Here is a 71,063-nt window from a genome sequence, read left to right on the forward strand (position 1 = left end):
TTGCATTTGATGAGATGAGTGCCTCCAGTAAGGTCTCTGTGCCTGCCATACCCTTTGATTAATAGGTTACAGAGAACCCTAGAATATTAGAAAGTGAAGGAACCTTGGCCTTCATTCAGGCCAATGCTTTGAACCTGGCTTCAAGCCTCAGCTCCTTTATAAATTAACTGTAAATGTGACCTTGGGTCATTGTTTTCTCATCTGAAAAATATCCAGTCGGGGGTGCAAGAAGTGACACCTACTTCGTCTAGACTAGGAGGGTGTCACATAAGGCTTCACCAAGGAGCTATTTTTATTAGGACACATAATAGGCTGCTATAAAAAGAGACCCCAAAATACAGAGACTTAAACAAGAAACACTTTGGTTTCTCTCTCATGTAAACGTCTGAGTAGATGGTCCACAATATGGCAACTCAATGGTGGGGGAAGCCATGTGCCTTCTGCCTTATTGCATGGCCACCTTCAGCATATGGCTTCTGTTTCATATGGTCCAAAGTGATTGTTCCAGCTCCTGCCATCACATTTGCACTCCTCTTCCTTTTAAAGGCACGAGCCAGAGGTTGCACACGCCATGTCTGCTCATATCTCGTTGGGACATAACTCAGTCATGTGACCACATGTAGCTGCAAGGGAGTCTGAGAAATGTAGTCTTTAGCTAGGGAGCCAGCTACAAATTCAATTACTGTGTAAGAATAGGAGAATGAATATTAGGAGGCAACAAGTAGTCTCTGCCACAGGGGATGACTCGGGGTTTGAAGGTGAAGTTGGGAGCCAGAGCTCTCCAAGCTTCTTCTCTGCCTTGAGCTGCCCTAGCCTGCTTCACTGAATTCAACAGGGCCAGGCTCCATCTTGCTCCATAATCCACCCCTATTCCTGCCAACTTCAGGAAGTTGACTCAGCCTGCAGAGGCTTTGGTAGTGTAGGGTTGCAGTCATGGAAGGTAGGCAGGCCCCATCATACCACACGCTGGGTTCTGGGAGGGTTCCCAGCAGGCTGGTAGGTCAGGCTCGAGATGAGGCAGGTTTCCATGCCTCACACTTGTCAGAGGCTACCGCTGCCACCCTTGCCATCATGGGAGAGGCCAGTCTGGAGTGGGTGGTGGGCTGGCTGTGTTTTCATGACCTGTTCCTGAGCCAGCACCAGGGCTGGTCCCCATAGTCAGGTAACCAGCTGGCAGCAGCAGTTGGGATGGCTCAGGAGCTCTTTCCCACCAGATTGTCTGACTCTGAGAAGGCCAAAACAACCAACACCAGCAGATTCTGGGGGCTTGTGCCCTGCGGGCTGTCTGGGCAGCTCATCCCAGCCTTTGCTGGCAATGGCTGCCTTTTGGGGCCCCTGCTCTCCATGCTTGTTTTATCTGAGAAGGGTTAGGGATGGGGTGAAGTAGGGGCTACGGTAGAGCAGCGTTTCCCAACTTCAGCACTATTGACATTTGGGGCTGGAAAGTCCTTTGTTTGCAGGGGCCCGACCTGGGCATTGTAGGATGTTTAGCAGCATCCCTGGGCTCGACCCACGAGATGCCAGTCGCACCCCTACTCCCTCCCACAGGTTGCCAAACATCTCCTGGGAGTGTGGGTGAATCAATCCTGACTGAAAACCACTGGTGTTGGTGGAAAAGGTCCTGATGTACCAAAGGAAGAAGTCAGGCATGGATGGATGGAGGGAGAGGGAGAGAGAGCAAGAAAGAGAGAGAATGGGGGAAAGGAAAGGGGAGAAACAGGTGGGTGGAGAAAAAGGGGGGAAGGATAGGTACTGAAAGTGAAAAAATAACATTAAAAAGGAAAAGAAAAGGAGAAAATAAAAGAGAGAGGCAAGTTTAGAGAGGCCAGGCCCTAGAAGGCAGGGGCTGGAGGTAGGGGTTGGGGGATGTCAAGCAAGTCATCAGACCCCAAGGATTGTTCTGGGGTCTGGAGATGTGGTGGCACAATGTAGGAGCTGTCCTGGGGCAAAGGGGCCATCTCAGAACTCTAGAGTTGTGGTCAAAATTGAGAATCTGGATTCCCATCCCCTAGCAGCCAGGCCACATAGCAGAGCTTTCAAGGGTCATTCCTTAGCAGGGATCAGCAGGCAGGCCAGACTCCTCAAGCTTCTCCCAGGTCTCTTGATCTTGGGGTTAGAATCTGGATGTGGGATCTCTTCAATGTTTCTTTTTCACCTACAGAGAATTTTCACCACCAGTGACTGGGCCATTGCATAGAGGCTGACCGCTTTTGGTCTCTGCTATCTCCTAAAACCCCACTCAGATGATACTGAGAAGGCATAACCCACAAGGACAAGAAAAGTGAAGTTGTGGGGTAGTCAGCAAAATTCTGGAAACTGAAAAGAGGAAGGACAGTTACTCACCCCCCGGAAGCAGCTGCACACTAGCTGCCTGGCCTGGAGATGGGAGGATGGTCAGGATGGCAATGAGAAGCAGTCTGCTTTGAGCTTCGAGGTTAAGGAGCCTCCAATGCCTCAGCGCTTGGAAACACTGGATACCTCAGAAGGGGGTACCAGGGTGGAGGGCTGAGAGGGGCTGGCTGGAAGTGAGTGAAGAAGCAGTGAGAGCCCCAGATCCCCTCCTACTTCTTGCAAAGCCTTCTCCACTATAGCAGAAGATGGGCTGGCTTATAGAAAGGTTAACACAGGTGAGGCTAGAAATTAAGTGCAAGTCTGCACTTAATTAGTTTCCCCAAGCCGTTCCCCACTCAGCATCCGAACGTTGGAACTGGTTTATATCTCTGAGCAAATCTGGGGGACTCAGCAAATTACTGGGAGATTGACCCAAGAGAAAGGACCTACAGATGCTGACATTTAGGGGTTTCTCAATGAAAAAGTCGGCTGGCTACCAAGTTTACTGGGCACCAGACCTGTTCACATACAGTCAACCCTTGAATAACACGGGTTGAACTGTGCAGGTCCACTTATACACGGATCTTCCTCCACCTCTGAGACAGCAAGAGCAGCCCCATGTCTTCCTCCTCCTCATCCTACTCATTGCCAAGATGACCAGGATGAACACATTTATGGTGATCCGCTTCCACTTAATAAATAGTAAACAGGCCGGGCATGGTGGCTCACGTCTGTAATCCTAGCACTTAGGGAGGCTGAGGCGGGTGGATCATGAAGTTAGGAGTTCCAGACCAGCTTGGCCAAGATGGTGAAACCCCGTCTCTACTAAAAATACAAAAATTAGCCAGGTGTGATGGCTTGTGCCTGTAATCCCAGCTACGCGGGAGGCTGAGGCAAGGAATTGCTTGAACCTGGGAGGTGGAGGTTACAGTGAGCTGAGATTGCGCCACTGCACTCAGAGTGAGACTCAGTCTCAAAAAATAAAACAAAATAAATAAATAGTAAACATATTTTCCCTTCCTCATGATTTTCTTAGCAGCATTCTCTTTTCTCTGGCTTACTTTATTATTAGAATACAGCATATATCACATATAACACAAAAAATATGTTAATTGATTGTTTATGTTATCGGTAAGGTTTCCTGTCAACAGTAGCCTATTAGTATCTAAGTTTTGGGGAAGACAAAAGTTGAACATGAATTTTCAACTAACATAAGTGTTCTTGTACACTCCTTATCCTGCACTGGTGTGAATGTGACTGTAGGGTAAACTTGTAGAAAGGGGATCGCACCCTCTTACCACACTGGCTAGCATGCGCATTCAACCCTAGCCCCCATGTTGTTCAAGGGTCAACTGTAATCACAGCTTCAGCATTAAATATGAATGGACAACCAAGTATCAGTAGGTATTGCAAGAGAGCCTTCACTGTGAAAAAGAGAAACCAAAATAAACATGAAAAAATTGTTTTAAATACTCAAGAGATGGTACATAAAATGGAATATTTGGGAGGCCAAGGCGGGCGGATCACGAGGTCAGGAGATGGAGACCATCCTGGCTAACATGGTGAAACCCTGTCTCTACTAAAAATACAAAAAATTAGCTGAGCGTGGTGGCAGGCGCCGGCAGTCCCAGCTACTCGGGAGGCTGAGGCAGGAGAATCACGTGAACCCGGGAGGCGGAGCCTGCAGTGAGCGGAGATCGCACCACTGCACTCCAGCCTGGGTGACACAGTGAGACATCGTCTCAAAGAAAAAAGAAAAAGAAAACAGAATACATATATACAAATATATCTTTTGTCTCTTTGGTATAATGTTCTCAGAAAAATACCACAACCTTTGAATAAAGAATAAGATGCTATGAGAGAAAGTAATGTTCACAAAACAAGAAACACTCTTGAAAATTAAAATTCTGGGCCGGGCGCGGTGGCTCACGCCTGTAATCCCAGCACTTTGGGAGGCCGAGGTGGGCAGATCACCTGAGGTCAGGAGTTCAAGACCAGCCTGACCAACATGGTGAAACCTCGTCTCTACTAAAAATACAAAAATTAGCCGGGTGTGGTGGTGCACGCCTGTAATCCCAGCTATTTGGGAGGCTGTGGCAGGAGAATCACTTGAACCCAAGAGGTGGAGGTTGTAGTGAGCTGAGATTGTGCCACTGCACTCCAGCCTGGGTGACAGAGTAAGACTCTGTCTCAAAAAACAAAACAAAACAAAAAAACTTGCCTAGATCTTTAAAAAGTCAATGCTGGGCCGGGCATGGTGGCTCACGTCTGTAATCCCAACACTTTGGGAGGCCTAGGTGGGTGGATCACCTGAGGTCAGAAGTTGGAGACCAGCCTGGCCAACATGGTGAAACCCCATCTCTACTAAAAATACAAAAAATTAGCCAGGCATGGTGGTGTGCGCCTGTAATCCCAGTTACTCCGGGGACTGAGGCTGGAGAATTGCTTGAACCCAGGAGGTGGAGGTTGCAGTGAGCCAAGATTGCGCCATTGCACTCCAGCCTGGGCAACAAGAGTGAAACTCTGTCTCAAAAAAAAAAAAAAAGAAAGAAAAAGGCAATGCTATGGGCAACAAAAAGATAGGAAGACTACAGTAGATTTTAGAAAGACTGGAACGAGATAAGATCCCAGTTCACACAGACCAGTTACAAAAGATAATTTGGGCACAATTTAGGAAATTTAAATATGGATTTCAAAGATATTAGAAAATCATTGTTAATTTTCTTAGGTGTGATAATAGTGGTACAATGATGTAGCAGAATGTCCTTAATCTTAGGATCTGCAGACCAAAGTATTTAACAATCAAGAATAATATGTTCTAGGGTGCACTAAACTCTCAGAATTCACCACTGTATAGTTCATCCATGTAACCAAAAATCCTTTGAACTCTAAAAGCTATTGAAGTTTTAAAAAACTAATTTAAAAAAATGTATTCTACAAATTTTTTTGAAATAGTTCTGCCAAAGTATACTTGCAGCATATAGATATATAATTAATTGTTCCTTCTTGTTTCACACTAATACAGTAGCTACTAGTCACTAGTCACTTGTGGCTACTAACGCTTGACATCATCTGAACTGAAATATATGGTGATTACAAAATACACACTAGGTTTAAAGGCTTAGTACAGAAAAGGAATGTAAAATATCTCATTAAAAATTTTATGTTCACTTCATGTAGAAATAATATTTTGAAATAATATATATTTTTAAGTTAATTTCACCTGTTTCTTTTTACTTTGTTAATGTGGCTACTAGAGAGTTGAAAATTATATACATGGCTCACATTGTATTTCTGTTGAACAGCACTAACCTAGGTAGAGGGGAAAAGTATATTATTTTATTAAAGTATTGCTTATATTAAGTATCATTTAAGTATACCATTTTTTCAACTTTTCTGTATATTTGCAATTCTCTTAATAAAAAGTTAAGCAGGAAAAAAAGAAACAAAATGAAAATAAAGTAGAAAAATTTTTAAAAATCAGTTCGAGAGTTGAGAAATAAAGATTAGAAAATCCTCTTGAAAGTAGGATAAGAAGACACAAAGTAAAGATTAGAAAACCAGGAGACCAATCCAAGTGGTCCTACTAAAAAAAAATAGAACTTAATAGGCCCAGAAAGGAGCAAAGGGCATGAGCTTCTAGATTGAAGGGGAGCTCTGAAGACCCGCATGGTGAATGGAAAAATATACCAACCAATGCACTGGAAATAAAGAGATTCTAAAGAATTTATGGAGAGAGAGAGAGAGAGAGAGAGACAAAAAAACAAAAACAAACAAAGAAAACCCCAGCCATATCTGAAGGCCCAGGGATTAGCATGTCACTGATCTTCTCCACAGCCATAAAGGAAGCTGGAAGACAAAGGAAAAAACTCCAAATTTTGAAGAAAAAAATTTCAAGCCTAGATTTAGATACCCAGCCAAACTATCAGTCAAGCTTGAGGGTAGAATAAAGATCTTTTTAGACATACGAGGTCTCAAAAATTTTGCCTTCCTTTTACCATTTCTCAGGAAATGATTGAAGGAAGCATTTCACCAAATAAGGAAGTAAACAAGAAAAGACAGATGGCATTGGATTCAAAAAATGCGGGCTCCAATGTAGGATGAAGGCAAAGGGAATTCCCAATTAATGGGGAAGAAATGCTTCAGGGTAGTAGGTATGCAGCACGCCTAGAGAGCAACCATCCAGCCAGGAACAGAAAGATGGTCAACCCTGGAAGAGATGTTGGCAAGAACAAACAAATGGGACTAATAGGTAACCTCTTTGAAAGGAGCTTTATAGCGATAGCAGGGAGTTTGGGAGCTATTCATGCTAGGAACATACAAAACCAAGCAAAGAAAGAAAAAACATGGACAATAAAATGTCATGCAAGAAAGAAAGTGCAACTTAAGCACCTTATGTAATATTTATGCATTCGTAATAATGTAAACACCAAATTGAGAGTTAAGCATAAATTGAGATCTTGCTATATTGGGAGGATAGGCAAAGGATGTGTGTTGGAGTGGAGAGGGGCTCATCCTCATCTTTTGTTGTAGGAAGAGAATCCATACTAACTAAATGGGATAAGAAAAATAATCATGGGATATGAAAAAACAGTCAGATGATACTTAGAAAAATAAAAAGAAATAACTTGAAAGTCCAAAAGAGGTCGCGTCTGGGGACTGGGGTTGGGGAAGGGTGAGGCAGGCAACTGCTGTTTTCCATTGTAATCCAGGTAGTATTATTCGACTTTCTGAACGTATTTTTATATATCATTTTGCTAAAAATAAAAGTTGAATTAAAAGATAAAAAGAAAACCTAGGTCATTCACAGCAAGGCAAGTGACTGACCAGAATTAGGGGTCATTTCAGATGTCACAGCCTGTCAGCTGCCTACGTCAGCTCCTCCGGACATGGCTGGAGGGAGCCTTTTTGGAGAAACATTATCCTGCCTTGCATTATCCCCATGACTCATAGGTTCCCATTGTTTCCATACCCCCACCGCTCTCCCACCACAGGGATGTGTGTGCGCTGAGGTGGGGAGGGGGCAGAAGGAACTTTCTTGTACTCTTTGTTTGCTGCACTGCTCCACTCCCATCCCCAGGAATACAGGCTTCCTTGCCAGGGACCGTGTGTCAGGCATGGGGCACCGGGTGCCAAGAAGGAGAAAAAACAATCTTAAAATACCGCTCTCACCACTCATTGTGGAAATTCGCAATCACATGGTTGGGCCGGGCCTTTGAGATCAACTTGTCACCATTTCCATAGGTAGACACCTACGCTTTGCCTGAGCACTTTCAATGACTGGGAATTCAATACCTCAGTGGGATGTTGTTGGATATTGGGGGCAAAGTGAGGAGCACAGCAGGGTCTTTTGCACCTACAGGCTTTTTCATGTTCTCTGTGCCTAGACGGGTCAAGGCTCTTTGAGTGCCAAGGAACCTACTAGTTATAAAAGGTGAAGGTCAATGTTAAGATACAAATCTCGGGAGAACCAAGGCCGGCCTGGCTCCTGTCTCTTCCTCTCTTGCCATGTGCTAAGGTTTGATTGACTGTATCCACTCCAAAGTTCATGTCTAATCTTAATCCTTAATGCAACACTATTAAGAGGTATGGACTTTGGGAGGTGATTAAGTGGGGCAGTGTGTACATTATCGTCATTCCTTCTCTCCTGGGAATGGCTGACTCCTTGAAGTTCCAGGGAGAACTATGACTGGACAGCTGTCACTTTCCAAGTCAGATCTGGACAATTTAGTTCCCTCTCTCTCCTGCTCCCACTGTATCTGGGATTTACCAGGGATTCGGCTTAATAGGAATAACCTCTTACATTCCCGTAGTGCTCTCAATCTTCCCAAAATCTAGTGAAGGAGAAATATGTATTCCTGGTTTGTAGGTGAAACCTACAAATATGCTCATTGACTTGCTGAGGTCACAGGGCTATTGAGTAGGGGGATCTCATGTCGGATTTCAGACCCTCAAGCCACATCCCTGCTGCAGGGCAGTCCTCCAGCTTCCAGGCTCCCACACTGGCGGTAAGTATCAAAAGAGTTAGATAATCCAGCTTGGTCTATTTCTAAGGAAGAACCACTCTGAGATTCCTCCTTAACTGGTGGTAGTGTTCCTCCTTCCTCCAGTGTCTTTTTGGTTTTGAGAAAACTCTTCATTTTGGTCCAACTGGAGCTCCCCAGTACCCCCTCAACTAAGAACAGAATGTTACAGCTGAAGGGAATTCATTCCTTCAGGGAGCATCTATTGAGCACCTCTTGCAGGCTAAGCAACACTTTAGCCATTGAATTATTAGCAAAAATCTAATGATTCACCTTTAATCCAATGGTCCTCAACCCTGGTTGCATATTCAAATCAACTGGGTTTTTTTTAAGTGTGTCATTTAGACCCCACTCCAGCCAATGAAACCACAACCTTTGCAGAAGTAGGGGTGGGGGTGAGGTTGGCTTTCAGCATTTTATTTTAAAACTCTTTAGATGATTCTGATATTCTCTCAGGGTTGAGAACCTTTGATCTAGTTGAAATGTGGCCTCCATCATGTTACAGAGGATACTGAGGCCCATAGAGGGGCAATGCCTTCCCCAAAGTCACAAGTCCAGGCCTAGTTCCTCTGCCTTTAAACTCTCAGTGCTCTTTCTGAAGAACTTGGTAAAGATTTGTTGAAGGCATCTATGAATGAATGTGGAGTGGGAGGGAGAGAAGATGGTGAGTGTGGTAGATATATTTGAGATGCTTTCCCTACCCCCAATTCCTGCTGAAGACGGGCCAGCCTGGGTGGCTGTCTTTGAACTATGTGACCCACCTTGGCAAAGCTGACTAGGAGAGGAAACCTGAACCAAGATAGACCAATGAGAGGGCCTGGGAAGGTATTTGAAATGAGGTGCCATACGCTCTCACCCTTGAGGTACATTAGAATCCCCATTTTTCCAATGAAGAAATAGAGGCTCGGGTAGGTGAAGTGACTTGCCCGAGCCATTCAGCTAGGAAAGGGCCAAGCCTGGAATTTTAGGCAGTCCAAGAAAAACCCCTCCCCTCCCCTCTCACTGGGAAGATGGGACAGACACCCATAAAACATCTAGGGAACAAGTTAGCAGCCGCAAATGTGAAGTTACCTGCCAGGCAGAGAAGAGCAGACAAGAAAACCTGGGAGGGCGAGGACTACCAAGTGAATCTTTCCAGATGGTTAGTGTAGAACCAGGCCACCCAGTGGAGGAGGGACTTGAAGAAAAGACTTCTCATGCACGTCTTGGGGTGCCTCTCCTGGACAGTAGGTCAGGGTCTCTGGGGCTGAGAGTTGGGGATGATACAGTGAGGACACTTTCCACAGTGACAACTTTCACAAGCTCAAGGAAAGAAGAGAGCATGTGATCAGGATACAGCAGGAAATCTCAAAGAAACCTAGGAGAGGGCCCAGCATCCCCTTGAAATTCCTGGCACTGAAAGTTGTCTCCCCTGTGGCCTCCAATCCATCGCCAAGTTTGTGCCCAGACCGTGGGCTGCTCCCTGCCAGGAACGGAGTGCAGCAGGAATAGCAAGGCAGGTCAATTCCCAGGAGACTTGTCTGAGCCGCCTTTGGCTCTAGGACTCCCCCAGCAGCCTTGCCTAACTCTCCTTAGCCTGCATGGCAGTCTAGACTGCTTCCACCTAAGCTCCTACCTTCATAGGCACTGGGATAGAACTTGCGTGGTGGTCAGGCAGCGTTCCCAGCCTCTCATAGGTGTTTCCCTCAGTGCAGTCCTCTCTGGTTTAATCCAGCCATGGCATCTGCTTCTTGGAGAACCTGGACTAACGCACTGTAGTTCTGTGTGGGTCATTAAGGATCCCTGATTCCAACCCTACACAATGCCTTCCTCCACCTCCTACCACAAACACAGACACAGACACAGACACACACACACACACACACACACACACACGAGTATGAGAGTGGAAGAGAACAAAAGAAAGAGGAACCTTTTCCTGGGGTCCCCTTGTACAGTGCCAGGCACAGAGCCTGTCAAAAAGTAAGTGCTCAATTAAGAGCCATAATTGTTAGAGGGAGAGCACCGCATGTGGCTCAAATACCTGGGGCAGGCCTGATGGTCTGCAGGATGATGCCTGCCCTGATGGGACGGGGCTGTACTACGACTGGCTTGTGAGGTGAGACTGAGGGGCCCTGGACCTCTGTAGTAGCCACTTCTGACTGGGGCCATGGACATCCTGTGTGGAGTCATCCCTTCCTCTTCGCTCGAGGGCAGGGAATTTCTAGAAGACCTTAGATTCCCTCCTGTGTTCCCTCCTTGCCTCAGTCACAGTATCCTATGTGTCAGGCTGCGTGTTTCTGCTCAGTGATATGATCTTCGCAAAGCCTTAGTCTGAATCTGACGTACTCAATAGCTTTCATCCAGTTGCCAGGACCTAGTCTTTGCTGAGAGAGTCTCCCCTTTAACTATAAAGAGACCCAGGACATAGAGACTTGTCCGAAGCCGCAGTGCAGTTCAGCAGAGTGCAAGGCAGCTCCTGGACTAGGCTTTCGGCAGTCTCAGAACTCCAGCTGAAGGCAGAAGTCCCTTTAAGCCTCCAGTTTGGACCATGACCCAAGAGCTTCTATGTACATTCAGGGGGCAAGTACACATAGACTTTGCCCACTCATCACCCACGCAGTTAGCTCCTACGGGCCTGGAATCTTTATTCCTAATCAGCAATGGTCTGAGGGGCTCAAGGGAGTGCAAGTGACAACTTCATGAATTACATTCTCCCTGAAATCCAGAGACTGCTTCTTCCTTTCCAAGACGGATAAAACCTCACTCTCCCCTACCCTCCCCAGCCTGCAAATCATTCCAGAGGAGGTCAGTGCAGGGATGTGCTGATGAATGTTTAACATCTGGTTCTCTGGAGAGCAGAGATCCCTAATTGGTAGTGTTTGCCCATTTCCATGGTGTAAATACTTGTCCTATGGGCAATTTTTAGCTACCAATATGGTGTCACAAAACGTCAAGTTGGAAAGAGAAACACAATAGCATATCATTATATAGTATTTGCATATACCTGTAGAAGATGAAAAATCACCTCAAAAGCGTGAATAATAGTAAGATGCAAAATAGCTAGGAAGTGATGAATTTTATGTACTTATGACCTTTGTTCTTAATACCATCTAATTGCATATTTACATAATTTAATTTTTAAATTTTTTTAAGTAGTGGCTGTGGTTTAACAACCAGCTTGCAAAATTTCCAAAAAGTTAACCACCAGCTCCCGTGAGCTGGTATAAATGGGCTCCAGGCCACGGGTCAGAAAATTTTCCCTGGAGTGAACTGTTGAGGGTGGGAATCTGAGCTGATAGAAAGAGGCAGGAGTCTGGCTGCTCCAGGCCTGACTGCCAGGTAGCTGTTCATTTGCCCTCAGTCACCAGCATCAGGTGTTCTAGGCAACCTTCGAGAGACTCAACAAATATAGGTCATCTGAGTTAAATAATGTGTGATGTCAACACCTAAAGTGGAGCAGCTCAGCCAGCCAGAGCTGCAGGTGAAGGAATCAAAGAAGGAGGAGGAAATTTTACATTATTGATGTCAACACAGATTTCAATGCAGAATGAAAACAAGTGAGGATGGATTGCAGGGATGCAGGAAGCTCGGAGAGACCTGACCTTTGTTTGAGATCTCCAGCCAGGTGTTCCCAGAACCCGGGTATTTCTGGGCTTTACCCCAGAGCTTCTGAATCAGGATCTTCCCAAGGTGGAGCCCAGGAATCCCCTGGTGATTCTTGGGTAGTCCCTGCAGGGCTGGTTGGTCCACCTCACTGGTCTTGGAGATGAGGAGGGCAGACTCTGGGGAGTGGCTGGAGCTGCAGCCAGGACACCCTCTCTGTACACTCTTGTCCTTGAGCAGGAGAGCTTTGCCCTGGCCGGCTTACATGGTAGTTAATAGCACAGGCCCTGGACCCTTAGGTTAGAACCTAGACTCCACCTCTAGCTGTTGTATAACCACTGTGAGCCTCAGCTTCCAAATGGGGTAATAACACTGTTGTGGGATTACATGAGATCATGTGCATAAAGTATCCTGGGCAGCTCCTGTAAGCATCCTGCCAAGGACAGATATGGCCATTAAGGTCGTGCAGCTGGATAGTAGCAGACCCCAGGCTCTTTAAACATAGCAAGGAGAACTAGAGACCCTAAAGTAGAAGGGGCTTTGCTATCTGGGAGGTGTGAACTTTGATGCTGCATAAGGAGAAGAGCCCCGGGTGAAGAGTTAGAAGACCTAGTGACATTTGGTCTTAGCTCTGCCAATTATTGTGTTCGAGGGCAAAGAGTTTTAGTCTCCAGGTAGTAGATACTATTTGTGCCAGGTGGCCCAATCCCTCAGCCCACTTGGCATTTCACCGCTGCTGTAGTGCCACCTCAAGGCGCCCAGGTGTCTCTCTACCTTTCTACCTCCAAGCTTTCTCCCGAGCCCGGCAAAGGTCACGTAGCTCAGGGCAAGTCCAGCCAGTGTTCCAAACTGCTGTGTAACAAACCACTCCCAAGCTTTCAGGATTATGAAAACAATCATTTATTTTGCTCATGATTCTGCAATCTGCGGGCTGGCTGGGCTCCACTCTGTACGGCATCAGCTGGGCCTGCAGTGTTCAATATGGAATCTCAGTGGGGCCAATTCTCTCTCCATGTGGCATCTCCATGGGCGAGTTTGGGCTTCTTCACAGTGTGAGTCTCAAGGTACTTGGATTTCTTACATTGCAGCTGGCTTCCGCCAGAGCACCAAAGTGGAAGCTGCCAGGCCTTCTTAACACGTGGGTTCGGCCAGGTGCAGTGGCTCACACCTGTAATCCCAACACTTTGGGAGGCCGAGGTGGGCGGATCACGATGTCATGAGGTCAGGAGATCAAGACCATCCTGGCTAACACGGTGAAACCCTGTCTCTACTAAAGATACAAAAATTAGCTGGGCGTGGTGGTAGGTGCCTGTAGTCCCAGCTACTCGGGAGGCTGAGGCAGGAGAATAGTGTGAACCCGGGAGGCAGAGCTTGCAGTGAGCTGAGATCGTGCCATTGCACTCCAGCCTGGGCAACAGAGCGAGACTCTGTCTCAAAAAACAAAACAAAACAAAACAAAACAAAACAAAAAGCACATACACACACACGTGGGTTCAGAAATCACAGGAATCACTGCCATATTCCATTGACTAAAACAGTCCTGGGGGCAGCCCACATTCAAAGGGAATAGACTACTTCCTGTTGGGGAGTGGCCAGTTCATTTTGCAGATGAGAATGTGAGTGGGGAGATTTTGTCGCAGTCATCTTTTGGTAATACCGCCTGTTGCATCCACATGTATGAAAGGAGGGTGGGGATGAATTTTCCTGGGGCCATCCTTAACCAACAAGGGTGGGATTGGTGGATAAATGCAGAAGGTCCCTGTCCTTCGAATGGACAAATCTGAGGTGTATTCTATAGGTTTTTCAGGGGAGGTCTAGTGGGATTAAGCCCCAGTTGCCCACAGTTGAAACAGCTCTAAAATGAACATGTATGGCCTTTTCCTCTTTCCCCATGTTTACCTCTACATCCCTTTCTGCTACTTCTTCCGACCATCTCCCAGTTCTAGCCTTAGGCCTTGTTTTCCTGGAAAATCAAACCAAAACATTTATTACCTCATTTGGAAAAGGCTCTTAAATTGAGGCCTGTAAAATATTGCACCTGGCTCCCTGCTGTTGCGTAATCCCACCCAGGAATGGGTGTGAAAGGGCTTCATGAACTGAGAGGCTGGGCCCGGTATACAGGGTTGCTGGGAGCAGAGGGAATCCTGAGGGAACCATGGGGACTGGGGAGCTGCTGGGTTGGGAGGCCCAGCTCCCGGAATCACTTGGTAGGAGGTGAAGATGGGGAGACGGGGCAAGTGGAAAAGGGGGTGCCAATGACAGTGTTCCCTGGGGTGGGGAGAAAAAAGGTGTGCTGTATTCCAGTACTGCCCTGCAGATTCAGGTGACTTGGCACGAGATAAGGTGACTCACCAGGCCAACTCAGCCGGCGACAAGGGCCCTCAAGATCATCCACCTGGCCTTGTGGGGACTCGCCCTTCTGGAACAAGCCTTGTCCCCTGATTTGGCCTCTGCCCCAGGAAGAGAGGGACTGAATTACCAGTGGGAGGGGCCGGGCCTCTAGTTCATGTACCCTCCATTTAGTAAACATGGAAAAGCTGGGCCCCTCTCCACACTGGGCTCCCAGGAATCTGAAGGTGGACAAGCTACTCCCTGTGCCCTTTAGCAGCTCCCAGTCAGGGGAGGAGGCATAAGACCAGGAGGCAGGGAGCTGGAACAACATCAGAGCAGCTCGGTGGGATAGAGGCAACTTGCTGAGGAAGGGGCTCTGGAACACAGAGGAGGAGCACCTGGCCCAGAATCCAGGAGGGCTACAGGTAATTGTGGAAGTCTTCCCAGAGAAGGTGATGTCCATATCTAACCCCACCAGGTCTCAGGACTTGCCCAGGAGAGAGGAAGGGTATCAGGGCGAGGAAACAGCAACGGCAAAGTGGCTGAAGCCCAGGGAGGTGGGAAAGGAGAGGAGGCTGAAGAGAGAGGTGGGGGGGTGGGGAGGGTGGAAGAGCAATGGGGAGCCCCTGAGGAGTTTAAAACAGAAGAGAAATGGGTGAGGTTTGAGTTTAGGTGGCTGGCTACAGTAATGGCCAGGTGGAAAGGGAATTAGTATTAGAGGCAGGGAGACCAGCTAATGGGGCTCATTCATTCATTCAACAAATATCTGTGGACCCCCTACCAGGTGCCAGGCCCTGTGCTGTTGTGGGGGATCCAAGTGAGGGGCCAGGTGGCCTGGACCCTGGTGATGGGGCCACGATGGATAGATGGGACAGAGATCTTAGGGAGGGGTTTTCACTGTTAAACACATCCTGGCAATTCACGAGTTGTCATCGGTTCCTGGACCAGTTGTGCATGAATTTGGAAACTGGGAACCTGTTATTTGAAGAATGGAGAGATGAAAGGCAGAGCTGAGACCAAACCTCAGGGGCCTCATTTCTGGAGGCCCCACCCAGAGCTGTGCAGCCCAGCCTGCCTGTGCTTCCCCACCACTCTACCCCAGGCTTATGAGAGCTTCAGATGTAATGGTGGCTGATGATTATCTTGCCTGGCTCTTTCCAGTCAGGAGGTGAAACCCAAACATCCTGGTTTCTCTTCCTCACCTCTGGCAGGGAGTTAAATGCCTCCTCCAGGATCATGCAGGAGATGAGCCCAGCTGGGGCCCTGAGGGTCTTTCTGTGCTCTCCTCCCCGTCAGATTGGACTCCTTGAAGGGAGACGCTGTCTCTCACCTCCATCAGACTCTGGGTTCTCTGAAGTCTCCCCTGTCAGATCAGAAACTTAGAGGGTAGAATGAGGAATGAGAATGCAAGTCAGGGAGGCTGCTTTGCTGCCAGTTAATAGTTGTTTCAGCTTAGAAAAAAATCCTGTATTTCCCTCAATGTCCTCATTGTAAAATGAGGATAATGGTACATAGGTGCTCAGTAAACATTAGTGGAACAAATAATGGAGAGTCCAGGTGGTGCTGGTGGAGAGCAGATGCTGGTTTACTAGGACAGCGGAGGAGCCTGCTGGGAATGGAGCCCGTGGAAGGAGGAGTGCTGCCTCCAAGAGGACCCCAGCAAGTCGTCAGATCTCACCAATCCAATTCTCTCTGCCCTGCATTAGAAATACAGCAATGATGGCCGGGCACGGTGGCTCACGCCTGCAATCCCAGCACTTTGGGAGGCCGAGGAGGGCGGATCACCTGAGGTCAGGTGTTCAAGACTAGCCTGGCTAACATAGTGAAACCCTGTCTCTATTAAAAAATACAAAATTTAGCTGGGTGTGGTGGCTCACACTTGTAGTCCCAGCTACTTGGGAGCTAAGTTAGCAGGAGAATCACTTGAACCGGGAGGCGGAGGTTGCAGTGGGCTGAGATCGTGCCACTGCACTCCAGCCTGGGGAAGAGTGAAACTCGGTCTCAAACAACAACAACAACAAAACATCAATGACTTCAACAGAAGGATTTCCCTGCTAGTGTCATCTCCAGTGACTTCCCACGCATCTGCCACTCCTCCGCCACTCGCCAGCCTCCTCCACCGCCCCCACTCCCATCCACCCTACAGTTCCCCAGACTGTGATGGACTGTTCCCCATGCCTCCACATGGTACCCCTCCCCTGCTCACGACCCCTGCGGAACTTGAGGCCTCCTGGGCCCCACCCTTTGCTCTAGCTGCTGCCCCACCTCCCACCTCTTACTCAGAAAGCTCCAGACTAACCCTGGCCACAGTGACCCAAGACCACACCTCCACCTAATCTTGGGTCTGTGCTTTATCATGTAAGCACAGTTCTGCAAAGCTGTGCCTCAGTCCAGCTGGGTGCCCTTAGGAAGTCATGCTCCCCAAGCTCTTGTCTCAACTGTAGATGGGCCACATAACCTGGGCTGTGTTTGTCAATGGGGTTTGTGAACAGGCCAAGTGCTGAATAAAGGTGGGGCTTACAGTGTTATGGAACTGTTATTGCCTTGAGGCTGAATGTGATTAAAGCAAAACTGGAGAACCTTGGACCTGTGTGTGATGGGGGCAGGAGAGGGGTGGGGGGGAGCAGAAAGAGGGCAAGAGGGAGTTATGTTGGCAGAGAGGGAGGGATGGTGTCGTTACAGAATTGGCTGGTAAATGCATATAATCCTTTGTAAACACATCCATGCCCTCATGAAAAATGTGGTTCACTCCTGAAATCATACTTTTTTTTTTTTTTTCCAATGAACTCAGAAATCATCCTTTGTGGTGCTGAGCCCTGAAATGGTCATAGAAGGGGCCAGTCCCCAAACAGTTGAAGCCTGACAAAGCCTCCCTTTAGACAGACGGGGACAGATGCCCAGCTGAGCCTGGCTCCATTCTTCCCTCACATTCTTTCCAGTCCACAGTGCCCACGCTCAGGCTCTACATCTCCTGCCCACCCCTTGAGTTGAGAAGGCCTGAGCTTCGCTCAAGTTCTCTGGTCCACCTACCTGGAGACAGGAGCCCTTTCCAGAAATGTTGGGTGTGCCACAAAACCACAGGTAGTCTTTTTCGTCTCATCATGGTGGTGGAGGGCACAGGAGCTGGGCTGCCTGGGTTTGAAACTAGGCTCACCATTTTTACTGAGATTTTGCACAAGGCAACTTCTCTGTGCCTGTTTCCCTGTACTGACGCCCTCATAGGGCTCTTGCCAGGTCAAATGAGTCCACTCACGTATTATTCAGTGCAAGCATTTAGTGCCTGACCAAGCGGTGAGTGACATGCGTTTGCCATGATCACCCCGCCTCTCCCCTTGCTCCTCCCACTCCTTCCTGATTCTCAAACCTCTACTGCAATGTTCCTCCCGCGTCTTTACCTCCCCACAGAGGCCTGCCTCTCCCTGCTCTCTTCATCCCTTTTCATTCTTTTCTCCCCTCCAGACCATCTAATCCTCTTATCAGTCTGTCCTGAGTCCTCCCTATCCTCTGTGGATGCGTCCAGGCTCCCCTGCCGCTCAGAGGCCAGAAGCCAACCCCTCTCTAACCTGCCCCACACACAGCACACACCAAGCTGGCCTGTCCACCTCATGTTTTATTGTAAAAATGTTAAAATAAATTACATTTGACATCATTGCCAGTATGTACATACAGTGTGTGCGATGCCAGGACAACCAGCAACAACATGAGTTCATTAAAACATTTCACAGAAAAATACGAGGCTGTTCCTTTTCAGGCCCCTGCTGGGCAGCAGCCTCTGCAAACGGCTAGAGAAGTGGGGGTGTGGGCACATGCCCATCACTGTCTTCACATGTTGGGGAGGTGGGCTCTGGCCCCACCGCCCCACAGTAGTGGGGCAGAGGGCAGAGAGTCTGGGAGCTGAGCGGCTCTGATGACTTGCCTCCTGCCCGGCCTCCAGTCATCTGCAGTGGATGCCCCTTCCTGCCTTTGCTCACCTCAGTGTCCCCTTCTCCACCTCTGCTTGGGGACATGACCCTTGACATCATGGCCTTGGATGAGGTCACCAAAAAAGGCCCAGTTGAGTTGCAGGGCAGGAGGGCAGACACGGGACCTCCCAATCCTTGGGACCCTGCTCTTTAACCACTGGCTCTGAAGCCAACAACAGATTCCAGGTATATAAAAACAGCAGTTTGTTTAAAAAATAAAACAAAAAATAACAAAAACATTCAGGACACAGTGGGCCAGCCCCAGAGTGAACATCATGGAGAACCCAAGAACACCAGTAGCAGCAAGTTCTGCCCACCCCTCACCAGAGAGTCCAACAACAGTTTCACATTATCTTTTGCTCCCCAGCCCAAATCCTTTCCTTTCTTAAACACACACGAGTGCACAGGTGTGCGTGCACACACACATGCACATCAAACACTAGCTAGAGAGAGGAGCTTGATTCACATATTTGACCATCGCCCATTTGTGGGCCAAGAGCAATTTGGCCTCACCCTGCCTGGCCCAAGGGGGCTGGTGGGAGGGGAAGGCGGCAGTGAGGTCCTCGTTCAGAGCACAGGGAAGCAGAAGACAGCAGGATTGGGAGTGCAGGTCCTAGGGCCAGGGGGCGGGGTGTGCAGTTCTCCGGCGGGCAGGAGGTGTAAGGGCAGAACCAGCCAGAGCTGAGCCTCACTCTTGCAGCTCCCTGACCACCAGCCCTGGCATTCCCGGCTTCCAGTAACCCATGCTCTGCCACTCTCCCTCCTACCACTCGGGGGCCCACAGAAAGCCTTGTGTCTGCCACTGCTTGACCTGAGACAGGGAACACGGCTCTGGGCTGGTCCTGAGTAGACCAACAAGGAGGATGAGGACCCCAGGCCCCAGGCCCACATGGGACTTGTTTCCAGGCCCCGTGAGTCGGGACTGTTTGAGCCCCTGCCCTCATCTCCTCACTCCCAACTCCAGCAGCCTCCACCCCACTACGGTTTGTAGTAGGTGCCTGACCCGACCGGCAGGCCCACAGCTGGGATGGGGGCGGGCCCTGCTCCTGCTGAGGTACGGAAACACCTGACCCCATGCACAGAGGTGCCTCCCCAGACACTTCAGAGCTCCCTCTCCAAATGCCGAGCTCAGTAATACCGGTCAACTTAAACAGCTGAGACTCTGGGCCTCAGAGAACCGTGTGACACTCCACCAAATGGTGGGGCAAAGACCCTGCAGGCAAGGCCTCTTCAGAGTCAGTCCCGCCCACCTGCCCCGCCAGCCTGCATGTCTTTGCATTGTGAGATACACCAGCCAAGCTCAGGACAGACGCCCCCACAGCCAGGGTATGGTTCAGCTGGAGAACAGAGGCCCTGTCCCGGGCATGCATCTAGCTGGGGATGATGGAAGGTTAGGAAGGCCCCTGGCCCCCCACTCCCAGTTCCAAGGCTGCCCCCCACCAGGGGCCAGGGGTCCCGGCCATCTTGGGACACCCCAGGGTGAGGGGGGAAGAGGCCGTCAAAGGTGGGGTGGGGAGCCGGCCCCGCCTCATGTACCCTTGGGGCTGTTAGCCTTGTTGTACTCATTCATCAGCTGTTCGTAAGGCACGGAGAGCTCAGACTCAGTGCTGGTGAAGGTGGACTCGTCGGACGAGGGGAACTCGCCCATGTTCAGGGGTGCCTTGGCTTCGGCCCCCTGCTGGGGGCTCTCCTCCCCTGCCAAGTTGTCCTCTAGTGAGGACTTGGAGGTCTCCTCGTCTGACAGGCCAGCCTCTGTGTTCACGAAGGTGATGCTGGCGTCCTGGAAGATGAGTGGGTGGTAGTCCTGGGCGTCCCATGGCCCGCATTCCTCGCTGATGCGGTCCAGCTGGTTCATGAACACCTCGGGGGCAGGGGAGCTGTCTTCAGGGGCCCGTGCCACGGCCTCCTCATCTGGGGGCCTTGATACGTGGCCTTTGCTCCTCAGTGTCTGTGACACCTCTTCCAAGGTGGGCACCCGGTTCTTGGAGTAGATCACCAGGGGCGCCAGGGAAGGGGGCAGTGCTGGGAGCCCACCGCCTTGAGGCCCCAGCCCTGGGCCCGGGCCCGTCTCCCCGCCCCCGCTTGTCTTCATGGCCTTCTTCCCAATCTGCTTGATGAGGTCGTTGTAGGTCTCTTCCTTCTTGGAAAGAAAGCTGAAGATGTTGACGTCCTTGGAGGCTGTGCTCCCCTTCACCTGCAGGGCCTTCCGGGAGTGTGGGGAGCTCTCGAAGGACTCCTTCCGTCGCCGCCGCCGCTTCTTAATGGCTTTGTGGACTTCCACAAACATGCTCACCTTCCAGTTGACAAAAAGGGACAGCCAGGCCAGCCCCAAGTAGATCCAGAGCTCCACGAAGTAGCGGTACAGGGCGTGGTAGTTGGCGCTGGGGTTCACACCTGAGCGGATAGGCAGTCCAGAGGTCAGGAAGAGTTAGCAGGGCCCGGGAAATGTGCAATGGCCAATGCTGTGTGATCTGAGCAGGGGTCAGGCCAGAGCACAGGACGGGGGTGCAGTGGGATAGAAAGGGGCCTGTTCTAGATCCTGGACTATCCCATCTTCCTCAAGGGCTTGGGCCTGCTGTCACTCATGACCCCATCCCAGTCTCCAGCCTGTCTTTGAGTCTCGGTTTCCTCAGCTACAAAACGTCAAGACAGGCCAGGCACGGTGGCTCACGCCTGCAATCCCAGCACTTTGGGAGGTCAAGGCAGGTGGATCACTTGAGGTCAGGAGTTCGAAACCAGTCTGACCAACATGATAAAACCCCGTCTCCACTAACAATACAAAAATTAGCCAGGTATGACGGCGGGCCAGCTACTCAGGAGGCTGAAGCAGGAGAATTGCTTGAACCCGGGAGGCGGAGGTCGCAGTGAGCCAAGATCACACCACTGCCACTCTAGCCTGGGCAGCAGACAGAGACTCCGTCTCAAAAAAAAAAAAAAATTCAAGACAGTGACTCTTTGAAGGAAGCTAAAGGGGCTTTGGGGGACTGGCAATGTAACCGACACACAGGTCAAGAAACAGTTCACGAGTATTTGCCTTTCTGTTGAGTCTTCTACCGTCCCCAGCTGTTCTGCGTATATGGTACAGTTTACTTAAAAACTGAATGGATGGATATTACACAAGGGAGCCGCCAGCACCCTCCAAGCTGGGGCTAGACTCACACTGATTACGAACAAGGCTGGTAGTTAGGTTGAGATGACCCAGGAAGCACCCACCGTGGCAAGAAATACTGGAACCATTTTTATTTTCCTTGAAGGTCTGGTCTGCCTCCCTGACTTCCTCAGATCAGCTCTCCCTTGACCTGGAGGAGGGCTCTGTCTGCTCCACATCTCCCTCTTGCTGCAGGGAGCCTTCCTGGCTTACCCCCTACAGCTCTGAAGCTTCCCCTACACTCCAGGGTTATTTGAAATGTCTTTTACAACTACATGTACAGGCATGTTGACCTGTATTCCATTTGCCCCCTTGACTAGATACAAGAGCAACTTACAGAAGGGACCTGGAGGAAGGGGGCTACCTCTCTCATCAGACTAGAGGTTCCTCTAGGTGCTGGAGCCCGGTCAGTTCTCCTCCCCCGACTGGGCTCAGATAGCAGGTGCCCTGAGTGGTCCTGTTAATCCTGCTCAAGGCTCTCAGTCACGAGCAGAGTTTCATGATGACAGTAATGAGGGCACGTACTGATATAGCCAGGCCCTACCCTCAACACTCATGAATAGTAATTATTATTTTTACTAATTTTACAGATGAGAAAGCTGAGGCAGGGTTTGGTGTCTTGCTGGTGCTGAGAAAGTATGGCTAAATGTACATCTGTATTTCCCTAATACCAGAGGCATCTCCTTAGCCTGCTCTGGGCCTCAAGGGCTGGACAATGGCAGGGTTGTGCCTTGTCCAAATGTCCTGCCCAGGACAGCAGGCCTGGACTTGGCAGGGTCAGAGGAGTGTTTGTGCCTCTCTTTCCTGTTCCTCCCCCAATTCAGCCAACTGCTCCCAGATGCCACATACATCAAGCACAAGGCTAGTGGCCTCCCACTGCCCTCTGGGCAAAAGGGAGGGGGTACAGAACAGAGGCCTCTGGAGCAAAAGTTGAGGTCACTGGGGTGCTGGGTCAACAGGGTCAAACAGGGTGTCAAGAAGATTAAGAACCAAGATGCTGTGCAGGCCACAAACACAAGTACGTGTGTGGCTGGGGCCAGCTGGTAACAGGCCTTCAGATAAAGGGGCCAAAGAACCTCATCACTTCCCTGGATTAAGCAGGGGAGGAGTAGGAGGGAGTGTCAGGGCTGGGGGCAGGGCAGCTGGGGAGAAGGCCTCCCTTGTCTTTAAGCTGCTGTAGCAGGAACAAAGCCCCAGGCCTCTGAGCCATGCCTCCAGGACAGCTCCCTCCGCTCTTGTGAAAGATGAAAGGCTGCTGAGGGCATGGAGAGGGGGCTGGTGGGCTCAGGGGCTCCCTGGGTAACAGGTACCAACCATGCAGGCAGAAGGCCCTACTTGCAAGCCCCCCATGAAGCCAAGCTCAGGGGTCATGGGAGAACAGAGGGAGAGGAGATCAGAGACTGAACAGAGAGGAAAGGAGGAGGAAAAAAGCCACGTCTGAGAAAGGGAACCAGAGAGAAAAGAGTCTTTTGCCATTACTCTGGGTCTTGGTTTCCTCTTGCAACTGGCAGAGTGGGTTGAGAATCCCACTGGGTAAGAGAAGTGCCCAGAACATGGAACCCTACCTAGGGCACCCCCAACATAGGTCTGTTGCACTGAAACCAAAGAAGCAGAAAAAGAGGTGGGAGGCAGAGGCAGGGACTCACCGGCCACAAAGTCACCGAAGCCAATGGTGGAGATGGTGATGAAGGAGTAGTAGAGGCCCTCGATGTAGTTCCACCCCTCGGTCACCATGAATACGAAGGGTGGGATCACCAGGTGGACTAGGACGCCCCACACGATGAAGATGACTGTGCACGTGATCTGCGCCTTCCGCTGATGGGGAGCAGGAGGCCAAGTCAGACAATAGTGGAGACTTGGAAACCCAGCAAAGGCACCCAGAGGGCTAGGGAGGCAGCTAGAGGAGAGGCTAGCTGGGTACCCAGCCTGACCCGGGAAGGCAAGGAGCTCTGAAACTATCCTCTTGCCATCTGTCCTTATACCCTTGGTCCAATTCCTAGAGCCTTCCTGTCCTCCCCTCACCTGTCATGGTTCCCCCATCTCTGCCCAGCACCCAGGGTAGGGGACATACCAGACTCACGCCTCTCTTGGTAAGGAACTGCCCTAGTCTCTTGGCGCGTCCCCCGAAGAACTTGCCCAGGGCACTGATCCACGTCAGGCAGAGCGGCACCCCGAAGAGACCATAGAAGACGCAGAAGAGGCGACCGGCGGGGGTCTTGGGAGCCACATTGCCATATCCTGAGGAAGGAGAGAGTGAGGCCAAGAACAGGAGGGGTGGTCGAACCAGTGGGCCTTGCTTCCAACACACACACAGCCCATTCTCTAAGATAAACTGATACTGATCTATTATCAGTACTTAAGTAATGACATTTCCCTTGATCATACTCTGATCATGATCATTGATCAAGCAATTATGATGACATGAGCTGTATCTCCTCCATCATACAAGGAGCTCCCTGAAGGCAGGGACTAAGCCTGGTCAACAGGTCTTCCACTAGTCTATATGGTACCACTGTGCAAGTTATAAGACATGCTCTCTGTGTAGATTCCCCAGAAGCACTGTGGTAGATGGTCTCCAAAGATAGCCATCCTCGACTCCCTCCCTTCTTATGCAACTGCTCACATCAAGGTGTCGTCTAATCCTCTTCCCTTGGAATCTGGGCTTTAGTGGCTTGACAATAGAAGCAGTCTAGGCAGCGGAAGAGATGCTGGACAGGTGAGGTCTAAGAAGCCTGCTGCTTTTCGCCTTGGTTCCCAAACACATGCGGAGGCCTTGTGTTTTCATCCCCAGCTGAGCTCCCAGCCAACAGCCAGCATCAACTGTCAAACCTGTGACGGGAGGAGCCATCTGGGCCATCAAATGAGTTTGGCTCTCAGAAGACTCCAGCCCAGCCATTGTTTGACTGCCACTGCATTGGGAGCCCAAGCAAGAACCGGCCAGCTGAGCCCAGTCAAGCTCACAGAATGGTGAAAGAGAAGAAGCTGTGTTTTGAGCCAAACTTCTGGACTGGTTGGCTATGTAGCCTGAGAACTGAAACAGACACCCAGCTTGGTAAGTAGTCATGATCTGGGTTTCTGCAATGAGCAGTCTGGTTAATCTCTTGCAGGGCTCTGGCCATGAGGCTGTGTCATTGTTTCTGTTCAAAGAGCCCAGGCTGAGACTCATGGAAACCTTCCCAGGCATGATCAGCTACCAAGGACTTACTAAATCCCTAAGAAAGTATCAAAAGAATAGCCTGCAACTGATCTGATTGTACCCCCCAACAGGGCTGAGTGACCAGAGCTGGGTTTCTAGAAAGGTTCTGAGGAGCTAGGGCATGGATGTGGGTGTCCCACAGGTCCCAGAAGACTTACCAATGGTGGTAATGACGGTCGCTGCAAAAATCATTGCATTGGGCCAGTTCCAGTTGTTGAAGGTCTGGTTTCCTGTGATGGCCACACCCTGTCCTGCAGCATCAGATACCACCTAAAATGAGAAACAGTAAAGGTCAGAGCTGAGGCCACACTTAACAGATGCTGATTGACAGAACTGCACTAAACTCCTTGCAAGCATTCTCATTTAGTCATCACCATAAGAAGGTGGCAGTGTCTCCATGTTACAGATGAAACATTGTATACAGGATCAGAGAGGTTACCTGATTTGCCCAAGGTAAAGATATGAACCCAGGCAATCTGGCTCCAAAGTTCATTCTTTCACTGAGTCAATGCTTCTCCAACTTACAAGCATGCACCAGGATCACCTGGAAATCTTGTTCAACAGACTGCTGGCCCCTACTACCCTGAGTTTCTGATTTAGGAGGTCTAGAAGGAACATTTCTAAATACGTTTCCAGGTGATGCTATGGACAGGGACCACACTTTGAGAACCACTACACTAGATTAATTCTGCCTCTCAAAAAAAGCACATGTGAGGCAGACACACACAAGGAGGTCCCCTGTGCCCCACCCAGCCCTCCATGGAGGGTGTTCTACCTGCAGAGACCAGGTCCTTGTTCAGGGTTGGCTGGGGAGGGGCCCCCCCATATACCCTTCAGCCCACTGTAGGATACCTGCTCAGGTCAGCTCAGTGCCCTGTTGACTTGTCCTCGGAGGGCATGCAAATCAGCAGGTCCTCCTTTCCCCCAGCCTAAGACTCTAATGTACCTCTCCCCTACAGGCTCTCACTTCCCTCCTTTCCCTGTAGCCCTTTCTCTCTCTGCCTTGGGCTGAGCAACTGTCTGGGAAGGGACAGATCAGAGGGTGAGTACATTTCAGGGTGACTCATAACTGTGCTATCAATCCCCAAAGAGCTACCAATAACTGGATAGCAGGTGAGAGGCCACCTGGGGATGGGATGTCACCCTGGAGATTGCGAGAAGCGGTGGGGCAGAGGTGTGGGGAACTTATCTACTCCTACAATACTGACAGCTGCAAGCCTGTTCCCATCTGACTAGGCCCTAACACTGCCATCGCCACTGGCTCCAACCTATCTGTGGGGCTTGATCAGCTGGCAGGGCTTGGACTCCAGAAGCCGCATAAGAAGGGGCTCTAAATCTGGGGCTCAAGTCCTGTCCCCACGGAGGGCCTGCAGATGGGTAGGCCATCAAGACCAGAAGCTAGGCATTCAGCCAAATTGCCTACAAAAACCAAGACAAGGACTGAGAGAGACAGAAGAGTGAGGGATGGAAACAGAGGGAGACAGAAAAACCTTGTTTCTAACCTACCCAGGGCATGACTGAGGTTTGGTGGGAAAAAAAGGGCATGGGTGGGTTGTTCTGAAGGAAAGTGTAATTTGCAGAAGCAGCAGCTGGCCTGTGTAAATGGATCTGCACACTCTGCAAAGAATTTTCCATGACGGCATGCTTGTCTGTCAGACCATCAAACCACACTGCTCACTGCCCTGCCGGCTCCGGCATTTTATAGTGTCTCCGAGGCTGTGAAGACTGTGCAGCATCAAAGTGGAAAGTGGGGACCATCGCATCAAACTCTGGCCAAGGCAGCCCCTGCCCTCAGAGAGCTCTCTGTCTAGCTGGCCAGACCATTTCAATGTGAAATGGCTAAAGGACATTTAGATACTAACAGGCCAACAGGAGAGCTAAAACAAATACTAAGGACCATCCAACGGGTTTCTGAAAACATCAAATCTGTTTGGAGCAAGAGAATGAGGAAGTACCAGGGCCATGTTAATGTTAAACAGATGGCAGAGAAAGCGGAACCACCCAGCTCTCCTTTGGCATCCACCTTTGTTACCTCAGATGTCGATCTTGAATGGGACCGGCCTACAAGAAAAGAATATAAGAACATACAAGAACATCTTGAAATGATAATTGAATCATTGACCAAAGGTGAGGCTGCAGCACCCCCTCTGGTCATCCCCATGGAATCATGGGGAACAGGAAAGATGTCGGAAGACAAGCTGTTCCCATTTTTCACAAAAAGGAAAAGAGTGGATTCTAGAAATTCAGAAAACAAACCTGAACTCTTGCAAACTTCAAAATGGGGAGAGGAGACTGTTTGGAACATGCAGAAGAGGAAGTGGTGGGCACTAGAAATTAGCACAGATTCACCCAGAACAAGTCATGCTCAGCTAAGTGCATCTCCTTTTCAAAGGGTTGCAAAGCCTTGAAGTTCTGTGGAATGTAATCCATCTAGATATCAGCAAGGCAGCTAACAGATGGACTTAAAAGAAATTCATGTGGACAAGACACAAAAATGTCAGTGGAGCCAGGATTAATTGGGTCCATTCAAAGGCAGACAAACAACCCCAGGAGGTATTGATCATTATCAACCCAGACTGAGTCTCCACCATCATGCTTAAGGCCTGGCTTTCTTCAATATTTTAAACCACAGCACAGTGAGGACAGAGATAGCTTACCAATCCAATGTGCAGTGGATGCAAAATTGGGGATAAGGATGGGATGGGATGGGAAGATAGCTAACACACAGCAATGGCAGTATCAAGATTCAAAATCATCTGGCTGGATATAGGGGCCAAAATCAACAACATGCCAAGTATCCACTTAAATATTTAAGTCTTATACTTTGGATTGGAAAAGACTGGTAGAGGATTGAAGGGAAAAGTCCCTGGATATTAGCTGACCATGAATCAACAAACAGTAGGATGGCTGTCACAAGAAAAGTAAATGCAACTTCAGGCTATGTCAACTCCAGGTCTATCCAGGGCTGGGAGGTAACAAGCCCACTGTTCCTTGCAAGGTCAGGTCACATATGGGGCACCTTGTTTCATTCTGGGTGTCAGACTTCATAAGATATGCTAACCAATAGGCCAAAGTCCAAGGGGAGATGGGGTGGCTGTTTTGGATAATGAGTCTACAAAGGGCTACTCCTTGTAGTAATCAATTTCTGATAACACAAAGTATTTAGACCAGGGTAGCCAGCATCCATCAAGGGTGTTGTGGAAGGTATGTCTGGAACAGGGGTTCTCCACTGGGGTGGCAGTGCCTTTTGGAAGTGTCCGGAAATGTTTTCTATGGAGGAATGTTTCATGTGCCAGGCACTGTTCTAGGCAGTGAGGATACTGCAGTGAACGGACAGAATCCCTGCCCTCCTCATATGTTTATTCTAATGGGTGATGGGAGATGCTCTGGCATTGAGTAGGCAGGGGGCTAGAGATGCTAAATGCCCTGCAATTCACAGGACAACCACACCCACAAGGCCAAAAATGCTCCCCCTGGGAGCTGCCAAAGGTAACCTGTGATTTGGGAATCATTTAGTAAGTGCTAAGGAGACATCAAACAAAAGAATTGGCAAAAAGGGGTAACCGAGGAAGGCATTAAGTTTGGGAGTGGGAAGAGGTGGAAGAGCTGGGCTTTCTACCCTTCACCCCACTGACGGTGTGCCCTTTGGGTACCAGCTCACAGCCTCAGGCCCTGGCTCATCACGCAGCCACAGCATTATGTGCTTTCCCCATGACTTCCAGTATCACTCTGTGGTTGCCCAGCAACGGGCAGGCAAAGGAGGCGCTGGAGGGAGCCCCTAACTCCCCGGGGCTGCAAGCACTACTCATTCCTTGCGAAGACCCTGTGGTGGCAATTACACCCACTGGGCGGAGAGAGGTTAGTTACCTGGCAGAACAGGGCGAGGTTGTAGACTGTCTGGTTTCAAGTCTGCAAATTCAAGCCTTCCCACCTCCCTCTGCCCGGGTCTGCCTGCCCCTGGGCTGCCCCACTGTCCCTTGCTGTTGCCTTCTCTGCTGTGGTTCCCAAGCAGCTGGCCTGGGAATCAGCTCAGCTCTACCCAAGTGCTGGTGGAGAGAAGCGGTACTAGTGCTGCTGTATGTCAGACACCCCTCGCTGGGGCTTTTACACACCTTACCTAACTGGCTCTTGCTGTCATTCTGCCAGGCATCACTTGGCAGAGGAGGAAAGCCGGGCTCAGGGAGCTGAGGTCTGGATGTGAATTTGGGGTGCCAGCTCCCTATTCCCACCATGTGTATCTGTGGATACCTCACTGATCATGGTTGGGATTACGCAGGAAGAGGAGGGGGCTTTAATCGGTCTCCCAGAACAGAAAAGCTGACCCAGGACTGAGGCCATCACTGGGTTAGGGGGAGGGACATGGGAGAGCCAGGTAAACACCCTGTCAGACAAGGCGTCCCGTCCTCGGGGTTAGGGAAACAGCTTTCGCGGGAGGAGGCGGCCCCTGTTCACTGGCTAGATTCTTTAACTTGGCTCCCAAATTCACACGAGACAATATTTTCATTCTCCATACAAGCCTGGAGAGTAACGGGAAAAGGGGAGCCTGCACAAAGCCCAGGCCCAGCTCTTGTTTGGGAACGGAGTAGAGTTCCCTGCCTCCATCACCGTCACCATAAAGCAGCTGTGATTTACGGAGGGTTTCCTATGTGCCAAGAGTTGGGCGAAGCATTTTATGTGCCTTTAGCTCATTTAGGGAGGACAGATTCTTGCTGGGAAGATACTATAATTTTTTCCATTTTGCAACTGAGGATTTGAGGCTTAGAGAGGTTAAGAAAGTGCTAAAAACAGTGAAGCCAAGACTAGAACCCAGGCCCATCTGGGTCCTAATTGCTGTTCTTGTATCTCCTGTCCCCATAAAGGCCACAGGAAAGAGGCCTGTGCATACTCCCACCCGCTTCCCACCAGCTGAAAAAACAGTGCCCTAAAACCAGTCCAGCCACTCTGACCAGCTCTCATTCTGTTGCTCCAGTGAGGAAACAGCCACGTGTGCCCTTGCCCAGAACTTCAGATGTCCAGCTGCCCCGATCCCACCTTCCCAGGTGCTCACTGTGCTGACTGAGTAATCTTGACTCCCAGACATCCCCTCATCCCCCAAGGATCTGAGGCTTCCCTTGGCAGTGGTGGGGCGTCCCCTTCCTGGAGAGAGGGATCTGGACTGGGGCTTCAGGACATGCCGCCCACCTTCAGACACGGGCAGGCACGGCAAGGTGGGGGCTTCCCCCTTACAGGGTAGGGTAAGGGAAACCAAAGTCAAGATGTTAGCCTGTTGGGGTCACAGCTATCTGGCACCCATAGAGCTACTCCCGGCCCTGCCTCCAGCTCCGCAGCCCCCATCACTTTAGGATCACAGGACTCTTTCTTGCTCCGCAGGATGCAGCCTTAATAATCTTCCTCCATTCCAGCCTCTGCTAGACTCCTGGATTGTCAGTGGTTCATGGGTCCATGGGTTCATGGGCCAACCCTCCTTTACCATTCCCAGCTGCATCAATTCTTTTTTCTTTTCTTTTCTTTTTTTTTTTTTGCAATGGGAGTCTCACTCTGTCGCCCAGGCTGGAGTACAGTGGCGTGATCTCAGCTTACTGCAGCCTCAGCCTCCCAGGTTTAGGCAATTCTCCTGCCTCAGCATCCTGAGTAGCTGGGATTACGGGCAGGTGCCATCACTCCCAGCTAATTTTGTATTTTTAGTAGAGACAGGGTTTCTCCATGTTGGTCAGGCTGGTCTCAAACTCCTGACCTCAGGTGATCCACCTGCCTCAGCCTCCCAAAGTGCTGGGATTACAGGCATGAGCCACCACGCCCGGCAATCAATTCTTAATTCATGTGTCAAAGCTCACTTGGCCCCGTGGAGGGACAGTAAAATCGGGCCCTGGAAGGGAAAATAGAGCTGATCCTCTTATGTGTGTGGTGCTTGGTAGTACAGAAAGAAACTTATCATTCCTCTCACCTCCCCTCCCAGCAACCTTGTAAGGGGTGTGGGCGTGGCTTATTCATCCTTATTTCATAAATAATACATTGATATTTAAGCACTTATGAAGACAAGCACCTAAATCCAAGCACTTCACTTATCTCACAAAATGCCAATACCCTCTAAAGTAGATACTATTACTACCCCCATCTTACAGATGAGGAAACAGAAGCATTTGCCCAAGGTCACAGAGCTAGTTAGTTGTGGAGCTGGGATGAGGGCCCAGGTGGCTCCTAACCTCTGCACTACGTAGAGACAGGGGTGAAAGGCATGCAGGTGAGCTTCTAGGTACAAGTGAAACGGCCTACCAGGCAATATCCACAGACATGCAGAGACTCCCCTAGAGTGTCAGCTTCATGGGGACAGGGCCTTTTATTTGTTTTGTTTTCCACTGATGTATTCCCCAAGCTTATAGCACTGCCTAGCACAGAGTAGCTATTCAACAAATATTTATTGAATGAGTGAATAAATACATTTAAATAAATAAGAGTATATTCCCTGGCCTCAATTAACTTGTCCTGTAGTGCCCCTCCATCCCCAACCACTTCCAGCATCGTTCTGCAGTTGGCTTTTAACTAAATTCATCAGTTAAACAAGGTGGAGGCCTGAAGAGCAAGAGGGCAGGAAGGAGAGGCACAGACCCCAGCGGTGGCGGGGCTCACAGGGGCTGCTGAAACCACCGGCATCCAACTGGTCTTGGGTTGCAGAGGTGGGGATCACCAGGCTGAGAGGAGAGGGCAGGGGGCAGGAGCTGGGGAAGGGGCAAGGTGAGGGAGGCAGACAAGAGCCCAGAGGAGAGGGTTCAAGATGAGAGAGTAATCAGCAGTGGAGTGGGAGAGGTCCCTCAGGTGACTGGGACTGTCCTTCCTGCAGGGAGGCCTGTCCCCTCGGGAAACTCCACGAGGGCAGTGGATGTACCGACAGCAGGCAAAGGAACAGAAGAGTCAATAGAAATTGCACATCTACTTCCAGCTGACCACTTTCCTTACTGAATCCCAAAGCCCCTCCCCTCTGAGGGCACTCAATCATTAGTAGGGCCTCTGCAGCTCAGGTTGAGCTCTATCTAGGAAGCCACAGGGCCATCTTCCAAACGCAGACCTGTGCTCATGGAAAAGGTGGAACCAACCTGGATTTGAATCAGAGGGGTCTCTCAATGGCTGGCAGCAAGGCTCTGGGTAAATAACTTAGCCTTTCAGGCTTACTTTCTCTGTCTGCAAAATAACACCTACTCTGCACACATGAAAAGCACCTAGGACACAGTAAGCACTGGATAAATGTATCGGCAATCAATAGGGTGTGATTCACACGTGTGTCCGTCAGGAACAAGACCCTGCAGAGATCTGAGACCCAGGAGCAACGCTGCTCACCCCCAAAGCTGAAGCAGAGGGGCTAGCATGTCCTGGACAAGCAGTAGAGAAGGACTAGGGATTTCAAAGCCCTGTGCCTGGAAGGCAGGAAAGGGTGAGAACACTGTCCCTAACCTTCTTCACAACTGCCACCTCTTCCCATTTCCCCATTTTAACAGAGAAAACTGTCGATTTTCAGCCTGATCCATCAACTCCCTCAGGCCACATGGAGGAAGGGACTGTAGCTCCAGAGATGTTCCCTGGCCACCTGATGGCTGGGAGTCAGGGACAGAGGGAAATGGGCAAGCCCAAGATGCCTCACCCCATCCCTCAGAAGCCTCATCTCTCCTGGCCTCTGCCCCTCAGAAGCTCACAGCCACCCTGGCCAGTTTCCCGTCCCACCAAGCAAGTTGGGCAGGGCTGCTGCGGGAAAGAAATGCCACCACTAGTCCCATCCTGTCTTCACCGCTTCCCCCCCATCACCCCTGGCAGCCGCCGGTACCTCCCCAGGTGAGGCTGAGGCCAGGAGGTGTTAGATGGTGGCTTCTCTGAACTCTAGTCCCACTCCCTCCCAGCCCCCACCCAGCGTGAACACGAAGCAAGACAATGGGCAGTGGCTCTCAGTACAGGCTGCCCAGTGGATCCCCTCGGAGGTTAAATAAATGCTATGCCTGGTCCCCAGCTGCAGATATTCTGTTGACCTGGCACAGCTTTTAAAAAGCTCCAGAAGTGATTCTAATACGCAGGGGCTGCCCTAGTGGAAGCTGACAGGGGGAGGGAGGATCAGGTCTTCTCCATCTTCCTGTCTAAAAAGGAGTATGCAGGGCAGAGAGAAGGAATTCTTGGTATTTTCCTCACTGCCTCTCCCCCCGGGTCAGGTGACCAGGGTGTGGCTCGGAGGGCAGCTATAGTTTACGAGCAAGGTATTGGCAAGGGCCCAGTGGTGCCACCCTGATACCTGCACCAGCAGCCAGCCCAGCTCGCCTGAGCTTTGTCTCTCCCAGGGAAGGAGCAGATACTGGACCAAAGGCAGCAGGGCCACACCCGTCTCCTCGAAGACCAGAGCTGGGCTGTTGCAAAGCGGACTTTGTTAACTTGTGGTTGCTTATGTCTTTTCTCAGATTTGCTCTGATATCTATCTGGAGTATGGATCACATTTGAGAAGGCAGGCAGGCCAAATCAATGGCTGGAGGCTTTGGTGTGCTAGGACGTTGGCGCAGGGCCTAAAGACCCAGGCTTGGCTCAGCTCTGCCAGTACTGTCTTGAGATCCTCCAAGAATCTTTGATTGCTTTGCCTGCCTGCTTCTCTGTACAATGAGGAGGTTGGACTATGACTACTGGAGTCCCCCTGCCTGGGCAGGTGATACCTCCCCTACCTCCTCTCTCCACAGCACATTCAAGAAAATGCATTTCTATCCTCAGCATTTAGCTCATCGGTCACCATACTACTTCTTCTTAACCTGGACTGCAAACTGAGATCATCTGAGAGAGCCTGGAAAAATACTCCTGCCCGGGTCCTGCCCCTAGAGATGCCAACAGAAATAGTCTGGGGCTTGAACTGCGAACCAGGATGCTTCAAAGCTCCCCCAGGTGATTCTAATCTTATGTTCAGCCAAGTTTCAAAAGCACTGCCCTAGATCCAATCCATTCTCCCTCGTTAGGGACTTGAGCGCAGCCCCACCCCTGACGTCAGCACGGGGCAGGCTGTGCAGGCACACAGGCGGAACTGTCCTCTTGTCCACCTTTGGGCTTCCCCCAGCCCGCCCTCCTAGGCCATCTCTCAGCAGTCTCTGCAGAGCCCAGAGGCACTGCTAGGTCTCATGCTCAGGAGGGCAAGCCCCTGCCAGATGGGAGCCGGTTTTCAGCAGAAACCTCTGGGCTTCCGCCTTTCACAGGCCTGGGAGCCCTGTCCTCACTGGGAGGAACAAAGAAAACAAGGCAGGTGACCCTGCCCGCATTGTTCTCAGGCTGGGACGGTAATCCCCTGGGGCAGGGGGCAGCTGGGCATCCCTCCTGTGAGAACAAGCCCAGGGCAGAGCTGACCTGAGGTTGCAGGTTTGGCTAAGGCAAGCAGTGACGGGCTCGTGGGGCCCGAGCTCAGGATGGAATGTCAGCATGTGCTCTCAGGCACCTGGAGGGCTGAGCTGATCAGTGACTGACACTGGAAATCCCTGTGCGGGCAAACACAGGGGACCTCGAAGGCCCCTTCCTGGTCCCACAGCACTGCTGTGTGCCTGAGAAGTGGCCCTGGGGAGCAGGAAAGAGCCCCCTCCCTCCCAGACACACATACCAGCTGACCCTCTGAGGCCATGCTCTCAAAATCTACCTCTGCCACATCTTCTCAGGGAAGGTAGGATGTGTCCAGGGAGGCTTAAATGACAACAGGGACATCCTTCATTTACCTGTAGCTTCTCTACCCCAATTCACAACCACTGCCCTGCCCAGGGTGGCTGTGGCCCAGGTCTGTGGTCCTGTGCTGGTGTCTCTGCCCTATCTGGGACACTGAGGCCTGGACTTGTGACTTTGTCTCCTTCTCTGCCCCCAGAGTTCAGATCCCAGGGATGTCTGACACCTCTCTGCCCTGACTGATGCCAAGAGGTGTCTCCCAATTAGTGGGACAACAGTGTCAGCAGGGACAGGAAAACAGTTTTAGCTGGGATCCCTTGAGCCTGTCCAGCTGGGCAGAGCAGCCTCCCGCATTCCTCCATAAGGCTGTGGGTCACTAGGAAGAGGCCTTACTTCTAAGGTGGGGTTAGAGAGCTCTAACCCAAGCCCCTGCACTTGGATTGGGCCCCTGGCACATTGTCCTTTCCAGGGAAGCCAGCAGTGCTCTCAGGCCTGGCTCACTCCTCCCTGACTTGGTTAATAAGGGCCTGAGTCAGCATCTCCCCACCAAAACCCCACATTCATCAAGCACCTCTCACACCCATAACTCCTCTGCCACCATCTCATCTGAGACCTAAGACCCTGAAGGGAAACCAGACAAAAAGGATACACTATTCCCATTCTGTAGATGAGGAATCTACAGAGAGGCTAGAAAGATGGTGAAGCCACACAGCAAGCTGGTGACCGAGCACAGAGCAGGTGAGGCCCTGTCCACAGAACCACCAGCCCTCCACTTGCCACCCAGAACTGGGCTGAGAAACACCAACCAAAGCACAGCAGGGAAGGTGCAGGTGGACACCGGTGACATGGCAGAGATAAAGGGCTGTGCTGTGTGGTCACACCCACAGATCTGACCTGACTGTATGAGTTCGGGTAAGCCCGTGCCTACGCTCCCTGGCCCATTCCCCTGCAGATGCCTCAGATTTACCTTGACCTTGGGATGGGGTCAAGGATCAGCCACAGGAAGCCACCAGCCACTCAAGGTTTCTAAAAACAGTCCTTGGAGCAGGCCAGAAAGGAGGCTGTGGGAACTGCTGACTCACCACCTCCCCATCCCGGGCCAATGACCTGAGGGAGGTGCAGTTCACGGGCCGCCCAGCTGCCCCTCGCGTGCTGGCCTGCTTCCTGTCCTCCCAAACCCAGGTCTGCACTGGCACACAAGCTGGGCAGGCCAGTCCCTCCAACACAAATATCAAGCGTGGGGCCCTCTGTGAGCAGCACAGGGGAGAGGGCAGAGGGGAAAGGCCACATCTGGGTTCAAAATCCTGACTCCAGCATCCACTAGTGGGTTACCTGGGGCATGTCTTATCACCTCTCTGAGCTTAACACTCCGTATCTGGAAAACAAGAGTCATGGCTTCACTGTGTTGGTGCTGTGTTGGCGTTGATTACAAAAAATGATGAACAGCTCAGTGCTGGGCACATGGGGCGTGTTCCAGAAACGAGCACTGGGAAGGAAAGTGAATGTGACTATTATTGCTCTGTGAATAGAACAAGGGGCTTGGGGAGGATGCCTCCATTCTGAGGGTCTGTGTCTGCTGCACGTGGCCTCCAGAGCTGGGGAGCTGGGCTAGGTGTTGAGGGCAACGTCCTCCTTCCATTTACCACCTCCCGGGCATGGGCCAGTCCCTCCAACTCAGCAGTTCTCCACCCCCCTGTGCCTTTGCAGGTGCCTTCCTGCAGCTCACTCTCACTTCAATCAGGTTTCACCTCAATGTCCCCTCCTGAAAGAGGCCATGCCACCTGGAACATTAAGCCTCCGTCCTGCTCCCGCTCCTCACCTCAGTGCACTCATCACTACCTGACATTCTACTAGGCATCTGTTTCTCTGGCTTCCTAGTTATCTACCCTAAATAGATCATGAGCCCTACAAGGAGAGACTCATGCATCCCTTAATCACAGAACAGAACCTAGCTCTAGTATGTGCTCAAGTATTTCCCAATAAACGACTGAGTCTCCAAGACGTGTGCCTTCCAAGGCTGGATGGTGGGCTCTGGCTCCACTGGAGAAGGCAGGGAGCCCAGAGAGGTGCAGGCACAGTGCATGTTGATGACTGTTTCCAGGCCCCAGGGCCTCCTCCCTACCCTACGTGTCTGCAAGCCCAAAGCCCCCAGAGGTTCTAGCCCTGGTGAGTCAGTTCCCCTGCGGACTCTGGAACCATCAGGATTCCAGAGGAAGGAGGAAGGTGAGTGAGGGGGAGGGGAGAGGAGCTGAGGGATACCAGGGTGTTCGAAGGCCTGATGGCCCCAGCTCTCCCCACGCACGCTGCTGATTTCTTGCCCTCCCAGCAGTGATAAGGAAGGATGATCTGATCCATGAGGCTCCTTAGTCCTAGTGGCTGCCAGTCCTGTTCCCCTGGACACATCTGCTTGCCCTGGGCCCCCTTGCCAGGGGCCCTAAGGACAAGTCTCACCACCGCCAATACCGCCAGACTCCTATCTCCCTGGGAGGAAGCTGGCTCCTGACCCCTGTGCCACATTTGTCTCTGTAGGTTACACCTGTATCCTTGAACACAGTTGGGGCTGACACTACCTCACCTCTTGCCTCTCAGAATGCCCCTGACAACCTAGCAAATTCTCCAACCCAGGGGCCTCCTCACCTGCTCTTCCCTCCTCCCCTCCCCCCGTGCCTGTGGCTGGCAGCTTGGGGTAATAAGTAACTGTCATCCTTGAGGGCTAAGGTTCTGATAAGAGATTATTAAGCCTACCCATTTATTATAATTTGTTTAAGATTATCAAGTGGTTAAACTGTAAACCTCTTCATTAATTAAAAAAGAAAAGCCCATGAGGAAGCAGGATGGGATTAATCCTGTACCAAGGATGGGGCCGCTGGGTTTCTCTATCCCTAGGAAGTAAGCTCCCTGCCTGCTTAATACACAACATTCCCCTTCCCACCCAAACTGGGCCCCCAAGGAGCTCTTTCAAGGAGTTGGTTTTCTCATCCACCCGCGGCCTCTGAGCATGATCTTGCCCCCATCTTTCTTCTCAAAGCCCCCTGCGGGATCCTCCTGAGAGCCAACCACCTGTCCCCAAATCCTTCCTTATTGTCTGACTCTAACCTAAATCCCTCCGGCTGCAGTCCAAGCCCATTTCCTTTGGTTCAGTCTGCGTCTGGAGACAGACAACAGCTGGCCTCCATCCTCTCTGGAATAAATTGTACAAGAAACTACCAGGAAACCAGCACAGACCATCTTGTGGTATTCTGTGCGGGGGGGAGGGGGCTTTCTGCCATGATGACCCCCAGATCCTGAACGCAAACCCCACCAGAAGACTGAGTCACAATTCGAGACAAGAGCAAGATCTCAATGCCCAACAACCTCAAAATCACTGGGCAAGATGCAAAAGGAGGCTGGGCACAGTGGCTCATGCCTATAATCCAGCACTTTGGGAGGCCGAAGCTGGCAGATCACCTGAGGTCAGGAGTTTGAGACCAGCCTGACCAACATGGTGAAACCCCATCTCTACTAAAAATGCAAAAATTAGCCAGGCATAGTGGTGCACGCCTGTGGTCCCAGCTACTCAGGGGGCTGAAGCAGGGAGAAGTGCCTGAACCCGGGAAGTGGAGGTTGCAGTGAGCCGAGATCACACCACTGTACTCCCAGCCTGGGTGAGAGGGAGAGATGCAGTCTCAAAAAAAAACAAAAAAACAAAAAAAAAGCAAAAGGAGTATTTAGGAGTATTACCCTAAAGTTCAGGCTCCCTGACTCAGATCTCAGGCCACACATCAGTTACCCCAGGGGCTCTGGTCACCAAGGCCTCCATTTGGAAGCCACAGGGTTGCAATTCAAAGACGATCCCCAAATAGTGTAGGAAAGAAGAGGGAGCCTATACATGTGGCTGGTATCCCCTGACCATGCACTACCCCTGCCCTCACTATCCAGGTATGCCAGGAAGCAGAGAGGCCAGCCAGGCACAGCTGTCCTGCCTCTTCTGCCCTGTATGCATTGCCCCCGCCCACCATCCCTCCCCAGCCACCTGGGGCATGGGACGTGACTGGGATTAAGAAACAGAGAGCCGGCCGGGCTTGGTGGCTCACGCTTGTAATCCCAGCACTTTGGGAGGCCGAGGCGGGCGGATCACGAGGTCAGGAGATCGAGATCATGGTGAAACCCCGTCTCTACTAAAAAATACAAAAAATTAGCCAGGAGTGGTGGCGGGCACCTGTAGTCCCAGCTACTCGGAGAGGCTGAGGCAGGAGAATGGCGTGAACCCGGGCGAGATTGCGCCACTGCACTCCAGCCTGGGCGACAGAGCGAGACTCCGTCTCAAAACAGAGAGCCATTTTGTGCTGAAGGTATGGAAAAATACTGCCAGGCCCTCCTAGTACAGAGAGGCTAGGCTGAGGTGAGGGATGGGGTGGGGGTTGGAAAAACCTCCAACTCCCCTAACCTGGGGCCCAGGATGAGAGGCCAGGCAACAGGAAACGGCAATTCTTCACTCTAAGACACAGCCCCATTGTGAAATGCGAGAGGCAGAAGGAATGAGGGCCATGCCTCAGACACACACACATCCTTTCTCTCCTCCACAAGGGCTGGGATTTTAAGCACAGACGTTTCCAAGCCTGTTTAACCCCTAACACCCAACCAGGCTCTGGCAAGGCCTCAGCCTTCCTGGGGGAGTGAAAGAACATTTGACAGATGAGCCTGTATAGCATTGGCTACTCCCTAGCCTGGAGTCATGACTGCGCTTTCTTCACCTGTAAAATGGGAATGATGCCACCTCCTCATCAATTCTCAAGGTTATGGATCAAAAGGCTCGATAGAGAGCAGGAAGGCTGGTGCGCAGGCAAGTTAGAGATGCTCCCGATGCAAGAACTTCTTGTTTATAAATGTCCAGGGTTGTGGGGTAAGAGTGCTTTGTATGTGGCCGGGAGGATATAATGAAAGAAGGGAAAGTAATGTGCCAGGTTTCTAAGCCAGGCAAGGGAGCAGGCCCTATGCCTCACACAGCTGCATCCTGTCCCCCTGTGAACGGTTTTCAGTGAGTGGTAACAGGGGCAGCCACTTCTCAGACTTGCCCAGGGAGGTCCGTCTCCCCTCAAGCCTGCTGAAGCAGAGCCCTTCATCCCGGGCTGCTGAGAGCTAAACAACTGACCAAGCAGTGGACTGCCAGGACACAGCCCCTTGGACCTCTCCCCATGTGTAAAATTAGGCTCCTGGCTACTTCCCAGGAAGGGTAGGGGAACAGGAGGGCAAGGTGGTAGAACAGGGGGTTCTCTTCACCTTCACTCCCCCTAGGGACCCCTGGGCCATGCCCCTCTTTGGAGGCACAAAAATGTAGCTGGGCACACCTGCTATAAATGCCAGATCTAGCCAGGCACCAGCTCCCCAATCCATGCACAGGGCAACCCACCAACCTATTAACCCAACAAAGATGGGGCCAGAGTCATGGACAAACTTCTGTTGCTCAATGCAGCTCAAACCAGGGTCGACTGATTCATTAAGTGTTTGCTGAACACCAACCATGTGCCCAGGCACTGGGCAAAATAAAGGAAGTACAAGACAAAGACCCTGCTCAGGAGGATCTCATAGTTTAACAAGAGACAGGCAGGAGTCAAGAAAGAGGGACATGACAGCAGAAGATGGCAGAGAAAGCAGCCAACAAACCAACAGCGAGGCCAGGACAGTCCCAGGGGCTCACTCCATGCCCCTTTCAAGCCCAAGCAACGGAGCATGAAGCAGGGCAAGAAGCCCAAACACAGATGGGGACCTGAGGCTCAAAAGACGTGAATGAACAACGACCAGAGCAATTTCCCAGTCAGGTGTTCCACCCACTCTAAAAACAGTGCCTGCCCCTCCTCCCCTTCCCCTACTCCACCTTTCCTGGCCCCGGACCCCCACCATGGGCCCTAAAAAAACCTGGAAAACTCCTGAAAATTTTAGCCGTCCCCTTCTTCCATTCTTTCTAGATTTCTGGTGGGAAGATACACGCATAGTTTTCACCCTAAGAAGAGAAATACCTGCTTAGCTGGTAAAATCCCCTGATCAGTGTACATTATGAACCATAAGCGCTGAGGGATAGTTGGTGCTTCCCCGCAGAGTGGGGAGGCTGGGCTGGAGCAGGCCATTAGAACAATCTGGAGACTATGAGCAACAAGTCAGAGATCAATGAAAAAGGATTCTCTTTCTACAGCCTGGTCCACCTCCAAGGCAGCCACTGCTGAACAATCTGAGTCCACCAGGACTGACCTGGCGAGGCAATCACACGGCTTGCACAAACACATGCTTTCTGTCAGCTGGTCCAGGGGCTGCGCTCGCCTCAGCTGTGCTCACAAGTTTTCCAGTGGATAGGACCAGAGCAGAAATGAAAGCTGACGAGGCACAGAGGGAGGCCAGACGTGGCACTAGAAACCTCGGGTTCTGGCCCAATACTCTAGTACTGCCCAAGAGAACTCTCCGATGATGTAAATGCTCTGTATCTGCGCAGTCCTCCATGGCTATGGAGCACTGGAAATGTAGCCAGTGACTGGAGAACTAAAATTGAATTTCATTAGTTTTAATTTTAAATTAAGCAGACAGGCTGGGCACGGTGGCTCAGGTCTGTAAGCCCAGCACTTTGGGAGGCCGATGTGGGTAGATCACATGATGTCAGGAGTTTGAGACCAGCCTGACCAACATGGTGAAACCCCGTCTCTACTAAAAATACAAAAATTAGCTGGGCATAGTGGTGAATGCCTATAGTCCCAGGTACTCTGGAGACGGAGGCAGGAGAATCTCTTGAACCCAAGAGATGGAGGTTGCAGTGAGCTGAGATCGTACCATTGCATTCCAGCCTGGATGATAAGAGCAAAACTCTGTCTCAAAAAGAAAAAAAGAAAAGAAAAAATTAAATTAAGCAGGCAGGCAGGCCGGGCACGGTGGCTCAGGCCTGTAATCCCAGCACTTTGGGAGGCTGAGGTAGGCAGATCACTTGGAAGTCAGGAGTTTAAGACCAGCCCAGCCAACATGGTGAAACCCCGTCTCTACAAAACATACAAAAATTAGCCGGGTGTGGTCGGGCATGCCTGTAATCCCAGCTACTCAGGAGGCTTGAGGCAGGAGAATGGCTTGAACTCAGGAAGCAGAGGTAGCAGTGAGCCAAGATGCCACCACTGCACTCCAGCCTGGGTGACACAGAGAGATTCTGTCTCAAAAAATAAATAAGTAAGCAGGCGTAATGATTAGTAATATCAAGTCAAAAAGGTAAAATTGCAGAGCGGCATGTGGGTAGTGACTACCACACTAGTACCAAGACTGTATCAAGCACATCCTACCTGCAGCCTCCTTTGGCAGAACCTGCCTCCCATGGACCCTCAGGATGACCCATGCCATGGGCCACTGTCCATAGCACAGTCCTGACTTTGAATTACACACAGTCCTGTGCTGTTTCAAGTCTTGCCTGTGCTTGTGTTTTCCGTTCATCTGAAGGACAGGGCAAGTCTTGGGCCCCCACGGGACTGGGTGGAGCTGAGAGCACAGTGGGTCCAAGGCTGCACTTGTCCATGGGCCTCTGCAGGACTCCCCTCCCAGACCACACCCCCACCACCTTTGTGTGGGAAACGGATCAACACTGGGAACAGCCCGATGGGTGTCCCGGGCCCTGCCACACTCTCTTCTTGGTGACTCTCTGTCCTGGTATACTACCTCCAACTTGGTCTGCAGACCAAAGGCTCACCTAATTTCTCTTGTCCTTCTCCCCCTCCTCAAAGCATTCCACAGCACTGCTGCCCAGGAAGCTAGCAGTGTGCTAGCTAAATCAAAAGACTCAAAAGACAAGAACGAACTAGGCTCGAAAGACATGAATGAACTAGGACCAGAGCATCTCTCAGTCAGGTGTTCAATACAGTCCCCGGGAACCAATCCAGGTTGGTATCCTTGGAGGGGGATTGGTTTCAAGACCCCCTGTGGATACCCAGATCTGCAGTGCTCAAGTCCCACAGTCAGTCCTTTGGAGCCCACAGATACGAAGGGTCAACTATACACTGTTAGTGATTACAGAAGTGATACTGGTTTTCAGAGTATGTTCTGCTAAAACCAGATGTTTGTATACCTCACACATTAAAAATACCCAGTGTGGAAGTAGCTAATGGTACATGCATACATTTTATCCCTTAAAAAATTGAGTTATTTGTTATAAAAGCAATACAACCACATTACAGAAAATGTGAGAGGCAGAGAAAGAAAAAGTCATCAATAATCCTGTCTCCCCAACTCGGCCCTGCCTGGCTTCTGTTTTTAAATTGAGTTTCTATGACTCAATACTAACGGAGAGAACCACACATTTTAAGTTGCATCTCCCTGCTTTCCTCACCCTCCTCATCTTGATTTTGTATAACTTGAAGTCTGGTTCATGCCTCAGGCCCACTTGGGGAAACACCAAATGGAAGCACCAGGTCCCTATTCCAGCCTGTCTGAGGGTCTCCCATGCCACAGGCCAGAGCCCACCAATTCAATAAGCACAGATTAAATTGTGTGCAGAGCAGTGGGGAAGAGGGGTGTAAGAATGTGTATACACAGGTGGGAAGCCGGCCTCAGGTAGCTTAGAGTCTACGGAAAATTTTAAGATGTGTACACAGGCTGGGTGTGGTGGCTCACGCCTATAATCCCAGCATTTTGGGAGGCTGAGGTGTGTGGATCATGAGGTTAGAAGTTCCAGACCAGTCTGGCCAACATAGTGAAACCCCGTTTCTACTAAAAACACAAAAAATTAGCCGGGTGTGGTGGTGTGCGCCTGTAATCCCAGCTACTCGGGAGGCTGAGGCAGGAGAATTGCGTGAACCCAGGAGGTGGAGGTTGCAGTGAGCCGAGATCGCGCCATTGCACTCCAGCCCGGGTGATGGTGTGAGACTCTGTCTCAAAAAAAAAAAAAAAAAAGATGTGTACACAATAACCCCAACAGTGGGTAGGTGGAGATGGAGGGTTTGACCATATGCAGCAGCTCTCAGTCTCAGAGCATTCCAAAAAGAGAGGCTGTGCCAACACTGAGTTCTGTGAACTCTGAATTTCCAGTGTGGTTGGTGGCGACAGGAACCTTCTAAAATAGGACCCAAAAGTACCTGCCTCGGCTGTGGGAGCCTGCCCGGGGTTTAGACAGACATACTCCCACAGCGATGCTGACACACGCTTTCACCAGGCAACCTACTGACCTGTCCAAACAGAGCAGAGTGTCCCCAGCTAGGAGGGCACTGCATGGATGACGGGCAGAGGAGTACGGTCAGCACAGCAGATCTGCTGGCTTGGGGGAGAATCTGGCCTGGCAGGATGCCCACCGCAGGGGCTAGTGACAGTTTTCCAGATTGTCTCCCAGGAGGTGGGCCCAGCTGAGGGGCAGAGGAGGGCTCTGTTGGTGCTGCCTCTGGGCTTGGGGGCTGTTGGGAGACAGGCCAAAAGAGAGAGAGAAACACGGCTTCATGGTTCAGGACATTCATTAATAATTACCCTCATGCTTGGTGCTAGGTTTTGGATCCAATCAGGTAAAAACCGAGGGCTTGTAGGGAGGGAGGGCAGAGAAGGTGCAGACCAGGCAATAGCCCCCGTGCAATGTCCTCTGACACAGGGCAGGGGAGCCTAGAGAGCAATGCAGCTAGAAAGGAGGCAACCCCCAGGCCAGGGTCAGGGGAGCCACCTAAACAGCCCAAGCCTATGGGAACTTTTCTACCTTGAAGCGCACAGGCCCTCACGATATGCCCCAACCCCACTCAATTCATAATATGCATTGCATGGTGATACCCTCCCACCAACCCAAAGGCAGAAATGATGTCCAGTACTTCATTCCCACAACCCTTAATCCAGCACTGGGCATACAGTGGGCACTCACTAAGTGTTTAATTGGCCTTATTGAACAAGTGCTTAGCTCAGAGAGGTGTAGTGACCTGGCCTAAACACACAGCAAGTCAGCAGAGCTGGCCCAGGACTCAGCTGTCTTCTAGTCCCCCAACTGTGGGTGAGTCCAACTCTCTGGGCTATGCATTTGGGTGGATTGCAGGGCTGAGGCTAGAGTCTGGAAGATGGGGGAGGTGGGGTGTTGAAAAGCTGTTAATCAGGACACCCTCCCTTTTCCTGCTAGCCCAGGGGGTGCTGACAAGACACTACTGCCTCGGCTCACCCCACTTCGCTCACTCAGCACTTATCCCCTTGGCGAGAGGCAGCCCTTCCACTCACTGCTCTGAAGGGGGCAGGGATGCTGAGAAGAGAAGGGCACCCTTCCAAAGCTAACACTGTCAGGATGCATTCCACTGCCCGGGAGGTGAGAATTTTATTTGAACAGGAGTGATAGGGAAGGTAGGGGATGGACGTCTTTCTCCTCCAGAGAGTCTGTGAATAGGTGCCTACCTCCATCCTGCACCGGGGGCATGAGAGGAGCAGGAACCTTGCATTAGACACAAAGGGTACCCAAGCCAAAATAAACATCCATAAAGGGCCCCACCCTGAGGTCCTTGGCATGCTACAGAATAACCTGTTCCAAGCCATGTGGGCAAGACTAAAGCGATACCCTCCCAAGGTGCAGACTAGAGTCCAGCTAGAGGTTAACCCTAGGGAAACCAAGTGAGTGGATGTGACACAGCATGGGTTTAGCCGACTGGCAGGTCAGACAGAAACACAGCTAAGAGGCAATTCTATCACCCCTACCTGATTCTTCCTTGGGGGTTTTAGTCTCAGGGTCCCCTGACCACAAACCTGTCAAGCAGCAAGGGTTAGAAGCAGTAAACAAAAGTCAGGGGCCTATTAGGGCTGTCAGGATAGGGCTGGGGATTGAGTTAACAGCCCCACCTCTGAGCTGTGGCACCCATTTATATAGCCAAAATGTCAAACAAAACTATATATGGGGCTGGGCGTGGTGGCTCATGCCTGTAATCCCAGTACCTTGGGAGGCCGAGGCGGGCAGATCACCTGAGGTCAGGAGTTGGAGACCGGCCTGGCTAACATGGCGAAACCCTGTCTCTACTAAAAATACAAAAAAATTTGCTGGGTGTGGTAGTGCACGCCTGTAATCCCAGCTACTCAGGAGGCTGAGACTGGAGAATTGCTTGAACCTGGGAGGTGGAGGTTGCAGTGAGCTGAGATCGTACCACTGTACCCCAGCCTGGGCGACAGAGTGAGACTCCATCTCAAAACAAAACAAAACAAAAAAACCAAAAAAACTATATACAGTCAATGTGGTCAGAAAATAGCAGTACTTTGGTGTCAGCACCCGGAAGACTGAACAGTGCAGAGCTGGGCAGCAAAGGGGCCAGCTGACACACACACGGGGCACTTCCTGGGTGCTGGGAGTGATGGGGTGTGTGTGGAAAACTCAGTCTCAAGGAGTAGCTTGTAGCCTAGCAAGATTCGAAAGACTGGCAGCAATTTAGGACACAGCAGCCTCTACTGCAACTGCAGAGCTCTGGCTCTGGACTCAGAGGGCCTAGGTTCAGGCCACTAACTAGCTATGTGACCTCGACTAAGTTACTTACCCTCTGCCTCAGTTGCCTTGCAAAATTAGGTTACCCACAGTGCCTGTCACTTATCATTGTTGGGAAGTCGACACGATGTAGGTCACGGCAGCTCCCGTTATGGCTGACATGCGGGGCTGGCGTGACTGTCCTTGCTACCACCTCCCAAAGTCCTTTCTGTCATCAGTGGATACGAACGTTGATTTCTTTGTAAAAGTTGAAACTCACTGCCGGGCGTGGTAGTGGCTCACACCCCTAATCCCAGCACTTTGGGAGGCTGAGGCGGGCAGATCACCTGAGGTCGAGAGTTTGAGACCCGCCTGACCAACATGGAGAAACCCTGTCTCTACTAAAAATACAAAATTAGGCCGGGCGCGGTGGCTCACGCTTGTAATCCCAGCACTTTGGGAGGCCGAGGCGGGCGGATCACGAGGTCAGGAGATCGAGACCACGGTGAAACCCCGTCTCTACTAAAAATACAAAAAAATTAGCCGGGCGTGGTGGCGGGCGCCTGTAGTCCCAGCTACTCGGAGAGGCTGAGGCAGGAGAATGGCGTGAACCCGGGAGGCGGAGCTTGCAGTGAGCCGAGATTGCGCCACTGCACATCCCGTCTCCAAAAAACAAAAAAAAAAAAAAAAACAAAATTTATTGGTGTGGTGGCACATGCCTGTAATCCACTAATGGAGGCTGAGGTTGGAATCCGTGGGTGAGATGGATGCAATGACCGAATCATCCATTGCCAAAACTCCGTCTCAAAAAAAAAAAAAAGAAAGGAAAGAAAAAGAAACTCGCTATTAGTGTGCAGGGGTGTGGAATGCCTCTCCTCTGTTAGGAACTGGCCCCTGGAGTTTCCTGTCTGCAGTGTGGCTGACTGGGATCAACGGCAGGGGTCCAGAAAGGCGAGATCACACAAGCAGCAAAGTCCAAATCACTCAGGGCCACAGCCAGGGCTTTGGCTTAGTCTAAGGACTAAGGAGGAGATGCTGGCGGGTCTTCTGGGTTTTGAGATCACGATCTCACTGTCGGGATCCCTGGCTGCGGGAGCAGTGATCTGATGGGAGCTCTACTAGGAGATGTGGCAATCACCTTTCAGCTCACCTCTTCTTTGGGGCACTGCTTCCAAGAAGCCTCCCCTAATTGCCCCCACTTAGCTCTAATTGCTCTTTTATTGCACTTCCCCCACCCCTGGTGAGCAGAGTAACCTTGGGCAAGTTACGTAACCTCCAAAGGTCTGGGCCTTCACTCAGGAGGCTGGAGGCCAGTTAAATAACCACTAAGCTCCCTTCAGCCTCACATTGTATGATTTGCTGCCACGAGAAATGCCCAGAGCATGAGCCACCCCCTGCCAACCTCCAAGACAGGCTGGAGAAACCAGCCGACAGCTCCTTGGGCGCAGACGCAGGAGGAGCAAAGTCCAGGGCTGGAGAGACTCCCTGGGGAGCAGGGAGGCATCAGATCCTTTCTGCCTGAGGCCCTGGCTGGCCCAGAAAAACATCCTCCTTTCCTAGCCTAGGGTTCGACGCAATTTCAACTTTTGCCTCTTATCTGGAAAACTAGTGGGAGGGGAAGCCGGTGCTCAAGATCACAGGAAGGGGTGTGTTGGGGCAGGTTAGGAAATCAGGTAGGCCAGTTTAGTGTAAGTAGAAGGAGTCTGCATCCCAAAATACCATCAAGAGCTTTTTTGACTTAAAGGCCCCCTTTTTTTTTTTTTTTTTTTGAGATGGAGTCTAGCTTTGTCACCCAAGCTGGAGTGTAGTGGCGCAATTTCGGCTCACTGCTACCTCTACCTCCCAGGTTCAACCGATTCTCCTGCCTCAGCCTCCTGAGTAGCTGGGAGTACAGGTGCCCACCACCATGTCCAGCTAATTTTTGTATTTTTAGTAGAGACAGGGTTTCACTGTGTTGGCCAGGCTGGTCTTGAACTCCTGACCTTGTGATCCACCCGCCTAGGCCTCCCAAAGTGGTGGGATTATAAGCGTGAGCCACCACGCCCAGCCTAAAGGCCATTTTGAAAGGGATTAGAAATAAAGTGAGAATGACCCAGCGAAGAAAGGCCTGGATCTGGGTAGGCCATGCTGTTAGAGTAATCTGAACTTGGTTCTAGAGACTGTTCTGCCCCCAGCTAATCCTCACCAGGCCTTGGTGTCCCCATCTGGCGAATGGGATGACATCCATTTGGCTGCCAGACCTCCCAGAGTCAGGCCCACAGAAGTCATAGAAGGAAGGTCTCAGAAGAATGGGTCCGCAGAGACCCATGGTAAGGGCAGGTTGGGATGCACTCGAGCACAGTCTGTGTAGCTGCAAGCATCTTAGAGGACTGGGTGGTGTACCTGGTGCTGCTGGCAACACCCTGCAAATACTTCCGCTCCTTTCCCCTGGAGTGGTGCAGGCTCCAGTCATGCCAAAGGTGCCCCCAGCTAGGGAGCTGCCCTTCTCTGCTGCAAACAGTGTGGGCCTCCCCACCAACTCCACTTCTCAGAAGCCTCTGAAAACTAAAGAAGTCTTCACAAGGAAGGGGCATGGGGATGTTTTTCTCCTGCCCCAGCTCGTCCAACTTGCCCTCTTGGTTTCCACAGAGAGGCAGGGACCAGGGCTCATTCTCTTGCAGCAGTCCTTGAACAGGTCTGGGCACACAGTATGTGCTTAGTAAAATATCTGCTGAATGAGGAGCTGGATGGTTTGATCTGTCTCAAGTTCCTTGAAAGCAAAAACCACAGCTGCCCTCCAGCACCAAGGGCAGACCTGCTCAATGTGCTCTTGCTGACCTCTCCTGCCTGAGCCTTATTTCACAGGGGAAAGGAATTTGGGAAAAGTTGATGGAACAAGGGATGGGGGTAGGGGAAGAAGAAGAGGGGGCTCCTGGAGATAAACAGACAGGCAGGGAGAGCAGTTTATTCTGTAAAGTCCCTCCATCAAAGGGGAGAGGGTAACAATAAGCTGGTCTTGAAGGCTGCCTCGAGCTGGAAGCTGCACTGAGTGAGCTTTACAGGCATTTCCTCTTGCGAGGTGGGTATAATTAGTTCCATTTTCAGACGATGCAGTGTGCTCAAGGCCTCACAATTTGTAAAGGCAGAGAAGTGGTATTAAATCCCAGGTGTGACTTGAATGCCTGTCCTTAACCAGGTTCCACTCCAGCCTGGGCAACAGAGTGAGACTCTGTTTCAAAAGATAATAATAATAAAAATAAAATAATGGCACCCCTACCCCTTCCATGACTTAGAGCCTGTGAGACCAAGGACCAGAATCTGGGCCTGGGGCACCTGGTTCATTCACTCTGCTGTGCCCTTCCAAGAGGCTTGGCTGCACTGACTGGACTTCCAACCAAAAGGGCCACACAGCTTTTGGCATCCCCCTGAGCTGAGCACAGTGCTGGACAGACGGACACAACAAACTGAGCAAGACTGCAATCCACACACTCACTGAGCATCCTGAGAGCGAGGCCTGGCAACACAGGCCCAGGGCTGGGAAGACACGGCCACTGCCCATGAAGGTTGCAAATGGTCTAGCTGGACCTAACTAGCACTCCAAGCCTTTCTGAATGAATGGACGAGTCCAGAGAGGGAAAATCTGGCCAGGCGCACACAGCATAAACCAGTTTACAGGTAAAAGTAGAACGCAGGTTAGAATCAGTTTTCTCCTACACAGTAGTTCAGATGAGGGGTCCTCATCCCTAGCCCCAAGCACGGACGCACTCAGACAAATGGAAGGGGGCTCTGCTGTGTCCTCCCCACCCAATGTGGCCAACAAGGCCCCTGGCAGCCCTGCAGGACTGGAGACTACACCATCGAGCAAAGCGGGTCCTGCTACCAGCTGCCCTGCACAGCCTCTCTCCCACACTCAGGGGGCAAGCATCCCCGCTCATAGGAGGGGCCCAGCTAAGCAGCTGCACCAGATTACAGTGGGGCACGGGAGGTGACAACAGCCAGAAGTACACAGCCCTGCCTAAATATTTCAGCAGGGAACCCAAATATTTAGATGGAGGAGAGGAAAAAGAATGCACATTTCAAAGCCAATCAAAGATGAGAGGGGAGGCGGGTGGTGTCTGCCCCGAGTGAGGGTCCAGCTCTGATCCCAGAGCCTGGGTAACCGTCATCCCGGGAGAATACCCATGAGACCATCTGGACCCAGGAATTCTCCAGAAAAGTTTTAACCAAGGCCTGGGACAAGCCAGGACTGAGCAGAGCCCTGCTAGAAGAGAGAAAGAAGGAAACCGTCCATATTTTTAGGTGTTGACCATCAACTGTTTTAGGTGGTTAATTTGCAGGAAATAGAAAACAGTGGGTGACTGACTCCACCAGGAGAAACTTGATGGGTTTTAGCATCTTCCCTTGTCCCCGTCCCCAGATTAGGAGCTCACTGCATGGTGGGTCCTGCAGGGTGGTGTCAGGGACAGAGTACACAGAGGAACTGGGTACAGGAACAGCAGTTAACACGTAGCCAGTCACCTGTTACATGTGCCAGACACACTAACATGTTAACATAGACTCTATGGGCATGACGGACATACTGTACTATTATCCCATTTCGCAGATGAGATGACTTGCTCAATGAAGTCACACAGCTCAGTATCCTGAACTCTTAGCCCCATGCACCCTAAGACTCTGAGGACACCACATATGCCCTGCCCTTTCTCACCTCTATGCTTTGCTCCCTGCTTTTCCCCACCTTCAAGGTAGCCTCACACAGAAGACAATAGTTCATAGTGTGAGCTCTGGGTTCAAAACCTCATCTTCCACTTCCTAGCTACACAGCCTCAGACAAGTTATTCAGTCTCGATGGTCCATTCTGTTGCTTCTACTGTGAAGTCGAGCTGATCACGGAACTTACTGCAGAGGGTGGCTGCCATGATTCAATGAGATGATGCACATCGGTGGCTCCCACAGCCTGTGGCCGTGTAAGTGCTTGTAACTATTGGTTGCCCAAGCCTGTCACTCCCAGCCCCTGACTCCACCTCCACTTATGGACAAGACCGAAGGTTCCGAGTCAACAAGGGGGGTTGAATCTCAGTTCTCTATCCAACAGTGTAGACCTAGGCAAGTCACCTGGCCTCTGGTTTCCTGTCCAATGGATTCAGCAATACCTAGCCCACAGAACTGGTTCAAGGAGACACAGGTAACATCCCAGCCCAATGCCTGGCACCTGGTAAGCACTCCACAGAATGCTCACAGGGCTACTGCCCATGCCACTCACCCTCCAAGCCTGCCTTCTTCTAAGTGCAGGAGTAAAAATTCATCTCTCGCCCTGGTGCACACCCGGAGTCCCCAGGTGCACTTACCAACATCAATCTGGTAGCAGCTCCTTACTATTCTTCCTCCAGGTTAGGGGCCCCCTGAGGGCAGCGGCTGTGTTTTGTTTGGAGCCAGGTCTCCCATAGGCCAAAGAGTTTGGCTACAGGCCTCAGAAAACAGAAAATGAATCCCCCCAGCCCCTTCAACATGTGCCCATCTCTCCAGCCTCTTCCATCTACAGCTTATCACTGAGCACTTTGGACTGTATTTCCTCTCATTTCACCACTGCGGCCCAATTATCTTTCCTCAGCTACACTGATCTCCAGAGGGTTAAAGACTCTCCAATATCTGAGGCTTCATCAAGCACAGAAAGGATAGCCAGTAGGGAGGGCCCCTTCTGTGTTTCCAACTCCACTGTGTCCAGGTCTCTGAGGTCCAGAGATTGGGATAACCGCTCACCAGAAGCCTAGAGGCCTTAGGCAGCTGAACAGAGCTACAGCTGGAGCACACCACCCCCACTTCTATATAAAGGGATAGCGAAGATGCAATCTGGGAAGGTCACCAAACGCGAGACGGAATGTCTTTGGCTGGGCCAGGGACCCAGACCTGGACCTAAGGGGCTCATAGTAGGAAAAGAACTAGAGTGTGAAGGTCAGTGGGTTTTTCTGGGGGCTGTAGGCTCTATGGACTTTCTGGGAAAACCCGCACTACATCACATCAGCAGGAGAAAGGAAGGAGGGGGTGTCCTTATCAGAACACCCACAGAGTGAAGGGATCAGCCCACAGAAATGTCGTTAATTTAGAGTAGAATGTTCCACTTCTTTTACGCTGTGAATGGCTGTGGAGGAAACTTTCTGAAATGTTGTTCCCTCCCCTACTTGAAAATTGCAAAAATTTGATGGAGTTCAAATTCCTTGGCAACCCAGAAGAGCTTAGTCATGTGACTCTCACCTCCCTGGCCTGTGGCTACAGCCTGGTGGGTCCATCCTGCAGAACACCTCCCCAAGGGCTATGGGCAAGAGACAGCCACCATCCCCATCCCTTTTCTAGTTCTTTAGAAGTTTGGTTGATATACACCCAGAAGTAGGAGCACTGCATCACTCAGTAGTTCTATTTTTAATTGAGGAAACTCCGTACTATTTTTCACAGTGGTTGTACCACTGTACAAAGCAAAAGAAATACTATATGACTCCACTTGGGAGACATCTAAAGTAGTTAAGTTCACAGAAACAGAAAGTAGAATGGTGGTTACCAGGGGCTGGGTAGAGAGGGAGAAGAAGAATTGTTGTTGAAGGGGGTATAATTTCAGTTTTGCAAAATGAAAAAGTTCTGGAGATCTGTTTCATAACGGTAAACATACTTAACACTACTGAGCTGGGCTTTTAAATGTGGCTAAAATGGTAAATTATATGTTTCTGTGTTTTTTGCATTTAAAAAATTCAGTTGACGTTCTCTCTGTTCTAGGAAGATCTTCCTGATTCTTTGTAATACCAATTAGATGCCCACCACAACTGTGCAGGGACCACTCCATTGCAGCATAGGAATATCTGGGCGTAGCAGAAATGGCAGCTAACACTTAGTGAGCATTTACGATGTGCCATACACTATTCTAAGCAAACTATGGTGTGGCTTCAGAGGCCACTCCCACAACCATCAGACACACTGCTTGGATGGTGATTCCTTCAGCAACACCACCAAGGCCTTGCAGTGGCAGCTGGAGAAAGATCCCTACTGAGGGCAGCACATCCTCTATGTACAGCCATACTTGGGAAGAACTGAACAGGCAAGGGGTCCTCTGCATTATTCCAGAGGTCCCTGGGGACTCGGTGAACTCTCAAAGAGATTCGCTTCCATCTTCTCCACTCCCTACAAGGAATATTGGAAGGAGGCAAACCTACTTCATGTGCTTTCCTATGGTCTCCTACCTCACTTCTCTGTACCACCCCAGTTCTGGCCAACTGGTTCTTGCAGCACCATGGAAATACAGCATCCCAATTTGGACAAAGACTGTCTTAGAGGCTCCACTCAGGGCCCTGGCTCCTCTGCTCCCCAAAACCTTGCACTTCTCTCCCTCCTCCCACCACCACCAACCACACACACAGTTCAGAGGCTGAACCTAATCTGCCAGCAAACAGCCAAGATCAAGATGAAAGCCTTTGGCCCGAGGTCAGGGCCAGCGAAGCACAGCATCCAAAACCGGAGGATTTTGTTTCTTTTAAACGCCAGACTATAAATAGGGCAAAACCCCAGGAAAATATTTAAAAGCAACAATCATCACCTCTTTTGCATCCCCCACCCCCACTGGAAACTTTCAACACTTGCTAATTTCTACCCTCAATAATTCTCTATTACTGTGCCATCTGTAATCATCCTAAGGGTTCTAGTAAAACTCTCAAAGCAATTTAATAAACATTCACTTTCACTGTTAAAAAACTCTAACCAGAGCAGTTGACTAAGGCAGACTAAGGCTTTTTTTTTTTTGGCTGTCCTCAACTTTTGAGTGGAACATAAATAAGAAACAAGCCATTAGGAAGGGACCTCTTCAATTTCCTCTCAGAAAACCAGCTTATCCACTTTCCACTTCTGCAGTCCTAGCCAGTAAGAACTCAAGCTCGGACCCATGGCTGTGGAGGCCTCCAAGATCATAACCAAAAGAGCTATTGTGTTCCCTTTACTTACAAAGGCAGTTAAGTGGACCAGTGCATTTTACAATTTCCAACAAGGCCTGAGACAGAGAGGGTGTTTATATTAACCCTCAGCTTTCCAAAAAATTCAACGTACCCCATTCTAAGCATTTTGGCCACATGTAATTTTGTCATATATTTCATGGTTTTATTTTTCAAATCTGGGGAGCAGAATTGGTGTTAAAAGAGTGCCAGAACCTCAAAATTGGAACTAGCCTCACTACTTTGGACTGGAGTGTGTATAGACCAGTCCAAGGGTCCAGAAAATGAAAGGAGGTACACATGGAAAACCTCAGAACACAAGAAAGCACTTTGGAGCTTAGGAAGGAAGGAGGCCAGTGGGATCCAAGAGGCTTCTGGGAACAGGTCAGCTATATGAGCAGTCAAGCAAAACCTGGACTTTGGTCTGGGATGCTAGACAGAGGGCAGGACCTGGGGCAACCCTGCTCCACCCTCAGGAGACAAGGGACTCTCTAGAGCCGCAGCAAGAAGCCTGCAGGCTGCCTTCCCCAGGCTAGGAGAAAAGGCCACTCTCCGTCTTCTGTTAGGAGTCTCTTCTCCCTTCCTTTCCCAGTTAGGTTTTTTTTCTCTTTTTTTCTTTTTCGAGACAAGCTCTTGCTCTGTCGCCCAGGCTGGAGTGTAGTGGCGCAATCCAGGCTAACTGCAGCTTTGACCTCCCAGGTTCCCAGCTGTTGTTTCTAATCCAAGACCCCACTCTGGCTTGAGGTCATCTCTTGAGAGCCCTTCCTGACCCCTCAGGCTGGACCAGACCCTCGTTAAGCGACCTCCTGAAAACCTCTTCTGTAGCCCATACCCACTGTCTTGTTCCCAGTGGGTTTATGTATCCTTTTCTCCAGCAGCTCGGAGCCCAGCCTAATTCTTTGTATCCTGAGAGTCTTGCCCAGTGTCTGGCACATGGTGGATACTTAATAAATGCTTGCTAATTTCCATGTACTCTGAAACATGAAATTTAGATGTGAAAACTGACTGCTCTATGTGATCCCAGACAAGTTACATCGCCTTTTCCCCTAATTTTCCTCATTTATGGGGTGGTCTGCAAGATTAAATTAAGAATGTGTATAGAGTGCTTATTCAAAGTGGTCTGGCACATGGTGGGCTCTCAAATCCCTCCTGTTTCTGATCACTGCCCACCAGAGGCAGAAGGTTGAGAAGGGCTGTCATTCCTCCCCTTCAATCACACCCCCACTGTTTTCGGTGGGACAGGGGTTGGGGACTTCCAAAATGAGAAGTGCAGAGGGGTGGACTGATGTATTACTTCAGTAACAGAGGTGCTGGGTCAGCCAGGCAACAACACAGGAGACACCTGTATGCCATTACCTGTGCTAGGGGAAATAGAAAATAGAATTTTCCAGCAGATCAGGGTCCAGCTGAACCAATTGCCTAAGTTCAGTTACAGAGCAACAATCTTCACAGGCCCAAGAGGGAGGTGCAAGCTCCTGGGGCAGACTGCCTGGTCATTGCCCCTCCCCGTCCCGCCCCACAGCCTGTGCCTCCTGTGGTGTCCCTGTGGCCGTTTGATCTTCACTTGAATACATACTGTAAAGAGTACCTGAAATAAGGCAGGTAGGTAAAGCTGCCATCCTCAATCAATGCTAAGGTCAGGAGACCTGTTCACTTTTTATAGACATCTTGCCTAATGTTTCTGCTCTACTGGAGCCTCCCCAAACACTCATTTTGCAGATGAGGAAAGGAAGGCAAAGTTAAGTTACATGGCTTGATGGGTAAATGGCCGAGCCAGATGGCAAAACCAGCCTGTGCCCTCTCTCATAAAACGAGGATAATAGCACCCACAATGCCCGACACAGAGTAGGTGTGCTGTAGATGTTAACTTCCCTTGTGGGCGTCTGCAATTTAGGAAGAGGTTGGGAGAATGAGTCACCAAAGATCTTGCTTAAGAGCAAGGGTTCAAGATGGTTCTGAAGACAGGAAAGAGGACGATCACGTGGTCCCAGGCTGGCGGGTCACTGAGCACTTGAAAGTCAGCCTGCACCTCACTTCAACCACAGCGGAGGGAAGGAAGTACCTGACAATTCGGGGGTATTTCTAAAGAAAGGTGACTTAATTCTCTTTCTCACACATTTGAAAGAGCACACACAACTTCCAGGGTAAGAGAAACCCCAACTCAGACTGCACCCCATCTCTTCCAACCATCTTTGTCCCACCCCTGGTCCTACCCCAGGAGTTCCTAGCTAGGGGCTCCTTCATGATTCCAAGGTGATTCAGAACCAGCTAAAACACAGAGCGTCAGGTGGAAAATGCCAAGCAGCCAGATGGGAAAGAAGATTTTTGAGTTTTCATTTTTCCTTAAACCAATATCCTGAGGCCTGAGGCAGTACCCCAAGTCACAAGAAAGCAGAGCAAGGCAGATTTCTGCAGATTAAAACTGATGCCAGCAAATGCTTCTACTTGTCCATTTTCATTTCTTGGGTTTTTCCTATGACGGGAGGGGACTCGCCCGGTTGGGGTTGGTTTGGGAGTTTTTTTGGCTGGGGATGAGGACAGGGCTGTCCTTGTTCAAGAACTTATCTATAATCGTCTCCAAAGCAGACTGGCTTGATGCCCAAATCCTTTTTCTAAAAATTACCTGCCCATTACTTTTTTTTGGTAGGGGGGTAAATGTTGACCGATTTAACAGGATCGCTAAGTAAGAGGCATTTTGTTTGTTCAAATACCTTAAGAAGCCGTCTAGCCTCCAAAGCTATGACCACCAGCTGCACCCGGCTGCCTAACCCCTGGACCCCCCCCCCCCCCCCGCCTTTCCTTCTCCTTGTGTTTTGAAGTTTATTTTCCCACATTTAGCCTTGAATTCTTTCCTTCCTTCCCCTGCAGTGTTGGAGCAACAGCTTGGAGGGAAACACTTCGAGGGCAGCTCAAGGCTTTATCATCCTTGCCTGCCCTCTTCCCCCTCTAAACAAAGCCCTGGAACAAACTAAACAAAAACTTGTTCTCTACAGGAATTGTTTCCTCAAGGGAAATCATAAAGCGACCCCCTCCCCACAACCCCCCCCCCCCCCCGCAGGGTGGACACCCATCAGAAGGAAGCCGTGTAGACTCTTCATGCCAGGACTCCTGCTGTTAGGAGGTAAACCAACCAATAACCTGCTGAAGCTTATCCTCCCCACCATCACCTCCCATCTGCCTCTACCCGGGAAACGGCTACAGGGCAAGAGACTCTCCACGAAAATCCAACACTAAGCCTGCTGGACTAAACCTCCCCTTCCACAGGACCCCTTGGAGGACAAGTCTCCCTACACACGGCTGCCAGCAAATACGTATATGCTCATCTGTGTGATGTCCATCATTCTGGGGACAAGATTTTGATGTTTTCCAAATGCTTCTAACCTAACAGTCCACGGCAGAAATAAGGAATGAGGATGGGCTCATTCCCATTTCTCACATGGGGAAACGGAGGCTGGAAAATGAGCGACAACTAGATAGGCATGAAGTATTGAGGTGCTGCTGTAGACTAAACGTTGCTCCTCATCAGACCTCCTTTCTGGCATCTTTCACCCTGAGAGCAAGGTAACACCATGGACAATCTACCCCTACTCCCTAACTGCTGCTATCTAGAACTTTCACCCAGGTCCTGGTCATTCCACTGGGGGAGCAGGCCAAGAAGAGTTGATGGATGAAGCTGAGCCCTCGAGAAACTGGGGTAGAGGGCTTCGGTCCCCAAATTGGCCCCAAGGTCTCAGTCAGGATAGGCAGCCCGTTTATCCTAGGTGAGGTCAATGCCACCCATCGGGCTGTGCACCAGAAGATAAGCGGTTCCCAATGCCAACACGGAGGGAAGTCCCCCACCCACCCCAATTCCGCACACACTCTCCTGCCCCCTCTTAAAGGGACTACGCGGGTATTATTCGTTTGTGCAACCTGCTACTTTCACGAAGTTTTACTCCAAGCCCTTGAAGGATGTCACCGCGAGATAAGCCTTCCCGGAAGCCTGAGCGCGTCCCCAGCATTCCAGGCACCAGCCCTCATCCCGTGGGTTCGGGCCCCACAGAGCCCCCAGCTCCTCTCCGGAACCCTGCTGGGGGCGGAAGATTTTGTCCAGGCTCGGGCTGGGGACCCTCCCGCCGCTCTGCCGGGTTCACGTTCCTTAAGAAAAGCCTGGCAGGCGTGGCACTGGCCCTGGAGCGGGGAGGTGGAGACACGAGGGGATGGCACCAGGCTGGGCTTCCAGACTCCGGGAGCGTCTCCAGGGAAAGATAAACGCCTTTATCCGTCCCACAGCCTCTTTCCAAGGAGGGAGGTACCGTCACACCCACACTGAAACACCGTGGAGCCCAGTTCACCCGGAAATCAACTCCAATTTATCTCCGGCCAAACTAAGTTCCAAAGAGTCTCCGCGCCTGGGGGACCCCTGTGTCCCTCGGGTGAGCGACAGATCCTCGAAGCCTGACCCATGATGAGACATGCTCTCTCATCACCCCCTGGACCTTCCACAGGGACTGAGGGTCACCCAAAGCTGTGAAGGGGTCTTCCTTTCAGCGTCCCCTAAAGCTCAAGCCAGCTTCAGATGTATTTGGGGGTACAGGCGGCGACTGACCTCTAGGATCTTGTCCAGGCCCTCCTGACCCAGGCACGGGAACTCCTTGAGCAGATGCAGCTTCTGTGTGTAGTAGTTTTTCTTGGCCTCCTTCCAGTGCGGCTCCTCCAGCACTTCGAAGATCGCCGCCCCGATGGCCAGGTAGAAGATGATGGCCGAGGTGAGCAGAGGGCCCCGGTCCACCATGGCTCCCAAGCGGCCGCCTCCTAGAGAAAGCCTCTCCTAGCCCCGGCTGCGCCCGTCCTCCCGCCCTCCAGCCTCTGAAAACAGCTGTTTGAATTTGGAGCTCCGCATGCGCAGTGCTCGGTACTCCCCCCCGCAAGCACCGCTCCCCGGACAAAGTTGCCTGGCCAAGTTGGCCCACGGAGTGCGGGGAGCTGCGTGGGGCCCCACTCACGCGGCCCGGGGTGGGCGAACACCAGGGGGGCTGAAAGGGCGCCCTGGACCGCGGATGCGTAAGGAGCGGGAAGAACACAGGACTGGACTCTGGGCAGACACGTGGGCCGCCTCTCCACGCGTCGCTCCTCCGCGCGCCACTAGCAGTATGCGCCGCGCCCGCCTCCGCGCGCCTCTTTAACCAGCGCCCGGCGCGCTCTGCCCCCTGCTCCGGGCTCCGACAGGGGAGGAGCCCAGGCGGGCCCCGCCCCTTCCCCGCGCCAGCCGCCCGGCGAGCGCAGGAGTGAGCGTGAGGTGAGCGCTGGAACAGGCACGGCGCTCCCCGCGCTCCCAGGGTCAGCCGCCAGGGGAGGCTGCGCCGCCCGCCCGGACCTGCACGCCCCGCGGTGCCCGAGGGGTTGCGGTCTCGGGGACTCGTGTTTGTTATTAGGGCTGGCGTGTTAACTAAAATGATTGTGACTGAGGTCAGGAGTTTATTGCTTTTTTTTTTTTTTTGTATTTTTAGTAGAGACGGGGTTTCACCCTGGTCTCGATCTCCTGACCTCGTGATCCGCCCGCCTCGGCCTCCCAAAGTGCTGGGATTACAAGCGTGAGCCACCGCGCCCGGCTATTGCTTTTGTTATTTTTATTGTAATTCCATTTTCATTTACTGATGTTTCTTCCAAAAAAGTCTGATGCTCAGTCTCTCCGTGTCTCTCTTCCACACACTTTCCTGTAAGCCTGAGGAAGGGGGTTAGAACGGGGCTGAAGAAGCTGTAGGGAATCAGAGGACATCAGGAACTAATCCAGCCACCCACGCGTGATTCCTCCCCCTCACCCCGTTCTCACCTATTCAGGTGAGAACCCTGCATCTGGAAGGAGCAGGCAGCTCAATTCGTGGCACCCCTGTGCGCCCCCCACCCAATACACAGTAACTCTACGGGAAACACTTGGCCTCCTTTTCTTTTCTTTTTCTCTTCTCCTTTCCTCTCCTTTCCTGTTTTCTTTTCTTTCAGACGGAGTCTCACTCTGTCGCCAGGCTGGAGTGCAGTGGCGCGATCTGGGCTCACTGCAACCCCCGCCTCCCGGGTTCAAGCAATTCTGCCTCAGCCTCTCAAGAAGCTGGGACTACAGGGGCACGCTGTCAGGCCCAGCTAACTTTTGTATTTTTAGTAGAGACGGGGTTTCACCATGTTGGCCAGGCTGGTCTCAACTCCTGATCTCAGGTGATCCGCCCGCCTTAGCCTCTCAAAGTGCTGGGATTACAGGCGTGAGCCACCGCGCCCGGCCCACTTTCATACATATGCTCCAGCTGATGTAAAATTCCACCCCCCCCACCTTATCTCCCTCGTTGGCTTTATGTCCTTCTTAGTACTAAATTCCCTCTGCTATATTATATAACTTTATTTATTGTTTACTCTGTACTGTGCTCCCTCCCCGCCACACACACACACACACACGGAAATGTCTGCTGGGGAGATGGAGAATCTGTCTTGTGTAATGATGTATCCACAGTGCCTGTTACATACATAGCAGACAGTCAATAACCATGTGTGCGATGAAGCAGTGAATGAATTTGTTAAAAACAGGTGCCCAAGATATTTCCAACTCGCCTTGCTGCCATTCTCTGAGCTCTTGTAAACCCCAGGAAGTACTGCATCCCTTCCATGCATCATAAGCAGACCCTGTCATTCGACTCACTTTGCAGTGAGGAAAAAAGCTCAGTGGGTTAGTTTGTTCAGTCGTTCAACCAGCACCAGTCAGAAGTTGGAGGGGAAACCTCCTTTCAGTGCTCTGTACCAGGGGCTGGCCCTGCCCTTCTCTGGTCTCTATAGGGGCAGGTACTGGAATGGCCAGAGTCCCTGAGCACTGTCTCCTGGCCAAGGCCTTTTCTTTCCATCGAGAAGGGGAGTCATTTCTCACCTCCTACCCACCCTGTACCCAGGCTGTGGCCTGAACCCCAAGGTGTCAAGAGACACTTTACTTGGGGAGGGGGGTATCTGTACTATCTCCAAATCTGGCTGGAGTGGAGGGGTTAGGGATACAGTTGGAAGCATTGATTTGATTTTGCTGATGTTTCTGTCTCTCCTTATGGCAACACGAGTGTGTCCAGAGAAGAAGACCAGAGCAGGAAGCTGGGGAGCCCCAGATTTCCTGATACTGCATCCCTGAGGTGTGCAGCGCCAGTCCCCTCAGGACCCCCCTGGCCAAGGATCATCCTGGACAAGGCCCTGGGGGCGCATCTCTGTAGACAACCCACTCCCAGCACCAGGCCTCTCACCCAACCCAGCATATCCATCTTCTCTAAGCCTTGCTGACCTCCTGCCTACCCTGTCCCCCCAGGCTGTGGCCTGAACCCCAGCTCAGCAGTCTCACTCTCCAGCCCTCAGCTGGGATGGAAACCAAGCATGGGTTCCGGATCCCCCCTCTCTAGATGGAGTTCACCCTCTTTGTGAGAGTTCAGGGCTGCAGTGTGAACGCTTCAGTGAGCATGGGGTGGGGGCAGTTTGAGAGGACACAGGCCCTCTCTTTGTTTGGAAAATTCCCTACCATTCCTCTCCCACCTCCGGTCTGTGTTCTCTTCCTAAGAAAATAAAGGGCCTCTTCCTATTTTGGTCTCACAGCCTCATGGAAACGCTGAACACTTTGAGATGAATTGATTTTTATTCGAAGCCTCTGTATGTTCTAGTTTCTTTGTTCTTCCACTCTGTTTCTGCATTTCCTGTCCCCTTCTTCCTTCTTGCTCTCCTTGTGGTGCTGACTGACTCCTCATCCTCTCTTTCTGTCGCTCCATCGTTTACTTTCCCGTATTTTTCCAAAGCTCCTTCCCCAGCTCTTCATTCTCCCTCCTCCTGCCTCTCTCCTTTGTCTCCATCCCAGTTAAATGTGCTTCCCCTCCCCCAACTTCCCCTCCCCTCCCCAGCTCCCCACTCCCCTCTCCAGCTCCCCTGCCCCAGCCGGATAGTTGGATCAACACCTTCTGTAGATCAGGGGCACACACTTGCTCTCTGTACAGCAGCCAGTAGGGGCTTTTATAAAACGTAAACTGTGCTGAAACTATAGAATATTTAGACAACACAAGCCTTAAGATTGGAAAAGGGAAAAGTGGGTAAATGGGAATGAGGTGATGTGAGATATATATTTTCCTACAGGGCTGATAAATAAATCCATTCCAATAGCATACGTGTAGTTCTTAGTATTATAATTATTGATCAGAGTTGATAACAATTTCAGAGTGCCACCTTTTGGAAGGCAATCAGCTCTGAGGAATGTAAACCAACAAAAAAATTCTAAGCCCCTCCCAAGCAAGCAAATGGACCCTTCCTCTTGTCCAAGGGCGTTCTCAAGTATACACAAAACACTAGTTCAGGCCATGATGGAATGGGTGGTTGGACATGGCTCCTTTTTTTTTTTTTTTTTTTTGAGAGGGTGTCGCACTCTGTCACCCAGGCTGGAGTGCAGTGGCACAATCTCAACTCCGCAACCTCTGCCTCCTGGGTTCAAGTGATTCTCATGTCTCGGCCTCCCGAGTAGCTGGGACTACAGGCATGAGCCACCACACCCGGCTAATTTTTTGTATTTTTAATAGAGATGGGGTTTCACCATGTTGGCCAGGCTGGTCTCAAACTCCTGACATCAACTGATCTGCCCACCTTGGCCTGCCATAGCACTGGGATTACAGGTGTGATCCAAAGCGCCCAGCTGGCTTGCGTCCTTATAACTTCCTCCCATTGGAATTCAGGCACAGCTGACCAGCGTTAATACTAAAACAGAGACCTTAAGGCCCAACCTGGCCAACATGGTGAAATCCTGTCTCTACTAAAACTACAAAAATTAGCTGGGTGTAGTGGCTTACGCCTGTAATCGCAGCTACTCATGAGAATTGCTTGAACCCGGGAGGCAGAGGTTGCAGTGAGCCGAGATGGCACCATTGCACTCCCAGCCTGGGTGATAGAGCGAGATTCCATCTCAAAAAAAAAAAAAAACCCAAAAAACAGAGACCTTAAGACTGACAGAACAGACTCTTTGTAGCAATAAGAATCATGACAGCAGGCCCTGAGAGAAATCAAAGTATTTTACCCCAAAATATACTCATTTGGCCTATTTTGAAATGCTCCTGCAGGAGCGCTCCCCACGGTCCCGGGGTTGTCTGGCACCTTTGTAGGTTGGATAACAAACATTTATAATCTATTCTCTCTGAAGCCTGCTACCTGAAGGCTTCACCTGCATAATAAGAACCTTGGTCTTTACAACCCCTTATCTTAACCCAGACACTCCCTCCTACAGATTTCATGTCTTTAGATAAATTCAACCAGCTGCCAATCAGAAAATCTTCGAATTCACCTATAACCTAAAATGTATAAAAATAAGCTGTACTCTGATAACACAGGACACGTTCTCAAGATCTCCTGGGGCTGTGTCATGGGCCATGGTCACTCATATTTGGCTCAGAATAAATCTCTTCAAATATTCTACAGAGTTTGACTCTTCATCCACAGGATGGAGTTGAGCTTCACCTTGACAGCAACAAATAATGAAACTTCTGCAGGTCTCATCTCCGGAGATTGGCTGAGCCATCAGTTGTTTTGGCCAAGGTCACGCTTCCAGGATCTCTCCATAAAAGGTTCACACCCACCTTTGTTTCTTCCTTATTTCAGTTAGGTAAAGGGATTATCCTCTTGGTAAAATGAACACTTGGTAATCCAACACAAATGTTGTTTTTATTTCTGTTTTGTAACATTTTTGTTTACATTGTTTTATATTCTGTTTAAGGATTTCAGGCCGGGCGCGGTGGCTCACGCCTGTAATCCCAGCACTTTGGGAGGCCGAGGCGGGTGGATCATGAGGTCAGGAGATCGAGACCATCCTGGCTAACATGGTGAAACCCCGTCTCTACTAAAAATACAAAAAATTAGCCGGGCGCAGTGGCGGGCGCTTGTAGTCCCAGCTACTCGGGAGACTGAGGCAGGAGAATGGAGGCGGGAGCTTGCAGTGAGCCGAGATAGTGCCACTGCAGTCCGGCCTGGGAGAAAGAGCGAGACTCCGTCTCAAAAAAAAAAAAAAAAGAATTTCAGAGGAGAATAGTCCCCCTCTGCAAATCGCATCTGATCAAAGGAGTTATATAAAAAGCCATTAAGAGCATAAAGTGATTCAATATCATCATTACTTGAAAACCTTATTTCCATAAATAAAAAGCTCTGTAGCTGTCAACTGAAAAGTTCAACAGGTTCTATTTTTATTTTTATTCTTGTCATATTGCTTAAAAGACAGATGATATGAAATGCTTTATAAAATCACTTACATTATGAAAGATTATCAATTATTTTATAAACTTGCCCTATTTCCAATGGATCATTTGGAAACTTGGGGAAATATCTGTTAAGTTTTCTTTTTTTTTTTCTTTTTGTTTTCTTTCTGTTGTTGTTTTGTTTGTTTTGTTTTGTTTGAGACACAGTCTCCCTCTGTCGCTCGGGCTGGAGTGCACTAGTGAGATTCGGCTGACTGCAACCTCTGCCTCCTGGGTTCAAGTGATTCTCGTGCCTCAGCCTCCCGAGTAGCTAGGAATACAGGCATGCGCCACCACGCCTGGCTAATTTTTGTGTTTTCAGTGGAGACAGGGTTTCACCATGTTGACCAGGCTGGTCTCAATTCCTGACCTCAGGTGATCCACCCACCTAAGCCTCCCAAAGTGCTGGGATTACAGACGTGAGCCACTGTGCCCATCGACTTGTTTTCAGAACCTCTGAAAGAAATATATCTGTTAAATTTTAATGTCTACAAATTCTCCAGAAACCTTTCTAATTGAATAAATGGAGAATTTGTAGACATGAAAATTTAACAGATATATTTAAAGGTTTCTGAGTGGTAAATTTAATGTACATGATAAAGCAAGCTTCACATTTTATACTAGGAGAAACATCACTGAACAAAATAAATCACAGAGCAGAGCAACCAACATGTTTTTAAAAAATAGTGAAAATGGTATATGCATACAACGAAGTATTATTCAGTCTTTTTTTTTTTTTTTTTGAGATGGAGTCTTGTGAGGTGGCACGATCTCAGCTCAACGCAACCTCCACCTCTTGGGTTCAAGTGATTCTTCTGCCTCAGACTCCCGAGTAGCCGGTGTTACAGGCACACGCCACCACGCCTGGCTAATTTTTGTATTTTTAGTAGAGATGGGTTTCACCGTGTTGGCCAGCCTGGTCTCCAACTCCTGACCTCAAGTGATCCGCCTGCCTCGGCCTCCCAAATTGCTGGGATTATAGGTGTAAGCCACCACACCCGGCCTACTCAGTCTTAAGAAAAAAAAAGTGATCCCGTTGCATGGTGCAACATAGATGAACTTTGAGGACATTATACTAAATGAAATAAGCTGGTCACAAAAAGATAAATACTACGTGATTCCACTTATCTGCGGTATCTGAAGAAGTCAAACTGTTAGAAAGTAGAATGAATGGTGGTGGCCATGGTGGGAGGAGGAGGGGAAAGGGGAGTTGTTCAATGGGCATGAAATTTCCGTTTTGCAAATTGAAAATGTTCTAAAGAGTTACCGCACAACGGTGTGCATACTGATAACATTACTGTACTGTACACTCAAAATAGTTAAGGGGGTACATTTTGTTATATACTTTTTACCACAATTAAAAGAATAGTGAAAAGTAGAAAGTGTAAAAATTCAATGTACGATATTTGAGGTTGCAAGAATTAGCCGGGCGTTGAGGAGAGAGATGTGGCTGAGTGACGATAATTAAGTTAGGTAAATGTTGTCTTGGCAGGGTTTCAGTCACTCTTAAGAGCAAAGCTACATGTCCTTTGCTCTGAAAGCCCATTATCGAGAAACGTGTCCTTGTAGCTTAAGAGCAGAGCTCAAGCACTAATTCTGAATTATTTACGTTTGAAGATTTCAGATAAGTCTCTGTTGCCATTTCAAAGCCTCTTTCTTAAAAAGGGAAATGGTAATATCAGAATTTTATTGTGATTTGCCAACGTCTAGAATTTCTATGGCCAGGAAAAATAATTTAGTAACAAAAGAGGCCCTCATTCTGAACCAATTTAGAGGCCATCCAAAGCTATTCCTTAAACTGGGTCATTTTTAGAGTGACACGGCAGGGTGCGATTTATGGTACCCACCCCTAAACCTTTCTCCCCAACTGTCATTGATTCCTGAAATTCCATCATGTGAGGGCTATTTCTCGGTGTTAAACATTGCCCTCTCCCTAAGACCTCTTTTCAGACCGAGGAAGGACTATTGCATTAAGATCTAACATTTTACTTCTGTGGATCCTAGCCTTTGTTTGTTTTGGTCACTACTTTGAGAATCTATGACTGTTTCCTCAGAGAAAATGCATCACGCACATACCCACCCAGACTTTTATACAAGTTCTCATGGCTCACAGGACCCCCAACACACACACCACACATACACGCTCCACACCTCCACCTCATCCTCCCCAAGGCTGTTCCGGGCTGGAAGACTCTACAGGCACCTTGGGCAGGGAGGTTTGAGGTTACAGCACAGCGCTGATTGATGAGGGGGATAAAAGAGGAAAAGCCAAGTGGAAAGGGTGAGCAAATTAAAGCAACTTTAAAAATTTTGCTTGTTGCAATAATAATAAGGTGCTTTTGCCATGTTCACTATGTGCTAGATATTTAATACACACTGCATAAGATAGTGCAGATAAATAAAGCATTTCATCATTTTCATTATCTCATTTAATGGTTGCAATGACACCATGGGGGATGATTAGCCCATTTTACAGATGAGGAAACTGAGTTTCAGAGAGGTGAAGTAACTTGCTCAAGGTAGCCAGGGTGACCTGTGCCCAGAGTCCATGGCTGTCCTCACTACCTGAGCATGCTGTCACTACTCCCCTCTCCCATGGCCTCCTCCAGCTTCCCTGAAGTCTTCTGGTGTCCTTCTGTGCTGAGAATCCTCCACCTGCTGGCCCACCCTCTCCCACCCATTGTGGGGTGACTGGGCATGCCCAGCAGCCCTTTGGGGATACCTCCCTTGTCTCTCTGTCCTTTGGTGAGCAGCTCCTGGGTTTCTTGGGGTAGCTCTTTTGGAGATTGCAACCTCTCCCTGCTGGTCTCTTCCAGCTCAGTTCCTTTGCTGGTCACCCTTAATAAAGATAGGATCTTTGGGATAAGAAGAAATGGTCAGTGGGACAATTGCACTTTTCATGTAGGGATGACAATGCCATGCTGACCCTGCCAATGTCTTTGGGCAACCATTTACAATGCCTCACATTCATACTTTTGTTGTTGTTGTTTTTTTTTTTTTGAGGTAGAGTCTTGCTGTGTTGCCCAGGCTGGAGTGCAGTGGTGCGATCTCAGCTCACTGCAACCTCTGCCTCCCGGGTTCAAGTGATTCTCTTCCCTCAGCCTCCTGAGCAGCTGGGATTACAGGTGTGAGCCTCCAAGCCTGGCTAATTTTTGTATTTTTAGTAGAGACAGGGTTTTGCCATGTTGGCCAGGCTGGTCTCGAACTCCTGAGCTCAAGTGATCTGCCCGCTTTGGCCTCCCAAAGTGCTGGGATTACAGGCGTGAGCCACTGCGCCTGGCCAGCATTGCCTTTTAAAACAAATGTAGACAACAAACCAAAGTACTATAAGCAGTACCCGAGACTCTCTCGCCAACAGATATCACAGTTCTTTTCCTATCACATGAACATGCTGGCATATAGTTCAAAATATTGTCTCAAAATTATGTCAGTTAGGAGACCCACCACTGTAAATTATCATATGAGGTGTTTATTAAAAAGTGCATATATCTTTGGAGGCTGAGGCACTAGAATCACTTGAACCCAGGAGGCAGAGTTTGCAGTGAGCCAAGATAGTGCCACTGCACTCCAGCCTGGGTGACAGAGAGATACTCTGTCTCAAAAAAAAAATAGCTCATATATTACTATTCGCAAATTTTATTTTATTTTATTTTACTTTTATTTATTTTGAGATGCAGTTTTGCTCTTGTTGCCCAGGCTGGAGTGCAATGGTGCTATCTTGGCTCACTGCAACCTCCACCTCCCGGGTTCAAGCGATTCTTCCTGCCTCAGCCTCCCGAGTAGCTGGGATGACAGGTACCCGCCACTCGCCCAGCTAATTTTTGTATTTTTAGTAGAGATGGGGTTTCACCACATTGGCCAGGCTGGTCTCAAATTCCTGACCTCAAGTGATCGGCCCACCTTGGCCTCCCAAAGTGTCGGGATTACAGGCGTGAGCCACCGCACCCGGTCACAAATTTTATTTTTAAGAAATATATTGATCATTGTGTTTTAACATACTTGGTTGCCTTTATAATACATTATATATATGTGTGTGTACATATATATATATTTTTTTTTTTTGAGACAGCATCTCACTTTGTCACCCAGGCTGGAGTGCAGCAGTATGCTATCAGCTCACTGCAACCTCCCCCTCCCAGGTACAAGCAATTCTCGTGCCTCAGCCTCCCGAGTAGCTGGGACTACAGGCACCCACTACCCTGCCTGGCTAATTTTTTTGTAATTTTAGTAGAGATGGGGTTTTGCCATCTTGGCCAGACTGGTCTCGAACTTTTGGCCTCAACTGATCTGCCCACCTCGGCCTCCCAAAGCACTGGGATTACAGGCGTGAGCCACTGCACCCAGCCCAGTGTATTTTATTTTATACGTTTAAAACATCACCGTAGGGGCCAGGCATGGTGTCCATGCCTGTAATCCCAGCAGTTTGGGAGGCTGAGGCAGGCAAACCACTTGAGGTCAGGAGTTGGAGACCAGCCTGGTCAACATGGAGAAAGCCCTTCTCTACTAAAAATACAAAAATTACTCAGTGTGGTGCCACATGCCTGTAATCCCAGCTATTTGGGAGGCTGAGGCACGAGAACCGCTTGAACCCGGGAAGTGGAGGTTGCAGGGAGCCGAGATCATGTCACTGCACTCCAGCCTGGGTGACAGTGAGGCTCCATCTCAAAAATAAAATAAAATAAAACAAAACATCATCCTAGGAAGAAGTCCACAGGCTTCACCAGACTACCAGAGGGGTGCATGCAACAAAAATAAGCTTGTGCGTTCTGCCCAGGTTTTAAGTAGGCAAGTAATCTGATTGTTGTAGCACTTCCAAGAATTCACAAAGGCAGCTCGTCCTTCAGGAGGTGGTAGCAATAGCCCAGGGGCGAGATGACGGGGACCAGAAGAAAGGTAGGAGCAGTAGCAGTGGGAAGCAGGGGTGATTCAGGAGATGTTAGGGGAGTTAGCAGCTTTGTGATCTAGGGCCCTGCCCCTGTCTTCAGAGCCCTGCTACTTTATGCTGCTGTCTGCAGAACCTGCTGCATTCTGGAGCTGACACCAGTACTAATCTGCCTTTCCTACCCCAGTGCCCGAACACTTTGCTGCCACACGGAGCCCCTCCCCCAGCCTGCCTCCCCTGACCTCCCTTGCCCGCTGGCTGCACTAAGCAGCCCCAGCAGGCCTCATACAGACCCACTGTTTAATGCCTATGGCATCCTCATCTGGCCCGGATCTGGCTGCTCCTGAGGGACATCAAGATCCCAGAGACAATTGGCCACTTGTCCACCGAATGGGAGAGGGGCCTGAGGATTGGTTGGGAGGCGGGTGGGGAAAGGAGGAGGATGAGGAGAATGCCAAGGGGAAGGAGCAACCAGGATTCCTGGGATTTCTGCCTCCTGAGCCAGTGTCCAAGAAGGAGCTGGGCAATAAACAGAACTTGAACACACACAGGACTTTGGCTGTGCAGTCCTAAGACATGTGTTCTGGAGTGACAGCTCACAAGGCACTGGGGATCCACTGGCTTGGAGCCCCCTGTGTTATTATGGGGCCCATGACACTTAAGTTACTATCCATCTAATGTTATGAGCGCCATCCTCCTCAAACCAGCCGCCTTAATGTTATCCTTCTGTCGGGGACCCAAGCTGGCCCTGCCTGGAAAAAAACCATTGATTCGTGTCCAGCTGAAGGACATTACTGAAGGTGAAGATATTGGGGTGGATGGTCTCCCTCTTCCCTCCCACTGTTTTTTACTAGTCTGGGCAAGGAAGGGACCAGTTATAAAGTGATACCATGATCTGAGTCACTGTTACTGCATGCTTCTTCGCTGCCAGGCACTGAGCTCAGCACTTTATAATGTTACTGCATTCAACCTCATGACTAGCCTCTATGCAGGCCTTGTAATCATCCACATTTTACATGTGAGGAAACTGAGGTTCAGGGCGGGTAAGTAGCTTGCCCTACCTAGTGTGCATGGAAGCCAGAACTGAGACCCAGGCTGGTTTGGTGGCACTTAGACAGGGTGAGGCCCCAGGGAACTTTACTCCTCAAGCACCCAACCCATACCCCTCCAGAGCCAGGCTTTTACCTGCTGGGGCGTGACAGAGCTGGCCCTGCTGCTGATTCTAAAACTAAAAACCCGAGGCACAGGAAAGCCCGGATGAGGTCCTCTTCATTTGCCAAGAGTGACTTCCTATACAGGGTGGAGGACTGTCAATGCTCAGAGGTGGTAGAGAGAAAGGGCCCATGGACCACGGCTGCCTCTTTCTCCACCAGGGGAGGAAGTCTTCCCTGGAGGAATATGAAGATGCTGTACCCACCTGAGCCTTCAACCTGCTCTCCCATCTCCAGCTGGTGCCAGAGTGTATGAGCCCCTGACAGACTCACGTCCCAGGCAGTGGCTGTCAGTGGCTGGCAACATCCCCAGAGGAGGGACAAGGCAGACTTTATGCACTCCCAAAAGGAAGTATTCAGTGCCACCCTTGCCAGCAGTTGAACTTGAACCCCACCAAGCCTCTAGATCCAATGGCCCATTCCTAGAAAATTCAGGGGCCAGAGGAGTATGTTAAACAACACCGCAGGAATGTAATCAACAAAACACAAAACGGAGGTCAAACAATCTGGTTTCTTATTTTTGTTTTTGGTTTGGGTTTTTTTTTGTTTGTTTGTGTTTGTTTTTGTTTTTGAGATGGAATCTCACTCTGTCTACGGGCTGGAGTGCAGTGGCACGATCTCGGCTCACTGCAACCTCCACCTCCCAGGTTCTAGTGTTTCTCCTGCCTCAGCCTCCTGAGTAGCTGGGACTACAGGCAGGCACCACAACACCCAGCTAATTTTTGTATTTTTAGTAGAGACGAGGTTTCACTTTAACAAATATATAACAGGGAAAAAAAAGAAAAAAGAGGAGGAAAGGGAGAAAGATTGTGCAGAAAACTATAGATGATGGCCGGGCACAGTGGCTCACACCTGTAATCCCAGCACTTTGGGAAGCCGAGGTGGGTGGATCACGAAGTCAAGAGTTCAAGACCAGTCTGGCCAACATGGTGAAAAGTGATCTCGGCTCACAGCAACCTTCGCCTCCTAGGTTCAAGCGATTCTCCTGTCTCAGCCTCCTGGGTAGCTGGGATTACAGGCTCATGCCACCACTCCTGGCTAATTTTTGTATTTTTAGTAGAGATGGGGTTTCACCATGTTGGTCAGACTGGTCTTGAACTCCTGACCTCGTGACCCACATACCTCTGCCTCCCAAAGTGCTGGGAT

At 50.4% G+C, this 71,063-nt stretch overlaps 1 protein-coding gene across 1 annotated transcript; it reads right to left on the reverse strand.

The window, feature by feature from the left end:
* Positions 1 to 17,759: 17,759 nt before the first annotated feature.
* Positions 17,760 to 58,710, reverse strand: KCNK5 (potassium two pore domain channel subfamily K member 5). Its single transcript, XM_032141105.2, has 5 exons — positions 58,163 to 58,710; positions 24,735 to 24,846; positions 23,452 to 23,618; positions 23,027 to 23,195; positions 17,760 to 20,626 (listed from the first exon to the last, which is right to left on the reverse strand). The coding sequence occupies exons 1-5, from the start codon at positions 58,346 to 58,348 to the stop codon at positions 19,761 to 19,763; spliced, it is 1,500 nt and encodes a 499-aa protein (XP_031996996.1). The 5' UTR covers positions 58,349 to 58,710; the 3' UTR covers positions 17,760 to 19,760.
* Positions 58,711 to 71,063: the final 12,353 nt, after the last annotated feature.

Source organism: Hylobates moloch, unplaced genomic scaffold (genome assembly GCF_009828535.3).
Source record: "Hylobates moloch isolate HMO894 unplaced genomic scaffold, HMol_V3 SCAFFOLD_20, whole genome shotgun sequence".
NCBI lineage: Eukaryota > Metazoa > Chordata > Mammalia > Primates > Hylobatidae > Hylobates > Hylobates moloch.

Excerpts from the sequence above, each read along its gene's own strand:
- KCNK5 (XM_032141105.2), bottom strand. The coding sequence starts at position 58,348 with ATGGTGGACCGGGGCCCTCTGCTCACCTCGGCCATCATCTTCTACCTG. Across the intron at positions 24,847-58,162 it reads GCCTGGACAAGATCCTAGAG|GTGGTATCTGATGCTGCAGG; the intron begins GTCAGTCGCCGC and ends TTCTCATTTTAG. Across the intron at positions 23,196-23,451 it reads CCAAGAGAGGCGTGAGTCTG|CGGAAGGCGCAGATCACGTG; the intron begins GTATGTCCCCTA and ends GCTCCCCATCAG.